The sequence below is a fragment of the Lactuca serriola genome, chromosome 6 (genome assembly GCF_051521515.1).
Source record: "Lactuca serriola cultivar US96UC23 chromosome 6, Lser_US96UC23_V15, whole genome shotgun sequence".
In the NCBI taxonomy this organism is placed as follows: domain Eukaryota; kingdom Viridiplantae; phylum Streptophyta; class Magnoliopsida; order Asterales; family Asteraceae; genus Lactuca; species Lactuca serriola.
Genome location: NC_136413.1, coordinates 27,369,558 through 27,441,646, shown reverse-complemented (window position 1 = coordinate 27,441,646; position 72,089 = coordinate 27,369,558). Strand labels below are relative to the sequence as shown.

General features: G+C 34.8%; 3 protein-coding genes across 3 annotated transcripts; 1 reads left to right on the top strand and 2 right to left on the bottom strand.

Moving 5' to 3' along the window:
- Positions 1-6,776: 6,776 nt before the first annotated feature.
- Positions 6,777-7,672, bottom strand: LOC145059440 (uncharacterized). The gene has a single exon (XM_079007295.1). It carries the CDS (start codon positions 7,483-7,485, stop codon positions 6,991-6,993), a length of 495 nt encoding a protein of 164 aa, XP_078863421.1. The 5' UTR covers positions 7,486-7,672; the 3' UTR covers positions 6,777-6,990.
- Positions 7,673-27,922: 20,250 nt separating this feature from the next.
- LOC145058459 (putative receptor-like protein kinase At1g80640) lies at positions 27,923-30,942 on the top strand. The gene is made up of 10 exons (XM_079006362.1): positions 27,923-28,340; positions 28,488-28,655; positions 28,730-28,977; positions 29,062-29,194; positions 29,306-29,369; positions 29,456-29,552; positions 29,667-29,766; positions 30,168-30,286; positions 30,392-30,481; positions 30,582-30,942. The coding sequence occupies exons 1-10, from the start codon at positions 28,181-28,183 to the stop codon at positions 30,723-30,725; spliced, it is 1,323 nt and encodes a 440-aa protein (XP_078862488.1). The 5' UTR covers positions 27,923-28,180; the 3' UTR covers positions 30,726-30,942.
- A 1,190-nt stretch (positions 30,943-32,132) lies between these two features.
- ASP5 (aspartate aminotransferase 5) lies at positions 32,133-36,147 on the bottom strand. Its single transcript, XM_079005295.1, has 12 exons — positions 35,990-36,147; positions 34,927-34,998; positions 34,720-34,797; positions 34,448-34,642; positions 34,176-34,214; positions 33,990-34,079; positions 33,795-33,903; positions 33,599-33,708; positions 33,361-33,504; positions 33,049-33,215; positions 32,565-32,829; positions 32,133-32,481 (listed from the first exon to the last, which is right to left on the bottom strand). The coding sequence occupies exons 2-12, from the start codon at positions 34,996-34,998 to the stop codon at positions 32,350-32,352; spliced, it is 1,401 nt and encodes a 466-aa protein (XP_078861421.1). The 5' UTR covers positions 35,990-36,147; the 3' UTR covers positions 32,133-32,349.
- Positions 36,148-72,089: the final 35,942 nt, after the last annotated feature.

Genomic DNA, 72,089 nt, shown 5'->3' with positions numbered 1-72,089 from the left:
AAAGGAAGATACCATGGGAGTCGGGAAGGAATTCAACACCGAGAAAGAAAGAGATAGGCCCGAGGTCCTTTAAAGAAAACTTGTGTGCGAGAAGATGAGTGAAACGATCAATATGATTTATGGATGGACCAGTAACGATGATATCATCAACGTAAACAATGACATAAATGGGAGAGGGTCTGGTAGTGAGAAGGAATAAAGAGGGGTCAAAAATTGTAGATTTGAAACCAAGAGAAATGAGGTATGATTTTAGCTCATCGTACCATGCACGAGATGCTTGACGAAGACCATAGATGGCTTTGTTTAGTTTACAAACATGATTTGGAAAGGAGGGATCAACAAAACCTGGAGGCTATGTTGTCAATTGTGCGCTATAGCGGTGCTATAGTGCCACTATAGCGGTTCGCGGTAATCTACAATCGCTATTTTCAAGTTAGCATTTTCAAATAGCGGTAACCGCTATTTTCCGGACCCAGATAGCACCGCTATTGCCGCTTTTTCATTTTCTTTCATATTTTATGATTTGAATCAAATTTGGGCCATTTGATTAATTTGTAAATGAAAATGCAAGTTTTAGTGAGTCTGATACCAACATTTTAAATAGCCCAATAAATAACCTAATTAAAATCATTCACATACAAAGTACCTGATCACAAAAGAAAGGCGAACGTAGCTTGACGAGGGCTTGAGGCTTGAGCTGCTATGATGAAGACGAACAAACCTAAGACTGCGAGGCTGCTTCTTCGGAGCTAATTCCTTAATTAATCGACCACGAAGAGGCTGCTTCTTCGGAGCTAATTCCTTAATTAATCGACCACGAAACTTGAATTCGTCCTTCACTCTTCAGTCTTCAGTCTTCACCCTTCACTTCCCTTCAATCGACCTCCACAACATCGACTCCATTCTCCCTTAATCGGCTTCCAAAAGCCTAACAGGTAAAGGCCTAATGCTTTCTTTTCTAGACAGTAGAGACATACAAATGGCAGTTTCAAGTTTCAACATAGTATGCGAATTAGCCACATGTATATTATTAAGTTATATGTAATATTAAAAAAACCGCTATACCACCGCGAAAACCGCAATTTCAAATAGTAGCCTGTGACCGTTATTGAAATTTTGACCGCGATAACTGCATAGCCTGGAGGTTGGGCCATGAAGACCTCCTCGTTTAACGTGCCTTAGAGAAATGCATTGTTAATGTCAAGTTGGAGAAGGGACCAACATTGAGAGGCAGTTATGGAAAGCACACGACGAAGGGTAGGTGGTTTAAGAACAGGGCTAAAGGTTTCACTATAGTCATGTTGGGTGAAACCTTTGGCAACTAAGCGAGCTTTGAGTCGATCAACCGACCCGTCAGGTTCATATTTAGTTCAGAAGACCCATTTGGAACCAACAAGGTTGGGAGCAAGATTGGAAGGAACTAGTGACCATGTTTGATTACGTGTTAATGCATCAAATTCCTCTTGCATGGCATGGCGCCATAATGGTTGCTTAAGTGCATGAGTAATGGTGGGCGGGTCAGGTGGAACGGAAACAGTGTTGGTGTATAAAATAAAATCTAAATTGTGCTAGCGGGTGTTTGGTTTTGGTTGGTGTAAAAACCCAAATTCCAGATGTGCTATTGAAGGACTTAAAGTATAAATTAAGGAAAGGGACTCGACGAGTAGGCATGCTTACTCGCCGAGTCGGAGCGGGATTATGTCACGGGTTAAGTGGCCAACTCGCCGAGTTGACGGCTTGGACTCGACGAGTTGGTGCTGAAGAGGGAAAACCCTAATCCCGGGGGTTGTGCCCTATATAAATCACATTATAACCTACCCTCAGCCTCTTTGCTACCCTTTTGAGATCCAGAAACCCTAATTTTCGTGTGAGACTGCATTGTTGAGGAGTTTGGAGCTTGGAAGAGGAATTTGGTGGAAAGAGCTTGAGAAATTAGAGGCTAGCATCAAGGGGTATTTTGGTAATTTTGACCAAAAGTTTTGGTGGAAAGAGACTGAGGACTTTGACTTTGACCAAAAGTTGACCAGTTTGACTTCCAAGGGTATTTTGGTAATTTTGGTATTTATGGAATTGGTTCTTTGGTAGTGTTTTGTGGTGAAGTTCGTGTCGGTGGTCGGAGCAGCTTGGTCTTATCTCTTCAGTCGGCAATTACATGTGAGTTATCCTCACTATATCGACAGGGTCTACGACACCAAGCCCGACCCTTTATCGGATGGAAATCTGGGTATTGTTTGTTATGTTATTGCTTTGCTAGATCTGCATCCTAGTATTTAGGATGGTGTTATGTTAGTGACCTGGTTAAGGTCGGTACCCGGTATTTAGGGTAATGCTATGTTAGTGACCTGGTTAAGGTCGGTACCCGGTATAGGGTAATGTTATGCTAGTGACCGGTTAGGTCGGAATCCTGATTAGGATGTTGATACGCTATGTGATCTGTTAGACTGTTTGCCTGGTTAAGGATTTGTTATGTGATTAATTGTTTTATGTGTACTTGGTTGTTTGACGGGGGTTGGGTTGAGGCGGGTCCTGCTTTGTGTTGTAGGCCAACATACCCAGGGCGGACCGGATATTCCGAAGGCCCAGCGAGCGGTCCGGATAGGCTGAAAGCCCCAAGAGGGCGGACCAGACATGCCGAGGCTCGGAGAGTGGACCAGGCCGACTGAAGGCCCGGTGTGGGCGGACCAGTCATACTGTAGACTCAGAGAGTGGACCAGGTGGATTGAAGGCCCGGTGCGGGGGGGGGGGGGGCAATCACACTATAGACGCGATGTTCATGGCTAGACTCGGAGGTGGACTGAAGGCCCGGTGCGGGCGGACCACTCACATAGTAGACCCGATGTGAATGGTTATTCTATTTGTGATATGTATGAGTATGTCTATGTGTGGTTGGTATTTTAGGGGTAACTCACTAAGCTTTCAGGCTTACAGTTCACTGTATTGTTTCAGGTACTTCAGGAGATCGTGGCAAGGCGAAGGCGTGATCGTACCGCTTCTCATGTTTTATGATTTATGTGATATGGTTCTGTGGGATACTCTGATGTTTAAACTATTTTGAAAACAAGATGTATGAACTTAATGGTTTTTGAATGAATTAAAATGTTTTAATTTGGCTCAAATTTTATGGGTGTTACAGTTGGTTTGGTTTTGGTTGAACTCTGGTGGTGGGTTTTGATGGTGGGGTGGATGTGGAGGAGAAGGAGAAGTGGGTGGGGTGACAGTGGGTTTGGAGAGTTGGAATAAGGTGAGTCTTGAGAGTTGGAAGGTGACAACGTATCTGTGGGCTCTGTTAGGGTGTTTTGAGAGAGTTGGGAGGTGGGTATGGTTGATGAATTTGGAATTTGGGGTGAAAGAAGAATGAGAGGATGCCATACATAAGGTTCAGGTGGAGAATGTGTGGATTTGGTGAGTTTAGTGAAAGGAAACTCATGTTCTACAAAGGTTACGTGGCGTGAAGTATAGAGTTTAGAAGTGATGGGATCAAGAGCATGGTAAGCGCTTTGAGTGGAAGAGTATCCAACAAAAATGCAAGGAATTTATTTTGGATCTAATTTTTTTGAAGAATAGGGTCGGAGCCATGGGTAGCATAAACACCTAAAGCTTCGAAGTTTTGAATAGTTTGGGTGACGTTAGAACAAACAAAAATAAGGAGAAGAATTATTTAAGGTGGGAGTAGGCATGCGGTTGATTAGATAAGCAACGGTGGTGAAAGAAAAAGGCCAAAAGGTGTCCGGTAGTTGTGCATGTGATAATAGGGCTAGATCGGTTTCGACAGTATGACGATGACGACGTTCAGCATAACCGTTATGTTTCGGGGTGTATGGCGGAGAGGTTAGGTGAGAGATACCAGAGGAAGACAGGTGAGAAGAAAGTTTTATGTATTCACCACCATTTTTGGAAAAGAAATGTTTGATTTTCCGATTAAAATAATTTTCAACAATGTTTTGAAAATGAATAAAAACTATTAAGGAGTCTGATTTTCTTTGTAAGGGGTAAAGCCAAATGTATTTTGTGAAATGATCAAACAAATATGGTGTAGTACTTGTAGTGATCATAGGATGTAATATGGGAACTCCAAACATCAGAAAATATTAAATCTAAGGGAGCATTAGAAGACATAGAAGATGTAAAGAAAGGTAAACGATGACTTTTATTTATATGGCACGATTTACAGGTTTCAATAGAACTAGATTTGAAGGATACAAAGGATGATAAAAACTTAAAGACTTTATTATGCGGGTAGCCGAGTCGATGGTGTCAGGTCATGGAATCGGTCCAATGCATGGAACAAACCAGAGGTGAAAACGATTTGGAGGATTGTAGTTCATATATTCCTTGTGCTGTTGTGCCCCTGAGTAGTGGAATGTTGGAGTTCCAATCCTTGATAACAAATATAGAAAAATAGAATTGAATGAGAAAATTGTTATCAAGACATAGGCAAGACATAGGCGAGATATTGAAATTATATTGCAAGATAAAGAAGGAATGCACAAGATATTTTTAAGAATTAGAGGTGTGTTGGGAGTTTTACTAACAAGAAAACTGATATGAGTGATGTTGAGACATGTACCATCACCGGTGACGAGTTCCTCAGTGTCGTCGTATGGGGTGTGGAGAGATAAGTTGTTCAAGTCATTAGTGACGTGGTGAGAGGCACCATTATCAAAAAGCCAATTGGTTGTGAAACCATTGTTTGTAGTCATCATGTGAACCTGTTCTTTGTTTCCCTGTGAACCACGATTAAATGAGGGTATAATAACACGTGGATGTGGTGTTCGGAAGACAGAACAATTTGTAAGAGAATGCCCTTTTTAAATACCATTGACACTTTCCAAGAAATGGTTTAGCGCCTACAGATGGAGTGGGAAGAATTAGGAATGGCAACGGGGCGGGTTCGAGACGGGGCATGGTTTTCCAAACCCGCCCCGATATTTTTCGGGTATCTTATCGGGGCACCCCATCGGGATTCGAGTTTTCCCGTTGGGTTTCGGGTATCTTATCGGGTTTACAACAATTAATAACGAAATCTTTATTCTGTTTTAGGGTACCCCGATGTCTTATAAAAAACACATGTTCTAGCTTCCCTTTTAAATTAAAACTAGGACGAATCACTTTAATAAAATAAATTGGACGTTATATTAAAAAATTATTTGATTTAAGTTTGTGTAATACGTTAAAACATAAAAAAATGATCATTCACACCACATTGTTAATAACTAAAATGATTGTCCAGAGTAAGTATTTTTTATTTTTAAATGTGTGCAATTAATATCAAAAGGATTCGAACATTATATATATATATATATATATATATATATATATATATATATATATATATATATATATATATATATATATCGGGGCGGGGCGAGGATAACCCACTCCCTTTGCTCCGAACCCGATAACAACCCGTTACCCGAACCGAAATGATCGGGTTTCGGGTTTCCCCGTCGGGTAGATTGAGGAGACGATAATGTCTTTGATGGATTGTTTAAGTCGATGTTCCAACTGTTTGATGTGACCGAGACTTGGAGAGGCATAGGTCTTGGCTAGAATTTCCCGCATCATGAGATGAAGATGCGTTGGTGATCAATGGAACAATTAAAGGGGATAAGCTTCCAACTATAGCTCCATAGAGCAATCGGTCCGGACGAAACCATCAAAACCATTGAGCAAAATCTTTGTGTGGTACAGGAACACCATCGGTGCCAACGGTGGGTTGAGGAGACGGTAATGTCTTGTCTATGTATTTGTATAAATCGAGACTGTAGAGATAGGCATCTGCTTGAGGTTTCCAAGAAAGGTAATTAGAGGAGGTGAGTTTTAGGGTTGGTGGAAGCTTAACGATGATCAAATCCTTCATGGAAGAATTGATGGTAAGAAAGTTTGAGTCAGACATGCTTCCTGGCGATGATAAAGTCGTTCTGGAGATTAATAGTGTATTTGATGAAGAGGTTTCTGTAGGAGGATTTTATTCAAGCTCTGATACCATGTGAAGAACCAGAGAGCTCTGTGTTTGATTTTGAATTCAATTGATACATTGTGAATATCGATACAAGCAATATATAATTATATACTAAATGTACAACTTGAAATTAGGAACTATAAAAGGAAAATACATCTCTAAATATCTCTAAATATTAATGAGAAGATTGTGATGCCCATTATTGTGATTGAAATAATTGGAGTTATTTCAATTTAGTCCCTAAATGGTTTTGATCGTGGGTTTTGGGTGTGCTTCAAGGGTTGAGACTTAACATGTAGATTGTAATATCGTCGTCCTCATTAACATCTAAAAACTCCTTAAACCCAATTTATTTAACCCTCAATTTAATTTGAATCTTCTCCCTCAACCACCATGAGTCTATGTTCCTTAGCCTTTCGTTAAGGTAATGTTAGTGTCACTGGACATTTTAGGTAATTGGATAATAAGGTCATGTTTGTGCATCATGCACAATTGGATAGTCATCTATCTCTCTTCCTATCTCACAATTAAAGTCATTCCCCTACTATCAACAACTAGTCCTCGGGAAATGCTTCTTACTAAATCGTCTTACGCATCCTAAAACTCCTCTACTTTCCCTCCACCCTAGGGAACCAATTTCACTATCATCACATGTCCTCAATCTATCATCCTCATGAGCCCTACATTTGTCTATAAAAACAGGAACCCAACACCCCATTGAAAAGCAAACTATAAGGTACTTGGTACAGAGAAACTGCCACATGGATGCACTAGATATATAAACAAAAAAATACAATGCCAATTTAAATAGTACTTTTAAAAAAAATTGACTATTGTATTTCAATCAAAGTTTGCTCAAAACTAAAAGTAAATTAGGGTTTTAGTAAATATACATTTCCAAAAGACTGTAATTCTATAAACTCCACAAAAATTAACCAACTATCCATTAATATAAACTAATCCTAACTATAATATATGACTAATCAGCAAACAATGTGTTAACAAATACTTAAACCAGATACCTACAGTTATGGATTTAACAAATTTCTTTTCAAAAAACCAGGCAATGGAACTGAACTCGGAGGAGGTGAATCGGAGAATATAAAACCTGCAAAACATTCACTCATCTTCTTCATCTGCTTCGACACATCGGGTCCCATAATTGATGGAGCAATCCTATTATTCTCCTGTTTTCTCCGACCACTCATCACAACTTTCGAAGCTTCTCGATCGGCAACCAAATCCTTTCCTCCGGCGACGGAAGCTACGCCGGTGAAGTCCTCACGACTATTCACATCTTTCAAAATTCTCGACGAGTCATTCAAAACTTCACCGCGTTTCAGTATCGTAACCTGTCCCATGACAAGGTTTTTAGACGGCGCCTCCGTTTTCCTGTCATTCTTCTTACGTATTTGTGTTCGTCTCCGGCTGTCTGGAACTGTGAAATTTGGGGTTTGAGAACGGGGATTCATGAAATTAGTCTTGAATTCAATCGTTCGATGAGATCTCATTGATGTAGGCATCGAATAATTCTTGTGTAGGGAACAAATTATCAGGATGATTTCTTGAACAAGCGTGAGGATGACGAATAAAATCCACACCCATGTATCTAGCTCACAAGAGCCTGTAAATATTGAAACGAAAAGGGATGAAAACAAACAGAAAAAAGTGGAGAGAATAAAGTCGGCTGTAAAAAGATGAGGTTACAGTGGGACAAACGATGATTTTATAGTTAAATAGAGGCGGTGGCCGCCTAGGACGGTAGTCGGTGGGATAGAGTTATATGTCGGCAATTCCCGGAGAATTCTTGGTCAACAAGTAATGTGGAATACACGTATATATTTTCAAGAATAAATTGTAAAACTGATCCTTATAGTTTTGATAAAAGTTGTAGTTTTACTTTAATTTTCAAAATATTAATAAAATACATCCTTCCTTATGATTTTTAAATATTTTTATTATTATGAAGTTTATTTTATTTTTTTAGTTTATTATATTTAAATATATATATATATATATATATATATATATATATATATATATATATATATATCTTTACTATCTTATAAAACAAATCTCACTATTTCTAAAAATAGATTGAATAAAATAATAATATTTTTTTAAGACGTCCAAATCATTAAGCTAATTGTACAACTAATCGCTAATAAAATAATATTAAAATTTAAACAAACTCCTATAAATCTTCTCTTCCAAAGTTTTGACCATATCTTTTTTTCATCCAAATAAATACTCAACACCCTATAATTTATGTTTTCTAAAACAAACTAATGATTGAATTGGAAATAATCATTCTCCATCGAATAGAAATTAATTGTCGAAACAAACTATTTGTTGCACGCTGCTTTGCGCGGGTAAATGACTAGTATATATATATAGAAACGGTTAGTTTAATAATTTGGACCCATCTCATCGGCCCATACCACTCCCAAGTCCAAGTGTCCCACCGCTTCTTTTTATTTTGTCCTTCTTCATTCTTCTGGACCCATTCACTGTCTTAAGCCCGTTGTCACCAAATATTATGTTTACATGCTTAATCCTTTTTTTTTTCTTGTCCACTTTGAGAGGAGAAGTTATCAAATAAATATTTTAACTACGGTTTATTTATAATGCTAATCTATATATGAACATTTATGATCATACATAAAAGATTATTAGACATTTAATAAATAATATTTATATAAGATAAGAGTATTACAGAGAAGGATCTATGTTGTTGCACGAGTAATCCGTGTGACCCTTTAAATTTTGTCTAGAAGTACATATTTTTCGTAAACTTTTTTTGTATTGTTGTGCTACCCCGATTAAAAATATGGGCTACGCTATATTATAAATCTAAAATATTTAAAGTTCAAATGTAATAGTCAATTCTTCTAAAATAGCCCAAAATATATATGTCCGGTCATTTAATGATAAGAATAACCCAATTCAAATCGTGTACCAATTTATCAAGAAAAATGACGTGGGAAACAAAATAGAAGGCTCGATCGAACCCCCTAATGCCTTCGCCCTTCTGCTCAACCCTTATCATCGTTCACAGTCGTTGCATTAGTAGGGTCTGTCGGCGAACAATGAACCTAGTTAATTTACTTTATCAATTGTCCAAAGAGAACATGATTGACAAGTGAGCGTTTTATTTGCATTACTTTACTACCTGATGATTGTGTTGTTGAAATCTCATGAGGATAGGGGAGTCATCTTTTACATATATCTCACGTAAAAGACACCACCACTCACAAAAGATTGGAGTTCATTGTTATTATCGGGTCTCTGAAACTCAAGCCATTATGAAGTAGTTACTGGTCTAGTGAAAATTTGATCAGCTCCTATGTTGCTTGACCTCGTGGTGTTATTGCTTTCTTTGTTTGTTGTTTGTTGCTTCTTTTTTTAGTTGTTTTAACTATCCATGGCTCCATGTCTGGTCCTTGTTGATTTGTATTATGCCCAAACTTCACACTACCTTGTTTTGTTCATTTCATTAATATATTGCCGTTTAAAAAAAAACTTTATTATCATCTAAGTCTCTTGTTTACCTTTAATTAATTGGCTCAATTTAGCTTTACTTTATCAATTATGGTATTTTCTTGTTTATCTTTAACCATGATGGGAATAATAGGGTCATAGGAATTAAGAAACTACACAAATAATACATATACATGACATAACACACATACGCGCGCGCATACACACACACACACACACACACACATATATATATATATATATATATATATATATATATATATATATATAGTTTTTATATTATATCTCACAAACCTTTTTGGAGGAAAATCAAACTAAAAACAATAACTAAAATATACCAAATTTTTTATATTTTTTTCTTTATTATCTATCATATTTATAAGAGATTTTGGCATTATGTTGATTGTTGAAACTTGAAAAAATAAAAATTAACGAATAGTGATTATGTTTGTTTAATTAGGGATTTAGGGTTAACTCTTGATAGTTAGCGATTATTTGTATTTGAAACTTGAAATCAAGTTTATAGTTGAAATATTTCGATTGTAGGGTTCTATTAAAAAAATTTATAAAAGACAAATAGATGTGTAACATCCCGACTCCTAGGTATAAATTTTAAAGCTTTTAAACTCACATGACAGAACCTATTCAACGAGTTGGTTGCCCCAAACTCGTCATGTAGAGATTGATCAAGCCGCGTGGATTTTAGAATCTACTCGACGAGTTGGAGGACCCAACTCGACGAGTAAAGGTTGTGCATGGAAGCCCTCATTTTTAGGGTTTGCACTCTATTTAAAGGACCTTAAGTCCTTCCCCCCAGCCACCCTTGCCACCTGTTAGGTGCATTTCATGCATTCATTTTGTAGTTTTAATCCATAAAAGTGCATTGCATTTAGGTTTAAACTCATGCATTTTGCATATTTTTCGGGATTTTTCATGATGCAATTCCATTCACACGCTTTTGTGATATTTCAGGGACTTTTGAAGGTAGAATCTTAGTTGGGGTGATGAATAAGAGATATGGACGAAGTTTCGGGACTATTAGAGCATCGTGGAGGAAGTTATGAAGAAAATGAAGATTTTGGCTTTACAGGAGTTTACACGGCCGTGTAAATGTAAACCTTGAGTTTACACGGGCCGTGTAAACGCATACTCTTTGGCAATGTACTTCGAAGACTTGGCCGATTTGAGCATTCTACTATTTTGTATTTACACGGTCGTGTAAATGATCAGTTATAGTTTACACGGGCCGTGTAAACATGTCGTCAGTTTTAAAACAGTTTCATCCTTTGCAAAAGAGAGACGTCCAATTCTAGAGGATGTCAAGTCGTATTTTGGGAGAAGAGAAAGGATTTTGGGAGATTTTGGAAGTGGATTAACATTTGGAAACACTTTAATTTGCATTTTGTAAGTCAAATTGAGGATACAAACTTGTTTAATTTGTAGTTTAATTTAGACATGTGTGGCTAATTTGTTGTTTGATTTGATCTTAATTATGTGTTTGATTGGTTCTCTTTTTCACTTAATCAATGAATTAGGGTTCCTATCAATCTAGTTAATCAAATTATAAAATTTGTATATGTTTTATGATTTGATGTTAGTAACATGCACTTGATTGGTTGTATTTAGATCAAAATAAGTGTAATCAAAGATTAAATGTTCATAATCCCAAGCTTAAGAGGAATGTTAAACATTGTTGGTAATTGTTGCAAGAACTCAATGTCATTTAATGATTTGATGCAAGAACTTATTTGAATTGAATCAATTAAATGAAGTTTTATTTGAAGAACATGTTTTGAATAAAACACTTTTGTCAACTTAGATATTAGAGTTTATTAATATCTAAATTACCAACCTAGATTAAACATGAGTTATAAACTATATTACATCTTTCGACATAATACATATATAGGAATCAGAATCAAAAATGTATTTCTTTTACTGAATTTTGTTTTCAATCTTATTTCTTTATGAATTTCAATTTTAGTTTAAACATAATCCTCCATTTTAATATTGTTTGTATAATGTGTGAGAATATGGCTAAATAAGGAGTCCCGTATTCCTGTGGACCGACCCTGCTTACTCTATACTATCTTTAGTGTATGAAGCAGCAGTGATTTGAGTTTTATTGTTATTATTTTGTCCCATTATTTGTTGGTTTGACAACCAAACACCATTTTCACATCCAGAGAGCAAACCCTAAGCGAACTAAACCCTATTTGAGTGTGTGAGGCTAAAGTGTGTGTTTGGTGCATTTCTTGAAAAAGGATTGAAGATTTAGAGGCTTGGAACGAGAGGAAGTTTGAAGATCCAACATCTACATCGTGTTGGCATCCATTTAGAGGTAAAAAGTCTTTACCTTGGATTTCCATTCCTTAGATCTTTTCTTATACAAGTTTATGGGCATTTTGGTGCAAAATGGAGTCACTTTCGGGTTTGGCTTGTCACAAGAACATGGCTTCAAATCTGGACTCCTCTAGGCCCTCTTTGACATAAAGACTCAAGCTTTATGAAGTTTTGGCCCTTCTCCATGCCCTAAACTTCTCCTTAGACTTAGTTTCGGTGTTTTAAGCCTTTTGAGACCTTACATGCACGTAAAGTTAGCAACTTTACTTGGTAACTTCACCCTAGAAAGCCAAATCTGGAGTTTGGATGAACTCGACTGGAATAAGCTGAATGCGAAATGGCTGAAGGAACTCGACGATTTGGATAAGGGTTTCCCGCTTTCTGGATTCTATATGAACTTAGGGAGTTAGAAAGGTGACTCGACGAGTTGGTTAGGGTTTTCCCGATACTCTAGATGTTGCATGGACTCAACGAGTTACTTGGTAACTCGGCGAGTTAACTGGGGTTTTCGCGACTTTATGAGTTTTGAAGGAACTCGACGAGTCTGTAAGTTGCACTCGATGAGTTGGGTCAACATGGAGTGTTGACCTTGACCGATTGACTTTGACTTTGACAAAGGGTTGACCAGTTTTACTTCTGAGGGTATTTTGGTAATTTGGGAATTTATGGAATTGGATCAATGGTGGTTGTAGGTGTCAGTGTTTGGAGCCATGTTTTCAAGAGTTGATATTTCAGTTCCGATCGACATTGTGAGGTGAGTTGTCCTCACTATACTAACAAGGTCGAAGGCACCAATGTCGGCCCTTATTGGATTGTTATCCTGGTTATTGCATGATGATATGCTCAGCGACCTATTAGGTCAATATTGTGGTAGATAGGATGATTATATGTTAGTGACCTGCTAGGTCGGTATCCTAGTATATAGTATGATGTTATGACTCGTGATCTATTAGATCGGTCTGACTGTTTGTACATGCTAGCTAGCTTATGATATCTATGTGTTGATTGTGTATGTGGGGTTGGGTTGAGGCAGACTTGCTTTGTGCTGAAGGCCAACAAACCCAGGGCAAACCGGAAAGACTGCAGACCCATTGGGGCATATCAGTTAAGCCGAAGGCCCGGAGAACGGTCCAGACATGCTGAAGGCTCGGGTGGGCAGACCAGACATGTTGAAGGTTCTGAGAGTGGGCTAGATAGACTGCAGGCCTGGTGAGGGCAAACCACTCTACTGTAGACTCTATATGCATGTTGTTTATTTGATATGATATGGTTATGATTTGTATGGCGTTGGTATTTTGGGGGAACTCACTAACCTTCGAGTTTACAGTTTGGATTTTGTTTCAGGTACTTCGGATGATCGCGGAGAGGCGAAGGCTTGATCGTGCACCTCCTCACATTTTATGTTTTGATTTCTGGGATACTCTGATATGATACTATTTTGAAAACATTTTGTAAATAATAATGGTTTTGAATTCTTGAAAAAGTTTTTAATTTTCATGAATTTTTATGGATGTTACAAGATGACAATGGTGAAGGAACTTCCAAAAGAAATATGCATAATGAAAGTCTATAAGTTCCACAACCTAATGAATCTAATATAAAACAAGAAGTTCCACAAGATCCACAACCTAATGAACCTACTCAAAGATCACAAGTTCTACAAGGACCACAACCTAGTGAACCTAGTCTAATACCACAAGTGCAAAAAAAACTTTTGATTTGAATGATCTTCCTTCAGACCCGAGAGATAGGACAGAAATTACATCTTATCATCATAATCAAAGAGATGAAATAGGGAGGGCATATTTGACTAAAGGACCTTGTCAACCAAAGGGGCATACTTTTGAATCAAAATTAGTTGGTAAGAAGCTAAGACGTTTTGTTGTGGAATGTTTTGTTGAATTTCCATGGTTAGAGTATAGCATTAAAAAGAAGAAGGAATATTGTTTGTGTTGCTACTTGTTTGGAGACATGGCAGGGGAACAAGGTGGAAGAGATACCTTTACAACCGAAGGCTTTAATACTTGGAGTAAAAAATCATTCCAAAAACATATGGGTAATTTTCAAACTTATCATCAAGGTTGCAGAAATCGGGATTAATCGTATATTAGTCGTTTGGCTTTCTCCAACTGACTAGGATTAGAGGTGCTTGACGAAAAATTGGGATTCATCAGTCAACAAAAAAAAGTCAGTAAAAAGAAACAAAACAAAAAAAACAACTTTTTTTTTACTCCAAAATTTCCAATATTATACCAAATTGTTCATATTTTTGTATTTTCAAATAACAAATTTTCTTATTTTCTAATTTTAAAGTACTTGTTTTTCTTAGGATATATTAATCTTTGATTAATTTTAATATTTTATTAATAATCTATGGTCTCCGATTAATCTCCGCCAAGACCGACTAATCTCTTAACCCAAGTCGACCTTCGAGGTACCATCAAATGATTTTTACAATCTCGGTTATCACTAAAAGACACAATAAAAGTGTGATTTGTTGTTGAGAAAAAACCAATCTATTAGTGAAGCCCTTCATAAGCAAACGAAACTTGAGAAAAGTAATAATAAAATTCGATTACGTGCTACAATTCATACTTGTAGAACCAATATGACTAATCAACATCATTTTAAAGTGGTTATTTTTAACACAGTTTTGGATATACAAATTCAAGAATTTAGGGATCGATTTAGTGAAGTTGGCATGAAACTGATAGAGAACATGGCGGCTTTGAGTCCTTGTGACTCATTTTCTAGTTTTGATAAAGCAATGTTGTTGATGCTAAGCGAGATATACAAAAATGGTTTTGACGATTCAGAAAGGTTGCATCTTAATAGGTAGCTTGATATCTATTATCACTCTTTGCTCCATGATGAGAAATTTGTCAACTTGAACGAAATTGCGGATCTCTCTCATTTTTGGTGGAAACAGGGAAACATCTCTCTTTTTCTTTGGTTTATAGATTATTAAAACTAATTTTGGTTTTGCCCATCACAACCGCAACCGTTGAACGGTGTTTTTCTTGAATGAAATTGTTGAAAATTGATTAGCGTAACAAAATAGGTGACGATTTTGTGAATAATGTTTTGATTAGTAGTATAGAGAAGGAAGGACTTGAGAATGTAAAAACTGAAAAATATTATTACTCGCTTTCGGAAAATGAAAGAGAGAAGATGTGAACCTTAAAATGTAACTTTTACACCTTTTTATGTCTAATGAAATGACGGTTGTGAGTGATGATAAGTCTTTCCAAATCATGTCTCTTATTAGTGACCATAATTGTGCAAAGAATTTCAAATTTGGATCACTTGTCACGTATAAATGGATAGGTACCCACTTTACCCAAAAATATTTTAACAATCAAAAGATGAGTGTCAGATTACTTAGAGATGAGGTGAAACCCACTTTTGGCATTGTTGTGAGTATGATTCAGTGTAGGAGAGCCAAGAAGTATGCATTGAGTTTAGCTGAAGGCACGGTTGTAGAAAATTATGCTAGAATATGGTCTTACGGTGAGGAGATCAAAAGATCAAATCCTGGATCTACTATTAATTTTTTTGTGGATGCAATGCTTGATGGTACTTCAACAAGATTTACATATGCTTTGGTGCAATCAAAGAGGGGTGGAGGGGAGGGTGTAGAAGGATCATTAACTTGGATGGTTGTTTCATGAAATTTTTTTGTCAAGGTGGGTTGCTTTGTGTTGTTGGTAGGGATGCTAACAATGGAATATTCCTAATTGTTTGGGCAGTTGTATCTATGGAAAACAAGGAGAATTGAAAATGGTTCATTGAAAATCTTTTAGAAGATTTGCAGTGTTAGAATGAAGGAAGTGGTTTGGTTTTAATTTATGATCAACACAAGGTATGTTTCTAAAATATTAAACATAATATTATAAATATTTACATTTCTTACTTCACCTATTCCTGGTACATATACAGGGTTTGGTTGAGGCAATCAAATAAGTATTCCCAGCCGCAAAACATAGGTAGTGTGCTAGGCATATATATATATATATATATATATATATATATATATATATATATATATATATATATATGCCAATTTTAGAAAGAAGTTTTGTGGAGCCAAGTTTGAAAATTTGTTTTGGAGAGAAAGCAAGGCAACAACTGAAGCGCATTTCAACATAGTCATGAAAGAGATTGAAAAGTTGAATCCTAAAGCCGTTAAGCATCTTATGGATAGTTATCCAAAAACTTGGTCTCTAGCTTTTTTTAGAGTTCACAATTCATTTTGTGAATCTATAGAGAATGGCTTTTCAGAGAGCTTTAATAGTGTGATTTTGGATGCTAGGAAGAAACCTATTATCATCATGTCAGAGGACATTCGTATATTCGTATATATGTGATGCAAAGGATGGTGAGTATGAAACTAACAGGTCAATGATGGAATCGTTATTCTGTTTATCCAAACATCATAACAAGATTGAATATTCTCCAAAATGACCAAAGGTTTACACACTTATTTATTCATACATACCTTACCTCTCTCAACTCTAAATATTTGCATTACATTATGTAGGCATTGGCAGGTTGTGTCTTGTGGGGGTATGAAGTTTGAAACAAGGAAAATGCATGAGTCGTACATTGTTGATGTCACAAAAAAGGAATGCAATGGCAGGTTATGGCAACTAAATGGGTATGGTTTTGTTCATTTAGTAGCTACATCAACGTATTTAAACATCACACCTGATGGACCATATGTAGACCCATTGTACCCGGGAACCTTCTTCCATAATAACTACAAACAGTTCATTAGTGGCATAAATAGGATGAACATGTGGCCTTCTACAGACTTTATACCTCCGTTGCCTCCATTAAAAAGAAGAATGACAAGCAGGCCAACCATGAAAAGAATAAGGGATGCTTTTGAAAGGCCTAGAAAACACAAGGTTTCAAAGGTAAGGAAAAAGGTTTCTTGTGGCATATACAAACAGAAAGGGCACAACAAGACCACTTACACTCAAGTGGCAAGTCCTCCTAAAACGAATGTCACAAAGAAACAAAAGATCATGCAAACACAAGATTCAGTGAATATGCAACAGGCAGGAGAAGATGTTGTTATGGGTGATGTAGTTGAGTCACAAGCTTGAGTGTGACAACTCGTAATTTCCAATCTTGTAAAAGTCAATCTTGGTCAACGAAAGTCAAAAATATCAAATAAAGGTCAAACTTATTTCTTTGATTATCTTAATTTGGTAAGATTAATGAGTATTAGGTGTATAGACCTTGTATTCAGAGGTGTTGTGTGTTAGGGAGGAAAACATTTGGAACCGAGAACCAAGAACCTTGTCCGAACCGCAAACCCTCACACCCGCAAACCCTCGCATAACTTGAGACTTCAGACCGCAAACCTCGGTCTTATCCACTCGGTGTGGTAACCAACGAAGGTGTCCCATTAATTTTTTACCCTATATGAGGGACGAGCCGTGAACTCTTCCTCACTTCTTCTTGTTCCAGCTGAAAACACCCACCTCTCTCTCTCTCTCTCTCTCTCTCTCAAGAACACCCAACCATAAACACCCTTTCTCTCTCAACTATCATCCTTCAATCCTTTAAATCTCCTTAGGATCTTGCTTGGATCTTCAAGTGTTCTTCATTTCACCAAGATCCTTGGGCCGTAAACCCTTGAATCTTCTTAGTTTCACCAAGAACACCAAGAACACACACTTAAGTTTACGGTCGTAACCACCAAAGCCCAGTCGTGAACTCCAATAAGTCAATCGATTTATCTTCTAACACTTCTTTTGTAAGTAATTCTTACATCCTAGGTTGTTTCCTTAACACCTTTGAGGTTATATTCACTAATTTCATGCCAATATATCGCGTAAATTGCTATTTAGGACTTGGTTTTGTCCCGGGAGCTAACTCGTGGAAATAAATACCTATATCGAACCTTCAATCGAATCACTCACATAAGGTGAGTTCATACCCCTACAATTTACCCTTTTTAAACGCTTTTTAGGGGGGATACAAGTTGAACACAATTTAATTGTGTTAACATTTACATGTGAAAACAAACAAAGGATTTCTTATGCTTTTAAAGGTTGTTAAAATCATTTCAAAAACTCTTTTAAACTATTTTAGATTGTTGTTTAATTATCAAAATCATATTCACTTATATATTTATGTATAAGTATGCTTTAACGGACTTAGTACCATTGCTAAATACCTTGACTCATGTTCTTTGTTTGGTTGTGGGCTTAAGGTAGGATCACTAGTCTGACTGTCGGTTAAATCATAGTTATACTTGCTAAATATATGAATGAATATTAAACCTCATTTCAAGAACATACTTAACTCATTTGTATATGTTGAGCAGATGGGCCTTTTTCTTTAAAACAATTACAATATAGACTAACATACTAGTAAACTATAATAGGTATAGTTTTGAGGTCAAATCATACAAATTTCTATTTTCAAAGTAACAATTACATGTAAATGCATACGCATTATTACAACGGCAATCAATTTACAAACATGTTAGAACACAACATTTTTCATAACAAAATGGAATCAAACTTAGAATTTATAACGAATATAGTTAAGGGACACACGGAAACTATTTTCACAAGGTTAAGTTATAAACAAAAAGGATTCTCAGTTATTACTCGTAATGCGAACAAACAATTTGTGAGTCATTCTTGTGTACTTATCTAAGTATAGGCAAAAGTCTTGAGCTTATAACCATAGTCTCTTGTAGGGAGAGAGATGACAATCGTGTATAGATATATGTTGGGACTAACAATCCCACATCCCGACTGTTAGCTACAGTCAGGTCAGCAGGCCTGGGATGACAAATGTTGTTACCAGTTTTAACGCCTGAAAAACATCATTATCAGACAGACAGGGTTAGGATGGTTATAAGAACTCATTGGGAGAAAATCCCGACCTATTTACAAGTAATATATATATATATATATATATATATATATATATATATAAATTCAATTAATTGATTAGTAATCTTACAGTCGGTTTACAAAACAAACTTACTTCAGTGGTGTTATTTTAACAATACTACTACAAGTTATTATTTTCCATTAGTTGCACACAGAAAGGTTCATACATGAACAAGCATACTATTTTTCTAGTAAAGATAGTATACTTTTATGGAAAACATACATTATAGAATTTAAGAGTACAAACATACATTTACACTGTTACAGAGAACAAACATACATTTACACTGTTACAGAGAACAAAACATACATTTACACTATTACAGAGAACATAACATACAAATATTTGGGTCTTAGGGTTGAAGACTACTTTTCATTTATTATAGAAAATATAGGATTTTCTGGAGAACATAAATTAACACGTTCATAAATCAAATACAAACATTTTCATGAAATAAATACAAACATTAAATACTAAATACTTATGAACTCACCAACTTAAATGTTGATACTCTCTTTCAAAATAACTTGTATTCTCAGGGAATCAGTAGACAGGTACGCTAGCACAGGTTTTGGGGAAGACGGAGCATGTTTAGACTTGTCTTTTATTTTGTTATATTTTTTTGGTGTCTTACAACTATACAAAGAACACACATGTATTAACTATATTATTAATAGAATGGATGTTGTTGCTTGTTTTACTATTGTACATTTGTTGTGATACTGATCATGATGTCCTCCGCCCCCGATTCCGCCGTTCCGGTTTAGGGGTGTGACATTGCGGAAGTTATGAGGGTAAACGAATCTGAGCAAGTGGTGAGGGTTAATGAAGCTGAGGAACTGGGCAGGGTTAATCAAGTTGTTGAGCATGTATATACTACAGGTCAACCAAGCAAGAAGAAAATGTACGAGAGAATTCTTAAACTAAAGCTTGCTAAAAGAGTTGAATGTGAAGGTAGTAGTGTTGGGTCGCCAATGGAATTAGATTAATTACAATTTTATTGTGTGTCTGTTATGTGGATTGAACAAGGGAAATTATGTTTGTTATGTTCATGTATGTTATACTAATCTTAGCATTTGATATTTGGATCCGTGTATGTATTTACATTATGTATGATCTTATTTATATTAGTGTGTACCAAGTACTTTAGTCATTACAAATATTTAAATAGGTAGGGGTAGTTTAGTCATTTGAGATACTTAGGGCATGTTAATGTTAATTTATGGGTACTTTAGTCATTCGATTCAGTTTATTCATTGGGTATATGTTATTTCAAGTAATTAATAAAGTAAGGGTATTTTAGTTAATCAAAGAAGTTACCATTAGGGGTTGTATTGTCATTTTAATTAATTAAACAGATAGGGGTATTTTAGTCATTATTATTTATGTGACTTAACCCATTAGGGGTATTTCAGTCAATATTTTTTATATGACTTATCCCATTAAGGGTATTTCAATTTTTTTTATGTGACCTAACCCATTAGGGGTATTTCAGTCATCACTTTTTTATTTGACTTAACCCATTAGGGGTATTCATTTCTTCCAGGGAATTATCCAAATGGGCAACCACAAAAACAACAAAAAAGAACTTTTCCATTGTCTTACATTTCTGGTTTATAGAAAACGACAATTTTGGGTATTACATGCCTCGTGTATTAGATTCTTCTTTTTGTCCTATGTCCCCAACAGAAACATTGGGGTTCATGTTTTGTTTGTTTTGAAAGTTTGACTTTGTCATGTGGTCCTAGGAAGAACATCAACAAAAATTTTGGGTATTACTTAATGACACATGCACATTCAGAGCTATAATAAGAACATTTTAACTTAACCAACATTTCATTCATGGGTTTGTGTTACATCTTTATATCTATCACACAAGTTAAAACATGATTTGTACGTGTATCTTATTACATACGACTACCATCACCTGTGATTACCATAAAAAACGGTTCATCACAACAACATGATAAAAAAAACATCAACCACGACCAATAAATACTACCACCATAAACAAAAACACAAGGAACAAAACGCCTTACTAAAAAGGACATTAAACCAGATGCACATAAAAAAAAAATACAAACCAGGATAGAAATGTTGTAACTTAAAGTTCTTCAGTCATTTTAAGAAATTGTAGTTTAACACCCCCACAACAACAATAGCAAAAACCCCAACAACCCATTTGACTTTGTTGCACTTGTTTTTACCCAAGACGATGTTGACATATGACGGTTGTAGTGAACACAAATGCTTCTTCAGATCAACAACCATGTTAGACAGATCGAGCTGACCTGCCCTAACATCATCGACTTCATGGTTTAGGGCGTCCAAGTCTCTAGTGATGTTGCGGTTTAGTTCACGAAGGTCGTTTGCAATCTCTTCCCTCACAAGTGACCCCTCCAACAGTGTCTACATCAGATTGATCGCCATATCTTCATTGGTGACTCCGTTGGAGACATTTCCAGCCATGTGTCTACTGTAGTTGGGTGACCAACTATGATTTGGAGATGATCGTAATGGCATGCTTTTGGCGATTGATATTGAAGTTAAGGTAACCAGGTTTCGAATTATGCCATTTTAGGGCACAATCTTCAACTTTTATACGGAGGCAGGGGGGACAATGCAAACGTGGCCTCTACGTTTCACATTCCAAAACGACGTCGTTTGGGTCATTGGACGTAAATACAATTTGGCCATGTCATCAATGATGTGTCAAATTGGGATGATGTGGTATGGTTACCAGGTATAATAAGTAATAAGGACTAAATTGCTAGGTTGCAACGCACTTTGTTCCCTCATAAAGCCACTTAAAAAGTTAAGTGACTAAAAGGGTAAACTCTAAAAGTTCATAGAGCGTATGTGTCATTTTCCCATTGAAACATCAAGCGAGCATTCTCCCACGTAATAAATCAAAGACAAAACTTCAAAAATGGTCCCTGTGGTTTCCAGAAATATCAAGTTTAGTCCCTAAGTTCAAAAAACCTCACAGATGGTCCCTGTGGTTTCAAAACTTTTAACAAATGGTCCTTCCGGCTCACTCCGTTAGCATTTCACCGTTAACTCATTTTTTAATAAAATATTGTAGGGGTAATTTCGTCATTTCAGTTGTAACCTCCTCTCTTTAATATGAAATGATTACTTGCTTGCACATCACTACCCGTCCCTCTCCCAAGAAGATAACCAGTTACAGGTTTAGTCATCGGGTTCATTCCCATCGTAGAAGCAAGAACAGAAATTGGGATTTAGGGTTTTAAGCTGTAGAAATTGCAATGGTGCTATCAATATGGTGTTTTCGAGAAAAATTTGTAACCGTGGAGGACTTAGGAAAAACATACGGTACAATACTACAACAAAACTTGTTTTTTCTTGGTCTATTGTGTTGACGTAAGGAAATCATTGATTTTACTCTTTTTTTTTTGTGTTTACAGAAGGTTATGAGAACTATTTCACGTTGAAGATACACTACAGTGGTGTCTTCACCAAAGCACCTGGAAGGAAATACATTGATGGTGTTGTAGCATATGTAGATTATGTTGACACTGATTTATTTTCAGTTCATGAGCTTGACGACATGGTTCGAGAACTAGGGTACAAAACTGAGCAAACCCTTTACTACCATTTCTGTATCCCTGAATACCCTTTGGACTATGGCTTAATGCCTTTAGGTAATGATCAAGATGTACTTAAAATGGTATCATATGTCCCTAAACACAGACTTATTAGGGTGTATATTGAAACTGGTCAGACAAGGGTAGGTAGTTATTACAAGTCTCCTTCTAAAGTTGTTATTGAAGAGTTGGAGCCTGATAGTGTGTCACCTGAAATGAATAGAAAGAAACCTTGTAGGAGAGAAGCAGGCTCATGTAGTAGAAAGCTTGATCTAAACAAGTCTATGAACCCTGATTATGAGCAGTCACAAGTGTTAGATGTTGATGAAGGCCATGATTACTCAAAGAGTATTCTACCATTTATAAGGTCACAAGGTAAACAAAGTCATGTCATTCAAAAGGAAGTGGTGAATCATGAAATTGAAACTCAAGAAGAAGTGATCACTAGTGCAGTTGAAACTGAAGAACAATTGGGAACTTACCATGTACAGGAACCAAGCTGCCAAGCTGATAATGGAGCTAATACTACAACAGTTGATGACTATGAACCATTTGTAGAGGATTACTCACTTTATGCTGATTATGATGCTGAGTTTAATGTTCAAACTTCATTTGAAAAACAACCAGAAGTGGATTATCTAGAGGGTATGGTGAGTGATGATAGTGGAGATGCTTTCTACTCTGAGAGTGGCCATGGTTCTGAGGATAGTGGAGATGATTCTGGTGACAATGAATACAATGTGGATGAGTGTAACATACAATTTGATGTAGATGTAGACATGAGTGAATTCCATAATGCTGTTGATGTAGATGAACATGGAATCTTGAACAATCATTCAAAAGATGATGGGATTGGAGTGGTTGACTTTGATAATGAGTTGGAAGTTATTGCCACTGATGATTATCAATTTGCAGGATTTCATGAAGATGATAGGAAGAGACTGCTAAAAGAGTTGAGTAAGTCAAGTACATGCTCACATGGAGAGGTTCATGTTAAACCATTTCAGATTGGTCAGGTCTTCAAAACCAAGGTTGATGTTAAAAACTACATGAACTCACATGCTGTAGCAACAAGGAGGTCTTTATACCTAGCCAAAAATGACAAAATCCGGATTAGGGTGAAATGTAAAGGTGTTGTAAGTAAGCCTTCTACAAGAGTTGATAGTGGTGGGCCCTCAACCAGAAGTAGGGCAAAGTGCAAGGGTAAAGATGTAATTGCCAATAAAGGTACATGTCCATGGGCAGTCCAAATATCGAGGGCTAATGAAAATAAGGATTGGTTGGTGAAAACAGTACAGGATGAGCATAAATGTTTGCAAACAAGGGCGGTTAAAGCTTGCACTTCCAGATACGTAGCAAACTTAATTGTTCAACAAATACAGAGTAACCCTAAAATTCCAGTGAAAGCTTTACACGAAGAGTTGTGCAAGAAACTGGAGGTAGGAATGTCATTGCAAAAGGTCGCTAGGGCAAAGTCAATGGCTGAGCGTATCATTAGTGGGGACTACCAAGTACAGTATGGATTTTTGAGGGATTATGTGTTGGAGCTACTCAACACTAATCCTGGTACAACAGTTAGGATTGATGTGTATCCAGAAACCTCCCTGTCTGTTACCACAAGAACTTTTAGAAGAATATATGTCTGTTTAGGTGCATTGAAGTTAGGATTCAAATCTGGATTAAGAGATTTTCTAGGTCTAGATGGTACTTTCATGAAGGGCCCTTACCCTGGGCAAGTGTTAACTGCTGTAGGGTTGGACTCAAACAATGGCATATACCCTGTAGCATATGCAGTGGTAGAGACAGAATTAACAAGTAGCTGGACCTGGTTCTTGGAACTGTTAGGAGAAGATCTGGATCTGGGACCAAATTCAAACTTTACCTTCATTTCAGATAGACAAAAGGTGTGTACCACCTAACTTTTTTATTACCTTTACTAAATACATTTGGTTAACTAATGTTGATTACATTGACTTTTGTTTAGGGAATAATACCAGCAATGGAGAAAGTATTCCCTAGTGCAGAACACAGGTTCTGTTTGAGGCATATCCAGGAAAACATGAAGAAGCAATGGAAAGGAAAAGACTTAAGTGACCAGCTTTGGGAGTGTGGTAGAGCAACAACAGTCAATCATTTTAACAGAGCAATGGATGAGTTGAAGAAGATCAATGCAGAGGCTCATGCTTGGGTGTCTAAGATCCCAGCAAACACTTGGGCTAAATCTCACTTTAGTGGTAAGTTTCTAGAAATTTATTGAGAATTGTTAATCTTCCCTTTTGTGTGTTTACTATATGTGTAATTGTCTTCTGTTAATATATATTATTCAGGAAGGGCACATACTGATTGTTTGTTGAATAACCTTTGTGAGGTATTCAATTCAAAGCTAGATGAAGGTAGGGATAAACCTATTATCACTTGCTTAGAGTATATTAGAGAGTATCTCATGAAGAGGTTATGTGTGGTGCAAAAGGAAATAGATAAGTGTGAAGGACTTCTAACCCCTACTGCAACTACACTGTTTGAAAAGATTAAGGCTGATGCATCAAAGTATGTGGCTAAATACAATGGGGCAGGGAAGTACCAAGTGGCAAGCACATGGCAAGACCAATATGTGGTAAATTTGAATGATCACAGTTGCAGTTGTAGGTTTTGGGAGATTACAGGTTTCCCATGTAGACATGCTGTTTGTGCTATATGGGACAAAATTGAAAATGGTGAAAATGCCCCACATGTTGATGAATGGGTCCATCCTTGCTATAGGTTATCAACATGGAAAGCCATGTATTTCAACAAAATTGATCCATTGAATGGACGTACAATGTGGCCTAAAAGTGACTGCCCATTCACTTTACTTCCACCAAAACATAAGACACAGGTTTGTATTTAAAGTACACAAAATATATAGTATACATGTGAACATGGAATGAATTCAATTTTAACTATAGTATATCAACATGTGTAGGTTGGGAGGCCTAAGAAGAAGAGAAGAAGGGGTGTTGATGAGCCAAACAGCCAAGCTGTTAGATTGAGCAGGAAATATTTGGCAGTCACTTGTTCAAAGTGTCATAATAAAGGGCACAATTCCAGAACATGTAAAGGGCAGGGAGGCAGTGGTGAAGTTGGAGGAGGCTGAAAATTGACTTTTTAGTGGTTATTAGGATGTTGTTGTAGGTATTTAGAAACTTATGTAATGTGTACTTGTTTGAAGATGTGTTAAGAACTTGAAAACTTTGCATGTAATGGTGTGTATGCACTTTTTGGATCATGGTTGTGTTAAGAACTTTATAACTTTGAATGTAATGGTGTGTATGCACTTTTTGGTGATGAATTAATATGTTTTGTGTACTACCCTTCACTTCACAGATCAATTAATAACAATGTACATTTCAATTGCAAATGAAAACCATCTTGAAGATGCAATTACAATACACTTAACAATTACATTTCAAAAACATTCAAGAAATTGAACAATGAACTATAACAAACTACATTCCATTACCATTACCATTACCACTGCATTACACATTAATCTGATACATAAACCAAATACAACACCACCAATTCCAAAACCACCTACATAAACTGAAAGCAAAAAAACCCTATCCGATTAAAATAAAAAAAAACCCTGCAATGGTTACAAACCAAAAACCAAAACTCCATTACCATCCAAACCTTCAGAAGATATTTAGAGATTAAAATAATACCAAAAAAAAACACCCATGAACAAAACAACATCAGCTGGTAGTTCCACAATTCTGCAGTTACAATGGCGACCCTCTCCTCCAATCGATTCATTGATCTTATCAAACCTGGAATCACCACCAATGCCCTAGCACACATAGGGGGATCAGACCATCGAATGAAACCACATCTTTTACAGTTCCAAAATTGCCTTCCAGGGTTACGATCCGTCCATGAAGTGATCTTCGTTGCTTCATTCCCACATCTGCAAGTCACCATCTTTGAATCAGAAGCGATTGGATGTCGTGAAGGGTGCAACGGTCGAGCAACAGTGGAAAGGAGGAGAGATGATCGACTGATGAAGCTAAAGGATTTGCCCAAAAATCGGACATGCAATTTCTTTTAAAGAGAGGAGGTTACAACTGAAATGACGAAATTACCCCTGCAATATTTTATTAAAAAATGAGTTAACGGTGAAATGCTAACGGAGTGAGCCGGAAGGACCATTTGTTAAAAGTTTTGAAACCACAGGGACCATCTGTGAGGTTTTTTGAACTTAGGGACTAAACTTGATATTTCTGGAAACCACAGGGACCATTTTTGAAGTTTTGTCTAAATCAAAACACAATTGCTTGCCTTGTTCAACTTAGAAATCGTATGTGTGTGACTTCTTCCAACTTTTTAATCATATTTCGTAATATGTTTCTCTATTTTTAGTAAATGATAAATACACTTACTTACTTCATGTGTACATATGGATTCCATGGAGTCGCTTTCTTTCTTGTAACATGGATCGTGTGTCTTTCTTTTGCTTCCTTACAAATACATGATGCATATATTGCAAATAATAATAATAATAAATACATAAATAAATAAATAAAAATCTGGTTTTTATGTTTTAAAATTTGATTTTTGCATAGAAATCAAATAATTATTTTCGTAGCTTTAGATTGTGAATCCTATATCTGAAATTCCTTTTGTTCATCTTATATATTTTCTTCATTTCGAATTTTGGATCAACCTAATATCTTAAGGATTGTTTCCTTTTCTAGTTTCTCTAAAAAGTTAATTTTTTCTTTTCATACTTTTTGTCCCCAAATGGTACTTTTGGAAGTTTGATGTCGGACTTTTAAAGGTTTTGAAATGCAAACTTTTGTTACATTTTCGTGAAATAATGACTTTTGAGTCAAAAAAAACTTGATTTTTTTTCTCATTTTCCGTGAAACATAACCAATTGTCTTAAAAAAAATAAATCCATTTTCATATTTTTATTCTTTTCCTCTTTTTCAAAATGTAACCATTCTTTTATTGTCAATCACTTCCCAATGTACACAAAATAAGCACTAGACATATTTTCTATTTTGCTTAATAAGTTATTAACTTCTTTTGGTTTTGATCATTATTCTATTATAATGGCAATCTTATTGAATTTGTGGTTTATTTTACAATATTTTATTGGTTACAAATATGTCATTAAATATTGTATATAATTAATGCATAAAAACTTCACGATTTTATCTATCAGTTTCACAATACATTTATATAAATTTTAGGTTTTTTTATTTTATAAACCTTGCTAATATATGTTTTCATTGAACTATTGCATTTTGATTATCCTGAATGAAATCATTTATTACTATGAAAGTAAATAAATAGATTTATTTTTATTATCTATATATTATATTTAATCAGACAACGTGGATTATTTTGAATATTTTCTAAACCAAATGGCATAATAAACAAATGAATTGGCCAACCATAAGTGACAACCACATTTAAAATATATGTATTTACAAAATTTATTTAATTGAAAAGATATTAATCATATACTATTATTAATAATATTTTGTCATTATATTAAAATTTGTAAATATCATCAAGAATTTGGGGAAAGGAGTAATCCCATTATTACCCTTTTTCTTTCTTTCTTTCTTCTTTTTTTCTTTTTCAAGTATCTCCTGTCCTTTCTCTAAGTATCTTATTCTATCGAACAAAGTTACACAGCAGACTGTCTCCTCGTCACTAACAACTTTTCTGCAACAAAATTCTTCACATCCATGGCTGTTTCTCTGTAAATCCTCACATTACCCACTAACAAATCTTCGTTTTTTCAACACGTACACCTTACAAGATCCGTAAACGATTCAAATTACGACGAAAGAGTATGAAAATTTTGGTGGGTTTTCTGTTTAATTTGATTTTGAATCTTCAAATTACCACCATTGATGCCAGACCCACCAGGTTAATATTACTTTCTGATATCTCTGTTCATGAATCTTCACCTGCTGCTGCTCCCATCTCTTCAATGGCGGATCTCCCTCCCGGTACTCTCTCTCTCTCTTATCCATTTTTATTTGTATGTGATTCCACTGAGCTTTGTTTTATAGGGTTACGAACAATTTACTTCGAAATTTGAAAATTTTTAAATCTTTAGCAAAGATTATGTTGCTAAGTTCGACAAATTTTATCAGGAACTCATACGGATATCCAAATCCACCAAAATTCAAACAAAAAGCTTGTTATAGGACTCGTTTCTGCATCTTCTCTGATAGGAATCGTCTTATTGCCCTTAACCTGTTTGTGGATATGCCGCAGAAAGAAACTATACAAATCAGCCAAAATCAACTCCAGAAGATTAGGTAACATGATTATTTCCAATCGATTTCTAGCTTTCCTGCTACATTTCTCCAAATTCTCACCTTTTTTTGTGTAGATTCTTTAAAAGGGCTTCCATTGACTTCATTCATCGGTAGAACAAATACCACTTTCAACACCCAAAAGACATCCGTAACTACAATGGATTACAACATATTACAATCAGCAACAAAGAATTTTCAAGAAAGTGAAATTATAGGTGAAGGAGGATTCGGATGCGTCTATAAAGCTCAACTCAATGATAACTTATTAGTTGCTATCAAGAAACTCGACAACAAAACTCAAAACTCAATCAAAGAATTCCAGGTTTTTTTCAATACCCATTAAAGATCTTCATCTTCATGACGTTAAAGATTCTTTTTTTCAGAATTTGTGATCTGGGTTTTGCAGACAGAAATCGATATATTGAGTAAAATTCAACATCCAAACATAATTACTTTATTGGGATATTGTGTTCATGATGAAACAAAGCTACTTGTTTATGAATTAATGCAAAATGGTTCTTTAGAATCCCAATTACATGGTGAGTGACTTTTTGATCTTTTTTCAATCATATATCTTACCTAATACACATTAAAGTTTGTATCTTTTTTGTACCAAAAATTTAATGCAAAAAAATGGTTATAACTTATAGGGCCTTCTTGTGGATCCAATTTAACATGGCATTGCCGGATGAAAATTGCCCTAGATATAGCAAGGTGAGCTTTTAATGTCTTAATATTAATGACATCATCTTTTTTTTAAAAAAACTTATTTTCGGGTTTTTATTTTTATTTTTTGTTAGAGGTTTGGAATATTTACATGAACGTTGCAAACCATCGGTGATTCATAGAGATCTTAAATCATCTAATATACTTTTGGATTCAAGCTTCAATGCCAAGGTACTAGTAATTGAATTTAATGTGTGTGTATATGTATATATATAAAGTTTAAAAATATATATATATATATATATTTTTAATTTTATAATAATTGTTGGTTATTTTGTTGTAAAGCTTTCGGATTTTGGTCTTGCGGTTATGGAAGGGGCTACTAGCAAAAACATTAAGCTTTCGGGGACATTGGGTTATGTGGCTCCCGAATATCTTTTAGATGGTATGATTGATTAAATATGATTATAAAATTTATATTATCATTGAAATAATAATACATTTCTTGAATAAATTGATGGGAAAATTATAATATTTTGAGCGGCTAATACTTTATTTTTTCCAATCAAAGGATAACAGTTTCATACATTTTCCAATTTAACCATTTTGACCTGACATTATGTGACATGACAAGTTAAAATGGTTAATTTGGAAAAATATTTTATGGTTTGATATAATTGATTGGAAAAAATGTTGTATAAGTGGTTAAACTACAAAACTATCTAAAATATAAAGGTTTATTTGTAATTTAGCGTAATTTGATTTATAAGATTATAAGTAGTTGAGTATACTTTTTGACCATTTTAACATGCTTCATTTTAATCAATTTTTTTAAAATTTTACAAGGGAAATTGACGGATAAAAGTGACGTTTATGCATATGGAGTTGTACTTTTGGAGCTTCTACTCGGAAGAAGGCATCTTGAAAAATTAACATCATCAAAGTGCGAATCTATTGTCACTTGGGTTAGTTTCTTTTTTTTTTTTAATTAATTTTTGTGAATTTGACTTTATTTTTATTGTTATGAAATCATTGAAATGGATTTTTTTTTTGGTTTGATGAATTTGTAGGCTATGCCACAACTAATGGACAGATCAAAGCTTCCAAGTGTGATAGATCCTGTGATTAGAGATAAAATGGATCTTAAACACCTTTATCAAGTAAGTAATTACCATATATGGTACAACTCTTTTTTCCTAGAGTACAAGTCATTAATGCATGATGGTTAACTAAAAAAAATGAAAATATGGTGGTGTTTAGGTGGCTGCGGTGGCGGTGTTATGTGTTCAATCGGAACCGAGTTACCGTCCATTGATAACCGATGTTTTACATTCTTTGGTTCCTCTTGTCCCTGTTGAACTTGGAGGGACACTGAGAGTTGCTGAAACTGCGGATGTAACATGATACTGATAAAATACAACCTTGTTTTCTTTTCTTACCTAGTGAAGAAGAAATAGATTTAAAAAATGTTTTTTTTTTCTTAGCTCATACTTGTGTTCTTGTAATTATATCCGTTGTGTTATTTTTTTTGGGAAATTTTGAGCACTAATTGTAGACGTGGGACAAGAATATGAAGACAAAACAATTTGATTAATTAATTGACAAACAATAAATTTATTAATTTTTTGCTAGCAATCGACGTGTGATGATATAATATAATGGTATGACATTTGATGGGGTCCATATTATTATAAAAAGTAGTTGGGAAAAATGGTTGATCAAATAGTATCATGTTGTATGTCACAAAAGATCTCAATCCAACCTACTTTGATATAAATATCATAAATTAGTAACAAGATAATGAAAAAAAAGCTAAAAAGGTTAAGAAAAGATAAGTGTCAATTGAGCTAATGAGCTAATGACAAATACAGCTAAATGGTGTATACATATTACTATGGACTTCAAAAAATGGTAATCACATTTCAATATTTTGAAATTGGTATTTATTGGATTAATATCAATATACAACTTTAATTCTACATTTAAGCCAATATTAAAAACTAATATGCATGTATTTGAATTAATCAACTTCATCATAAACTAGGGACTATGTTTGTCGTGTATAAATTAGTTTACCAATTATAAAACCCATATACTATATAAGTTTATTAAAAAAATGAAAGATCTAAAATTTAGAAAGTTTGAATTTGTAAGAAAAAAAATATATTTAACTATTAAAATTGAAATGCTTATTTTTCTTTTAAATTTAAATAAATAAACAATTAAAATAATTGGAATCAATTTAAAATTTTAAAAATTACGAGGAAACTTACATTAATAAATTTGATATATATTTATTATTATATTTATAATATTTATATATTATATGAAATTTAACAAAATAGAAAATAAATCTACAATTTGAAATTAATATAATTTAATCTAAAATTACCATAAAATAACATGTCATTAATACATGAGAGAATGACAAATAACAGAAATTGTTTTTATTTATTATAATATATTTTTAAGTTTATTACAAATAATATTTAATGAGATCTGTAAAGTTATTTACAACCTAGCTTTTAAAAAAAATATATTTGATATAGCTTATTGCTAAGCTTACGAGGTATTTCCACAAGTTTTACACATATACCCTTATAATCTTATATATCAAAATATCATTATATATAATTTTACATTTATCATCTTGCTTATCAGCTAATTTTACCAAACACCATTACTATATCGACTACTAGCTAGCTTGTTAAGCAAAAGCTAGTTTGCAAAACACACTTTATCATCAAGTTTATCAATTACCAACTAGTTCATCATACAAAAGTTAGTTCTTCAGCTAGTCGGACAAACAAATTCAAATTCAAATTGTTGCCATTGAAAATGTTCGATAAGGTCCAACCCATGCCTCTTCCCCAGGGGAAGAAACATGACTTCAATATATAACTTCGAAAGGGTCTTCTCACAATACAAAGTTAAACCATTATTACAACATTTCTGCAAAATTACAAAAACAACCCTCACCTCCCTCTGATTATTAATAAATGCTCCCCAACTTTATACTCACCATTTTCTAACTCACATTATGATACGAATCAATAATAGCATCCGCAAGATACTCACACTTTGCAGCAGATAAACCAGCCAATGATATTCTTCCATCTTTCGTCATATAAATATGCCATTTATCCGTCATATTATCACTCTACAAAAAAAATCAAATAATAACTCAAAAAAAAAAGTGTAGTAGTAGTACTTAACGCATTGGTAGTTGTACTAGTACATTACCTGTGCTTTATTAAGACCAGTAAAAGAAAACATCCCAATTTGCTTAAGAACAAAAGACCAATCTTTTCCAGTTTTATCCTTTGAAGAGAGATTATTATATAGCTTTTGTCTCACACTCTTAATCCTTCCAGCCATCATTTCCATTTCATCTTTCCATTCGTTGAAAAAATCAGGATTTCCAACAACATTCGCCACAATGCGGGCCCCATGTACAGGTGGATTTGAGTACATTGGCCTCGCGATTCTCTTCATCTGGCTCTTCACCCTACAAACAATTATTTATCAAAAGTATATACAAAAAAATAATATCATATAGTAATCTCATTTTCAAAGATGGATTTTATTGGTAAAAAAATATAAGCATTACTATACAACTGCAAATATATTATGGGTAGAAAATAAAGTATATTGTCTATATTGATAAAAGGTGTATATTACGTTGATACTTTGTGCATTTTGGCCTTTTATTTAATGAGTTAAATACCTTATAGCTGCATCGGGTGATGAGCAAAGGACATTTATAGCTCCAACTCTTTCGGCATAAAGACCGAGATTTTTACTGTATGATTGTGCAACTAAAAGCTCCATTCCACGGGCTGCAAATAATCGCACAGAAGAGGCGTCTTCATCAAGGCTTCCACTGGCGAATCCCTGTAAAAAAATTAAAATTAAGGGTCTGTCTGATATGATGGAATGGAATCTTAAAGGAATGGAATTGATCATGTTTGGTTGGCTTGAAGAAATGAAATTTAGTCGTTCAAACATATTGTTTGTTATGACTTTTAAAGATTCAAACCTGATAAGCAACATCGAAAAATGGAAAATGGTTTTTTTCTTGAATGACATCAGCAATTTTCTCCCATTGTTGAGGTGTTGGATCGATGCCTGTTGGGTTGTGAGCACAGCCATGAAGAAGCACAAAAGATCCTTCCGGAGCTGCCTGAATTTATAAATTTAATTTTTTTTTATTTCCAAAATCCAAAGTAAACATTTATTATTCGTTTGAAGATAGAGTAGTTGAAACTTGAAATTACCTTTATGTCCTCAATCATTCCATCAAAATCTAGACCGACTGTTTTTGGATCGTAGTATCGGTACTCTGACCATGGGACCCGAGCATCGTTGAAAATATTCTTGTGATTACCTGAAAGTTAATTTTTTTTTTACACAAATTAATAAATAATAATGTAGTTAGAAAAGATTTAAATTTATAAAATTTAGAATTTTCACCCCAAGTTGGAGATGATATTAGAATTTTTGCTCCGGGAAAGTATCGCTCAATTAATGCTGCAGCAATTCTAAGAGAGCCAGTGCCTGAGAGACCTTGTATAGTAGCAACCTGCATTTTACATATATATAAAAAAAAGTTATATTTTAACATGAACCTTAAATAATTTTATTTTAAAAAGAAATAATAAATCATACTCTTTGTTCATGAAGAACTGGATTATCTGCTCCAAACAACAACTCAGCTGTTGCTTTGTTGAATGCAGCCAATCCTTCAATAGGAAGATACTGCATGTAATAAATCAAATGAAATAAAAATGTTAAAAAGAAAACACAAATTCCAATTGTTAAATTTGTTTTAGACATAAAAAAGTAGTAAAATACCTCCTTGTTTTCTCCCCTTTCCAGCATAAGATTCTCAGCCTACAACACAGTTACACATTTAAAACATTCCAAAAAGGAAAAAAATGAACATCACATGTGAATACATGAGAGACTATGTGATTGTCGTAATTTATCATATATTGCCTTTTCTTCTCTTGTTTTAGAGTGTAAAAAAGTGTTCGTCAAAAACTTTGGATAATGTAGGTGTAATTTGGGGGTGGCTTAACTCCTAAAAGACTGTGATTGTCATAATTTATTATATAATATATTACCTTTCTGACAACTTTAAGAACATAGGGCTGAAGTTCTTCTGTACGATATGCTCCAACACCAAGATTAAGTTTCAACTCATTTGTGTCAGCTTTGAATGCTTCAGAAACTCCAAGAATTGGATCTGGGGGAGCCATTGTTATGTTATCAAAGCGTGAAGCTTTAACAGCAACAGCCATTGTAATACGCCCATGAGACTGCAAACAAGATATACAGATAAATATAAATATCAGACAAATATATAACCATGAGAGATACAAATACAACTATATACCTTTGTTTTCATGGAGAGGGGTTGTTTGTCTTTCCCAAAGATAGCACTTTTGAAAGCATTTCCGGACTTCATTTTGTCCTAATCAAACAATAAGATGGTTATTCTTTGATTCGTTGTGTTCTTTAAAATCTTTGAAACTGTTAATTTTACTGTTTTTTAACGAGTTTTTGATACACTGAGAGAAAAAAAGGAACCTATCAATAATACCTTGCACTTGTCTTGCACAGACTGGGCAGCTGATGGAGAAACTGAGGGGAGGGAAAGGAATGTCGAAGCCATCTGAAATAAATAGATTGTTTTAGAGTGTAAAAAAGTGTTGGTCAAAACTTTGGATAGTATGGGTATAATTTGGGGGTGGCTTGAGAGACTATGTGATTGTCACAATTTATCATATAGTAGATTTTTCTCTCTAGAGGCCTGTGGTTTTTTGCTGCTTTTGGAGTAGTTTTTCATGTATAAAAGTGTTAGTCAAAACTTAGGAGAATATTGGTGTAATTTGGGGGTGGCTTGAGAGATTATGTGATTGTCACAATTTATCATACAGTAGATTTTTCTCTCTAGAGACCTGTGGTTTTTTGCCGTTTTTGGAGTTTTCCACGTATATTCTTCTGTTCAATTTTTTCTAATTATTTTCATTATCTTCCAAACCAATTTCAGTTTAAAAAGTAGAAGCAAAATTTGCATCATGTTTAACCATCAAACTGACATTATTTAAGATCAAGTAATACAAGCACAAACATATGTATAGATATGGAAGAAGAATGTTAAACACAATTAGTTCTTATAATCACAACCATCACTAAGATGCTACACTGTAGTGTTGTAGAAACTAACAACGCATCGGATGCTTGTACCTTACAACTACCGATGCATGTTCCAGATACAATCTCACTATTAACAACAATGAAAGACACAAAATTGAATACTATAACCAAAGTTATCAACTCAAAATACGGGAATCTATAATCTAAATCGAATAAACCAAAGCATGAAGATAGCGATCTCTTGAAGACTATTTAGTACGAATCGTTTTATAGAGAGAGAAGTTTTCCATGATTTCAACCAGACAAATTATTGTGTTGAGGATGACATTAAATCAGAAAGAAAAATGAAGAAATAATCATGATCGGGAATTAGTTAAATGGAACAAAAATGTGAAAACCCTTGGCAATCGGATAAACCACAGAAGAATCAGAATCACTGACACATTTACAAGTAAGCGATGCATACAGAAGACATATATGATCTATGCATAAGAGGGAGAGCTTGCCTGATTGCTTCTTATGTTCGGATGCAGAGAGAATGAGTGATTCGACTATGGCGATGATGAAGAAGAGTGGGTGAGCGATGCAATCGAGAGTCACGACTCTGAACTAGTTTGTAATGGTATCTCCTTCATTTGCCTATTTATGTGATATATAGCTTCAAGATATCGGCTCATTAGTGATTTTCTTTTTAAAGAATTACAAAAATATTAAATACTTAATGTTTTCTTTTATCATTTTAATAAAATACTGTATAGTATTTGGCAAATAAAAAAGTAATATAGATATTTTACAGCATCTTCAACTCATTTTTATTTTCTATTTTTCATTTTTCATTTTTCTCCCATTCATCTTCAATCTTATCTTATTTATTCATTCACTTTTAGAGAAATAAATAATATAGCATCAAATCTGATGTTATATTATTCATTTCTTTCAAAATGGGAATAAACTTTGAGTTATCGGTTTTAATTTATCTTTTTATATGTTAAGATATTTCCAGTTTATTTTTATTTACTAATAATAATTAAATATAATATTTAATACTTAGAATATTATGTTATATATTAAATTATATTAATTAATTATAAATATAAAGTTTGTTCTTTGTTTATCAAATTCATATAAAAATTTAAATACATATTGAAATTTTAAAACACAATGACGTATTTTACAAAAACTTATAATTAAGTATTATAAATATAATATTATCTATTTAATATTATTGTAATAAAAAAAATATAGATTATATATTTGTTAAAACCAAATTAGTAGAAGGGATGTATGATAATTTATATAAGTTGGAAGATTGGAATATATTAGGAATATATTTTTAGGGATAAAAATTTGATAAAAAATAAAATAGCTTGAAGATGAAACATTATTTACCTTATTTTTTACTCCATTTTTGAAGAAAAAATAGAAATAGGTCGGAAATGGTCTTTGTGTTAACAACTATTTAGAACAAATCAAAATTAAAGATGTATACATTTTAATAAAATATAGTATTTGTCAAATAAAAAAATCATATAGACAGGGGCGGAGGCAGAGTTTCATAGTAGGTGTGGCACATAAATTAATTCACTATGATGGTCAGAGGGATATGTTCTATCATAATCTAGTTCTTTTGTCAACAACGTATAAATACATTTAAATAAAAAAAAAGACTTTAAAAACGTTTTTAATATATAAATATGTTTTTCATATGTATTTATTAAATTTACATGTATATTTTTACATATAAATACATTTTTATATGTATAAATATGTATTTAAAATATATTTATATATGCATTTATTTAATAATAACAAATTTAAAGAATAGTATATTTATTTGATTTTTCAATAAAAAATAAAAATAAAAATAACAATTTGCCATAAAAGTTTCAATCTTTTGGGTCTATTTAGAAAATAGTCACAAATTAATTTGTTACTGGTTGAACGATGAGAAAATGTCATAATGCAACCTTTAACCGGTTTTTACAACCTTTTTGTAAAAAAAAATAATTTTAGATTATTTGGTAAACTAACCTAAAATATTAGGATTTTTCTAAAATGAAATGATTATGTTTAATTATATTTTCTTTTGAAACTATGAAAAACAATAATAAAACTAATTAGGAGACTTAGGTAGCAACTATTAATTGTATAGTATAATGAAATGTTGACTTTTTAAAATCAAGTTATTAATTTTTTAAATAATAATTTTATGTATTTTACCTATGAGGTAACTTTACACCAACTATTTATTGGTAACTTGACACCAACTATTTATTGGTCTTAATATTTGAATTTATATATTGTGGATATTAAATAAGTAAATATGTCATCCAAGGGTTTAAAAAAAAAGTCTCAAACGAACAAGACTGAGAGAATGAGTTGAACTCGAGACCTATTTAAAGAGATAAACTCTACCTTGCAACTTAGACCAACTTAGGCTTAATAACTTTTGATTGAATTTATGAACTGTAATAATAATACACTCATTTTCTATAGGTGCACACTAAAAAAAATCAACTTTTTTACATTAATAGGAAAAAATTTAGTAGTTGTCGGTGCAATTCTATGCACCACTGCAGATCCGCCCTTGCATATAGATACTTTAGTGTTAACAAACTATTTAAAACAAATCAAAATTAAGGATGTATACATTTTAATAAAATATAGATCACAATTTAAGTAGTGTGGATTTAACGAGGCGATATTTTTTTTTATTTCGTGGGCTTGAAGCCTAGCGGTACATTGTCCTTTTGTATTATATAAAAATGTTTATAATATCAAATTCAATACAAAAAGTTTAACTAATTTTACGTACGTATTTGAAATGTAAAATTGATTTTTGACAAAATACATATTTAATTTGTAATATAAAACCAAATAAAATAATTGGAAAGCCAACGAGTGCTGAGTGTTGGCTACACGTAAGGATGAACGGACATCTTAGGGTTATTTTTTTTTTTTAATTGATTTTGTCTGTAACTAATTTGCAAAGGAGATCATATATATATATATATATATATATATATATATATATATATATATATATATATATATATATATATATATATATATATATATATATATACTAGCCGTTTACCCGCGCAAAGCGGCGGACGACAAATAGTTTGTTTCGACAATTAATTTCTTTTCGATGGAGAATGATTATTTTCAATTCAATCATTAGTTTTTTTTGGAAACATGTCATATTAAAAATAAAGAAAATTCATGAAATGACCAAATTATAGGGTGTTGAGTATTTATTTGGATGAAAAAAGATCTGGTCAAAACCTTGGAAAAGAAGATTTATAGGAGTTTGTTTAAATTTTAATATTATTTTATTAGTGATTAATTGTACAATTAGCTTAATGATTTTGACGTTTTAAAAAAATATTATTATTTTATTCAATCTATTTTTAAAAATAGTGGGATTTCTTTTATAAGATTGTAAATATATATATATATATATATATATATATATATATATATATATATATATATTATTGATTTTGTCTGTAACTAATATGCAAAGGAGATCATGTTATAATAAAATATTAGTTATGAAATTCTTGTATTATATATTTTAATTTTAAAAAAATTAAATATAAAGGTTAAAATATTTAAGAATTTTGAATTTATTAGAAAATAAAAATAATAATGATTTATTATAATGAAGATATTTTTTATCTTTTAAATTTAAACAAATAATTTAAATAAAAAAATAAACTAATGAGTTTTAATTCTGAAATTAAAAGATAAGTTTATTAGTGAAATTAATATCCGTTTATTAGTACATTTATTGCAATTATTACATTAATATTATGTAGAATTTAATAAAATAGAAAAAACTCATAAAATGACGTGTGGAAAAAAAAGTTAATTCAAAAAAACCACAAAATGACATTTGACAAATTGAATGAGAATTTAAAAAGTGGTAAAAAACATTCATTTATTATAAAGGTCAAGCAATATTAAAATAATAATAATAATAATAATAATAATAATTTTTTTCTAAATTTAGTTAAACTATAAAAGATTGTTCAATCAATAATCATATATTTCGTAAGGGAATCCTATGAGATTTTTATGTGTAATGTCAAAACAATGTGTTTTTGGTATTTTGCGGTGCCCATAGGCATTTAACAGGGTGTTTGTGAAAGCTACCGTAACTGATGGGACGTGCTCCCCTAATTTGAACCATTTTTTTATGGGAATTCATTTTTTATTTTATAACACTGAAGATCGGTCTCAACCAATGTTGCAAAACTCGATCTACTCGGCTGAGTACTCGGAATCGACCGTCCATTGAGGCGAGTTATGTGAACTCAGTAGAAAAAATTGGATTAAGTCAAAATCGGTCAACATCTCTCTAACTCAGGCCTACTCAGTATTACTCGGTCTTACTCGGGCCTACTCGGTCAACAAAGTCAAACTCGATCAAATGGTCAAAATTGTCATAAAAAGAGAAAAAATCAAGAATTTCAAGATTGATATGTATAATACACTTAATGATTTATTATTTAACACACACATATGATTATTATTACATATATATCTTAAATTTTCAATAATTATTCACGAAATAAGACAATTGTGTTTATTTCGGTTTTTATGTATTCACATATATCTAATTTTATTATATATTTCAACCAAATTGTGATTTTAACTAATGATTTTGACATATATAATTTTCCTAAAAACATTTCTACATGAATTACCGAATCCGCGTACTCCCCGAATACTTCCGAATACTCACTATTCGGCAGTCGGCCGAGCAAGTACCGATCAACTCGTGATAATAGGATAGAAAAATAGACATATTTGAATAAGTTTTTCTCTATGAATAATTTAAATCTACATACATATGATTTGTTTTATAAATTTGTTTGTGATTTTTGAGATTTAAATATTACACATGAGATGAAATCTTTGCAGGCTCCGAATGTACTTGGCCGTGCGACATGTGTTCTTGCCAATTTTTAGTTAATTTTTGCGCAAATTCTTATACATATAAACTAGCATAAAATATAATATTTTGGCTCTAATCTTTAGTCTTTCTTTTTTTAGTTACAAATATCCATTTTACAAGGGTGAACGTTTCGCACTTTCCCCCTACCAAATGATCTTGCCCCCTTACGAATTGTATATTTGTTAGATAGGTCCACTACAAATGGTTACGAGGAGATTTGAAAATAAAGGAGTCAAACGTATTGTCCCATTGCTTGCTCGAAAGATTATCATAGACATGCCGATCACTGTTTTAAAAAGACGAGCTTTAAATATTAACTTGGCTACAATTGACGTACGACTATACATGCAATATGAGATTGGGTAAAGATCAATGTAGCAAAGTTGCTATACGGTCTTGAGCCGGTTGACTAGAGAGCAGCGGGTACTTATTCGGATTGGGTAATTATAAACAAATTAATTTTAAGGTATTTTATGTATAACAAATACTATAAGTTCATTAAAGTTTAGAATAGACAAAACTTCAAAAATGGTCCCTGTGGTTTTCAAAAATATCAAGTTTAGTCCCTAAGTTCAAAAAACCTCACAGATGGTCCATGTGGTTTCTAAACTTTTAACAAATGGTCTTTTTCGCTAACTTCATTAGCTTTTGGCCATTAACTGAAGGGCATTTCTGTCATTTTACTACCACAGAGACCATTTATGAAGTTTTTGCCTTATTTAATATATATATATATATATATATATATATATATATATAATTATTTAATATTAAAGGGTCCCACCCTCTCTCTTTCTCTCTCTCTCTCTCTCTCTCTCTCTCTCTCTCTCTCTCCTGATTGGTCTTCCTTCCTTGAAATCACAACCCTCATTCCCGATTCTCAACCCTAAGAGAACACAAATCAATAATCAACAAACCAAAACCCAAATCTATCACCAATAAATTGCTTATCCCCCTGAAATCTACTCAGAAATCTGCAAAAATACGAAGGAAGACATTTCGATTGTTCGTGGTGGTTATTAGCGAATTGAATTTGGTGTTTAGACAGGAGAGTGACACGTAATCGAATCTGGATACCCTAGCCAGAGAAATTAGAGCGACATCGTCATATATGCCGAGAAGAAGAGGATCGTTTTCTTCCTCAAAGAAATACTCTGAGGAAGAGTTGTTTGTCTTATAACAAGAGCTCATTAGCTTCTTGATATCAGAATCTAACCTCCTTTTTGTATACCCAAATAATAATATACCCCAAAAACTTAAGAAAAAAAAAACCCAATTTCAATTTGCTATACCTCTTTTCCTCTGTAAACAAAATCCGCATTTGATATTTCAATGCAATTATTCATCACCATGTTCGTCGATTTATGCAAATCAGAATAACATGAAAGCCCTGGCCTCAAAAGAGAACCCAAACATGCATCATATATCAACGTTCCATCCTTTGTGTCGATCAAAATGTTGGAATAGTGTCTAAGGCTGCAACTATATTAGGAAAGTATTTGACCCGATTGAGCATGGTCCTTTTGGGTTACCTTCACCATAGCAACTTGACATGATGATTTATAATGAGAGAAGAAATATTATTAATATATTATGAGAATAATATAAGGAATAATAATATTGTTATTTGATTAATATAAGTCATAAATTAATTAGGAATTAATTTGGTGACTTAAAGAGATTAATTAAATAGAAGGGCATAAACTGTCAATTGTATGATAGTTGTACTTTGGGCTATAATCTCTTAAGGATAAGGGTTAGACGAATTTAGGGTTTGGAAGAGCCTAGAATTCGTCCAAGGGCTTATCACAAAAGGGATTGGATTGCTTAGGGCTTAAGTTATCCAATTAGGGTTTAAGGGTGAAACCCTAGGAGCCTCACTAGTATAAATAGACCCTAAGGGCTAAGGAAAATCGGCACTCTTGTCTCTAAAGGAACCCTGGCCGATTTCTTCCTCCTTTCTCCTCTCTCTATAATCATCCTCTTGCTAGTTGGTGTTTGTAAGCCATTAGAGGAGTGACACTTGTGACTCTAAAGCTCCAAGGACAAGAAGATTCAAGGTAATCATCTAAATCTGATTTTTTATGTTATTATACTAGAATTACCATTAGAAGTCTTGGATTCAATGCATGTTCAATTAGAGAAACCTAGATCCAAGCATTAGGGTTTGTATGTGCACATAGGAATGTTCATATGGCTAAAACCCATCAGTGGTATCAGGGCCTTGATTGGTTTCTATTGAATTGATGCATTGGTTGCTTGTTTGTTGCTTGCAAAATTCGAATTTTGTCATTCTGTCTGATGAACTCGGCGAGTTCCATAGTGGACTCGGCGAGTCCATTGTGATACTCGGCGAGTTCGAGCGTCAGAAAGAGCTAATTTCGGGATTTCTTGCTGTTTATCTTTTGGGAACTTACCTTAATCTTAATAGGTCAATATAAATCCGATTTTAAGATATATTTGGGTATATTCTTGACCTAATTGAAGATATTTATCAATTAATTGAATATTAATTTCCTTATATGATAATTGATTAATTATTTTAATTAAATTGGTAAATTGTTTTGCAAGAAATAATTAAATATATCAAATATGGATAATTATGTGATTAAATGTTAATTTGGATTATTTGTTATTTGATTCCCCATGTTTTGAAAAGTTTAAAACTTGCCCTCAAGTTTTGAAATTTATGTTTTGTGATTAAAAGTTTAATTTAGACAATTTAAATTTCAAACCCTAGAATTTTACAAGTTTAAAATTTAATCCTATACTAATATAGTATTACAAGATTAATATGTATATATATGTATAACTAAAAATGCTAGTCTTACCGTTAGTATGCCTCATTCACGAAGCCGGTCTATAAGGTGGGTATAAGGTTGCGGCCTATAAAATGGCGCTTAATGGGTGTACACTCACACCCACCGCTTGCTTGATCGGTGGAGGGTCGTTAGCCGAACGGGTAGGATAGGGCAACCTCATCTCCTCATTAAAAGTATAATATGAAATACAAAGTAACTACATGTTTTTCAAAAATTCCCAATCCTAGTTACTTTAGGAAAAGTGAATTGATGCAATCCCATGAAATTACACTTTGCACCCTTGCTAAGAAGTTAGTGGAGTGTGTGTGGTTTACCGGCACACTAATTGGTTCTAAGCATAGGTGGAAAAGGGTGATTCATTGGTTATCATAGTTCGATGGAGCGTGTGTGGTTTACCGGCACATCGAATAGGTGATTGTTACAATGAAGGCACCATGTGAATTTGCATGGTAATTCACACCCACTTTGTGATCCTCGGTATCCCAGTCACAAATGAGAGGGGCATATCGAGATTTAAACATGCCATTGAAAAGTTCAATGAATCTCATCGAAACCTAGGAATTCTCAATACATTTAGAACTTAAAGTTATGTTTTCATGGTGGAGAATTAGTGAATCGTCATTCACTTACCTTCAAATTGTTTACATATTAGATTATGGCATCCCTTTTCTAATATGTAAATATTGTTGTTGGATCCTAGCCCTAATTTTTCTTATTGGGTAATAATTAGGGATTCAAATTCTAATCTATCTTTGTCTTTTCTATTTGTAGATGTCGAACGCGAACAACGTTGCTGCTAGCTCGTTCACATTGATGAGCCTTTGCCAAAAGGTGACTTTCGATGGGACGAACTTTAGCGAATGGATAAGATACATTCGCACGATTGCTCGCTACGAGGACAAGGAGTATGTCCTCGATGAGAAGCTCGAGAAGATCAACCCAGAAATCGCTACTCCGGTTGAAATGACTGCTTTTGAGAGTCATGAACGTGATGCAACGAAGGTTCATTGCATCATGATAGCCATAATGAACGCCGAATTCCAAAAGTCCTACGAGGACATGTATCCGTATGAAATGCACCAAGACTTGTTGGAGAGATACCATCAAAACGCGAGGCAGGAACGTTATGAGATCTTCACTAACATGATCTCCGCTAAAATGGGTCATGGAGAATCTCTAACCGTGCACCTGCAAAAGATGCAAAGGTATGTCGATCGTCTTCGCAATTTGAATGTTGACTTTGGGGAAGACTTGGCTATCGACATGGTGCTTCACTCCTTGCCTCCGTGTTACAACCAATTTAGGATGACCTACCACGTGAACAAAGAAGAGGTCACCCTAAGTAAGCTCCAAAGTCTCCTTAGGGTTGCTGAGAGCAACCTCAAGGATAAGTTTGTTGCACCAACTCCCAATCCACCAGCTGCTCCTGTTTTGGCAATTGGGCAAGGTAGGGGTAAGAAGAGGAAGGCTCAGTCTAAGAGCTACCGTAAGAGAAAGTCCCGAGATGGTTCCTCTTCTAGTGGGACCAAAGTTGATCCCGCTAAGCCTAACCCTAACCCAAAGGAGGCAGAGTGCCACCATTGCCACAAAATAGGGCATTGGAAGAGAAGCTGCCCAGACTACCTGCAAGCCATCAGGGAAGGAAAGATCAAGCCGTCTTTCGCAGGTCTATACACAATTAAATCTAATGATTCATGTCATGCTATTTCTTGGGTACTAGATACCGGGTGTGGTTACCACATTTGTTCTAAATTGCAGGGACTAAGAAGAAATAGGGATGTGGAGCATGGAAGAATAAATCTAATCATGGGGAATAGAAGATCGTCGCCTGTGACTAAGATTGGAGTGTATTCTTTAGTGCTTAGGAATGGTTTATGTTTAGATTTGAATAATTGTTGCTATTCGCCAGAAATGTCAAGAAACATCATTTCATTTCATGGTTTGTTTAGACAAGGATTTAGATTTTCTTTTAATAATGAGAATGGTTCTATTTATGCTTATCTAAATGGTGTCTTATATTTTGAACCAATACCATGTAATGGAATTTATGAAACTGTTATGATTGTAGATAACCTATGAAATGATGTTTTATGCATGGATTCTTCCAATAGTATGGATAGAGCATCCTTGTAGCATTCTCGTCTTGGACATGTCAACAAGAAGCGCATAGCCCAACTCCAAAAGGATGGAGTGTTGGAGTCATTCGACCTTAGGGAAGATGACACATGCGAGTCTTGTTTGCTTGGAAAGATGACCAAGTCACCCTTCACTACCACATGTGAACGGGGTGAGGGTCTATTGGACCTCATACATACCGATGTATGTGGACCGTTTAGATCAACCACAAAGGATGGGAACCGCTTCTATGTGACTTTTACCGATGACTATAGTAGATATGAGTATATCTATTTAATCAAGCAAAAGTCAGAAACGTTTGAAAAGTTCAAAGAGTTCAAGAATGAAGTGGATAATCAATTGGGCAGGAAAATCAAGATGCTTCGATCCGATCGAGGAGGAGAGTACCTAAGTCTTGAATTCCACGACTATCTCAAGGAGTGTGGAATAGTTTCACAATTGACGCCACCTAGGACACCGCAGTTGAATGGTGTGGCAGAAAGGTGTAATCGAACCTTGTTAGACATGGTCCTCTCTATGATGAGTCGTGCTTCATTATCTATCTCATTCTGGGGGTATGCCTTAGAGACTGCCGCCCATATCCTTAACCGAGTCCCTACTAAGAAGGTTGCCAAAACACCTCACGAAATATGGACAGGGAAAGCTCCCTCGTTAGCACATATCAAGGTGTGGGGTTGCGAGGCTTTCGTAAGACGAGATACTCACGACAAGCTCAAACCTTGTAGTGAGCGATGTATTTTCATCGGCTACCCGCAGAAATCCTTTGGATATCTCTTCTATAGACCGAAAGACAATGTTATCTTTGTTGCGAGGAGAGGAGTTTTCCGAGAGCGAGAACTCATAATCCAAGGAGACAGTGGGAGACAAATCGAGCTTGAAGAGATTCAAGAGTCGATTGATGAAGGAACCTCTACCGCTGACACTCAACCCTAGGAGGAAACTCCGGTTGAACCGATTGACGAATCCTTACCTCTTAGACGTTCCGAAAGAGTTAGAGTTCAACCCCAATTATATGGTTTTCATATTACTACCGAAGGGGACACGTATATTAGTGATAGTACACTAATAAATCTAGATGAACCTAATAGCTATAAGGAAGCCATGGCAGGCCCGGAGTCTGCGAAATGGAAAGAGGCAATGGACAGCGAGATCCAATCCATGTATGATAACCAAGTTTGGAATTTGGTTGATAATGCGCCCGGACGTAAGACCGTTGGGTGCAAATGGATCTTCAAGAAGAAGACCGACGTGGATGGAAACGTACACACGTATAAGGCGCGATTGGTTGCGAAGGGCTTTACTCAAACTCCCGGAGTTGACTATGATGAGACCTTCTCACCAGTTGCAAAGATAAAATCTATTAGAGTGATGCTAGCGATTGCCGCATTTCATGATTATGAGATTTGGCAAATGGATGTCAAGACTGCTTTCCTTAATGGGAAGTTGGCTGAGGATGTTTACATGGCTCAACTAGAGGGTTTTGTCGATCCGAAGCATCCGAATAGAGTATGCAAGCTTGAGAAGTCCATTTATGGACTTAAGCAGGCGTCTCGCAGATGGAATCTTTTATTTGATAAGAAGGTCAAAGAGTTTGGATTTGTACGAAGCGAAGATGAATCATGTGTATATGTCAAAGCCAGTGGGAGCATAGTTAGCTTTCTCGTTTTGTATGTCGATGACATACTGCTCATAGGAAACGTCGTCCCGACACTGCAGGAGGTCAAGTCCTGGCTCGGGAAGTGATTTGCTATGAAGGACCTCGGAGAGGCTTCCTATATTCTGGGAATAAGGATAGTGAGAGAACGAAGTAAGAGACTAATAGGACTTAGTCAGAACACTTACTTAGATAAAGTACTAAAACGTTTTAGTATGGAAAACTCGAAGAAGGGAGAATTACCGATACAAAGTAATGCCAAGTTGAGTAAGACTCAAAGTCCGAGTACCGAAGTTGAAATAGCAGAAATGAGCCGAGTTCCATACGCTTCCGCAGTTGGCTCAATCATGTATGCTATGACTTGTACTCGCCCTGATGTAGCCTTTGCTTTGAGCATGGTTAGTAGATATCAAGGGAACCTTGGCATAGCCCATTGGATTGCGGTCAAGAATATCCTTAAGTACCTTCGGAGGACGAAGGAATGGTTTTTAGTCCTCGGAGGGAGTGATGACTTGAAGGTGCGAGGGTATTGTGACGCCAGCTTTCAGACCGACAGGGACAACTACCGTTCGCAGTCGGGATGGGTCTTTACCCTGAATGGAGGAGTAGTGACTTGGAAAAGTTCCAAGCAGGAAACCGTAGCTGATTCAACGTGCGAATTAGAGTACATTGCAGCGAGCAAAGCGTCGAAGGAGGCAATATGGTTGAAGAACTTCATCGGTGATCTTGAAGTTGTACCTGCCATAAAGGAGCCCATGGAAATTTTTTGTGATAATGAAGGAGCGGTTGCCTTGACCAAGGAACCAAGGGATCATGGTAGATCTAGACATATCGACAGAAAATATCACTTTATTAGACATCGAGTAGAAGAAGGACAACTCATGGTTAAGAGGATATCATCAGAAGATAACCCAGCAGATCCGCTTACGAAGGGACTGAGCTGGGTTAAGCACTTGCAGCATGCTAGGAGTATTGGGATGAAGGATGATATTAGTATAAATTAGATAGTATTAGAAACGTGTAATAGATAAATGTAATTAACATTTGATGATTAAATAAAGGAGTATTATTTATGAGTAATGTTACTGTCTTATGTTAATTGTTTAACTATTGTTTCACTTTGCATGTTTTGACTTCCAGAATAATTGAGTTTATTAAGAATAATCGAATTATTCAAATTGTCCACAATCGTTCATATGTTGGAAGTAGGTATAAATGAAGATTGTCATGAATTGGTGTGTAGATTGTCTAAATGGTATTAGACATAGCAAAAATTTGCTGCAACGTTCATGAGTGCTTATGAACTAGTTTTGAGTATTGGAACAAACCCGTGCTTGCTGTAATCACCTTATGGAATGTGATAAAAAGGGTGATCGCAAGACAATAATATCATATGGTCTTAAAACCTAGATATACGGTTTGTTATTTGTTAATTGGTTGTACATTGATAATGCGAAACCGCATCGGTAACTTGGTGTTATAAAACACATTGTTGTGTATAGTTGATTGATGAATAAGTAAATGCATTTAAGTCGAAGTTTATTTGTTACTTTTATCCTAAGAGGGTAAAAACGATATCTCGGCCGCTCGATGATTTGATTTGACTTATGTGTCGGGCCCGGTCAGAACTAAATTGATGTGTTCGATTAAGTTCTATGTCGAATAAATCTGAGATCGAGAAACCAATTGTTGGACAAATTGGTTCCATAGAATTGTCAGCATGATATCTAAACAGAGGACTGTACGATCCCTTATCTAAAGGACATGATTGATAAGATCAGAGTTTGACAGCGTCTTTGAAAGCTATGATTGCTAATCGGATTATACTTGTATATAGTTACTAGACTTATCCAAGTGGGAGACTGTTGGAATAGTGTCTAAGGCTGCAACTATATTAGGAAAGTATTTGACCCGATTGAGCATGGTCCTTTTGGGTTGCCTTCACCATAGCAACTTGACATGATGATTTATAATGAGAGAAGAAATATTATTAATATATTATGAGAATAATATAAGGAATAATAATATTGTTATTTGATTAATATAAGTCATAAATTAATTAGGAATTAATTTGGTGACTTAAAGAGATTAATTAAATAGAAGGGCATAAACTGTCAATTGTATGATAGTTGTACTTTGGGCTATAATCTCTTAAGGATAAGGGTTAGACGAATTTAGGGTTTGGAAGAGCCTAGAATTCGTCCAAGGGCTTATCACAAAGGGATTGGATTGCTTAGGGCTTAAGTTATCCAATTAGGGTTTAAGGGTGAAACCCTAGGAGCCTCACTAGTATAAATAGACCCTAAGGGCTAAGGAAAATCGGCACTCTTGTCTCTAAAGAAACCCTGGCCGATTTCTTCCTCCTCTCTCCTCTCTCTATAATCATCCTCTTGCTAGTTGGTGTTTGTAAGCCATTAGAGGAGTGACACTTGTGACTCTAAAGCTCCAAGGATAAGAAGATTCAAGCAAGTGATTCAAGGTAATCATCTAAATCTGATTTTTTATGTTATTATACTAGAATTACCATTAGAAGTCTTGGATTCAATGCATGTTCAATTAGAGAAACCTAGATCCAAGCATTAGGGTTTGTATGTGCACATAGGAATGTTCATATGGCTAAAACCCATCACAAAATTCATCAAAATGGTGAAAACCTTTCAACCGATTTTTACATCATGAAGGAAAACATTGAATCAAATTGAACTAGTATAATCAACATTAAAGATAATTGAGATCCAAACATAATAGCGACACGAGAAAATCTGGATCTCACCGTGAAACCATCACGAATCCCGTCGATGAGACAGTCACCGGAGATTACTAAAAGTCGGATCTCAAAAGTTAGAAAGACGGCGCCGGCGCCAGAAACAACCGTGCACATGCAGATATCTCGCCGCGAAGCCAATGCACTCCAGTTATATGTTTTACTTTATGTGTGTAGAGAGAGAGAGAGAGAGAGAGGGGGAGGTGAGACCCTTTAATATTAAATAATTATATATATATATATATATATATATATATATATATATATATATATATATTAAATAAGACAAAAACTTCATAAATGGTCCTTGTGGTAGTGAAATGACAGAAATATCCTTTACTTAACGACCAAAAGCTTACGGAGTTAGCGAAAAGGACCATTTGTTAAAAGTTTTGAAACCACGGGGACAATCTGTGAGATTTTTTGAACTTAAGGATTAAACTTGATATTTTTAGAAACCACATGGACCATTTTTGAAGTTTTGTCTTTAGAATAAAATAGATGAATATCAATTAGAAAAATACATATTCAAAGTGCTAAACTTTAAAATTTTGTATTCATTCTTTAATATTACAATAATCTTCTAAGTTTTAGTTTTCCTTTGTTTTTGTCATTTTCCGTTAAATTGAACAAATTAAAAATAAACAACAAAAAGTTTAATAAATAACTAAATATATGATATATGTTAAATTAATTCCTTAACAATTATAGTTGTTTGTTTAAAAAAGTTAAAATTTCCGATTTTGATTGATTTGACCGAGTTGGCCGATTTTTGAGTTTGAATGAATCCTATTTCATAACTGATTTTCTAAAAAGCACCCCAGTGTAGGGACGGGACACGGACATTTGAACTAGGAGAGCCGAAACAAACACGATTGAAAACGGGTTATACAATGTGGTTAAAATGGGTAATATAACCCGATTTTGGAACAATGTATTATAGATATTCAGATTGAATATATGATTAGCTACTTAGATTAAAGAATCAATAAGGGATGTAGGCATGTAGCCAAATTAAAGGTGATTAAGTGGTCTACCATATTTGCGGATTTAAATATTTCCTTCAAATGAACTTATACCAACACCTGATACAAGTAAAATAATTAAAATTGTAGCATACAATAATCTTATAAATAATACAAAATTAACAAATAATTGATAAATATAAAAAAGTTAACATGTAACATATACATCTATAACAAACAAAACTCTTTTAATTTCTACTTAAGGTTATGTATGTTACTAACATTCTTATTCTTTGTATAAAAAATAGTCATCTAGGAATTGGCAAAACAATAAATATTAAATAATATAAAAAGATATTGCAAGGTTAATCATTGTGCACTACCTATGCCATATCCCTTTATATTTCTTCCAACTTTTAAATATAATAATACTAGTTTATAACCCGTGAGAACCACGGTTATAAAATTAATTAAAATTTCATATTAAAAAATTAAAATTATTAAACAATTATTTTAAATAAATTATTACTTAAGAGATATTTTTTTAGTTATATAAAATTATAATCGTTGATTTAAATAAATACGTGAAGTTATATCGCCTTATAAGCTGTATTAAATTTATTTTATTTTTCAATGTAATGTTATTAATTAAATATAATTAGAGTGGGAAAATTTAAAGTGAAGAATCAATTATTAATTTAATGTAATTAGAATGAGAAATTTAAAATTTAAAATGAATAATCAATTATTAATTTAATGTAATTAGAGTGAAATTTAAAATTTAAAATTTAAAATGGATAATTAATAGGTTGACAAGTGGCATGATAGATGATATATAACATTAATGATGAATTCTAATTGTATGACACTTGTCAATATGAGATTAAATCTATTCTTTTATTAGAATATGGATTGTAATAGGAGTAATAATTAAGAGTGAGAAAGAAAGAAAAACTTACAAGATTCAACTCTGGCGACTGACACTTTGGAGAGACAAATAGCAAAAAGGTTGGCCAAGTCTTGTGTAGCCGTGTAGAGCAAGCATCGGCGAACTCCTGTTGGAGCAGGAAACGACGTAGAGGAAGCACCGTCCAACGACGATCGGCACAGGAGACCGGAGAAACATAGATCGTCGTATTCTTTAGTTTTCGTCGATAAGTTTTTTCTTACGGTGTGCAACAATATTTTTTTACGTTATTAGTTTAGGGTTTGTTGTTTCTGAAAGATTTGGTTAGGATGGTTCTTTTGGTTTTATATGGAGTTTTACTTTCCAAATCTTACGATATTCTAATTTTATAGGAATAGTTTTGATTTTTTTTCCCAATAATTTTCCTTGTGCCAGTTATTTATGGACACACACTTAAGGGCATATGGTTGGATCTTTCTTGAATCAAACTTCTTTGCACCACAAGGTTCTCTCTTATCTTATAAGATACACAAACAAGAACACAAAGCTTAAGAATACAATAGAGGGAGGTTAGGTTTTGTAATAAATGCTCTCTAGAGGTGGAGGTTAAGGGAATAACGAAACCCTAGAGGTTTGAGTCATTAAATATGTCCAAATCTCAAGGCTTCTAGGGTTTGGCCCATCAAGTCGAGCGCGTTGCAAACCTCAATAAGAGTCGTGCTCGCGCGTTGCCCCCAAACCAGCATGTCTTTCCCGGAGTAAAACTGTAGATTCTTAAATAAACCAAACTTAATCAATTAAAATACGTACCGAGAATCATATGTTACAGTGGGATCCGAGTAAAGTAGCCATGTGCCATTGCTTACATTTCCCTTGGTATCAATTAGGAGTGGGGGTTGATTTACATGATGTCATCCTTACACGATCAAGGAGTTCCAAGACATACAGGAGTGGGGGTTGATTTACATGATGTCATCCCTACACGATCAAGGAGTTCCAAGACATACTTTTTTTGGTATAGAAAAAGTCCACGAGTGTGACGACTGACAACAATACCAAGGAAGTAGATAAGGATCCCAAGTATTTCATGGAAAATTCATGGGCTAGGTTAAACATAATTTGTTTGTGCAACTGATTAGAGGATGTGGTGAGGATAATGTCATCGACATAGAGTAAGATGCATGTTGTATTTGTGATATGTCGATAAATAAATAAAGAATGACCAAACTTGCTATGATAAAACATAATTGTGGAGAAGTAATCTACGAATGTTTGGTACCCTACCCATGAAGTTTGCTTAAGCCCATAGATAGATATTTTAATAAGCAAACATGGTCCTGATAAGATGGGTGGCAGAATCCCATGGGTTGATTCATATATATTGTTTCATTTAGATTGTTGTGAAGAAAAGTTTTTTTTGACATCTACTTGATAAACGGGCCAATAAAATGAGGTAGCAATGCTAAGAACGAAGTGTATGGTAATTGGTTTAAATACGAGGCTAACACCTCGTTCCCGAGTTTAACAAAAGAAAAGAAAAGAAGAGAAAAAAAAGTCATGAGAGAAAAAAAGAGAAAGGAAAGGAAAACAAAATTTTCTTTCGTGTTCCCGAGTTGGAGAGAAGTGGAAGGAAAGTGAATCATTTTGTTCTTTCTTTCCAAATCCTCCCAAATCAGAAGGAAAGTTAAAAGGGAAAGTGATCCTCCCATTTCCCTCCACTTCCTTCCACTTCTCTCCTTTAATGAAACTCAGGAACACCAATTTCTTTTATTTTCTTCTAATTTCCACTCATTTCCTTTCCTTTCTCTTGTTAAGTTGAACTCGGGAACGGGGTGTAAAGGTTTATTCATAATAAATTTAAATTTGTTGGCTATGATTGTCAACAACAAGGCGAGCTTTGTATCTTTCAAAAGATCCATTGGAGTTGAATTTGTGGCAAAAAAAATCCACATGGATTGTATGATATTAACACATGTTGGTTTTGGAACAAGGTCCGTAGTATGATTGTCAGTGAGAAAACACGAAGGGAAGTAGGCAAAAGGGGGCATCAATCCTTAGAGGGTGTTTGGTTATTGTTGTTCGACATAAACAACGAGGGTTGAAGGAGTAGGTTTCTCCGGTTCTTGTCTAATCGGAGAAGAAGGAACTTGAACGAAAGCATAAAAGAAACACGAAGGCAGCAAAGAAACTTGGTCAAGTGGTGGTTCATCTGTGGTGGTTACGCAGTCACATGGAGAGGAAAGGAAACAATGGTGGTGACAGACCCAACGAGGGTTGAATCGTCGTAGGTGGTGGCAATAATGGGTTGGAGATGGTGGCATAGAAAGGTGGTTGTAGGCGATTCCTGACTTGCCCTTCTTGTCGACCAAGCCTTCAACGAGCTGATGATATTGGGGGAAATAGCAGAAAACGAAGGAGGTGTTTGTATTTGTTATTTAACGGGAACAAATGGAGAGGGAAGAAGAGATGTTATCCTCCTTGGTGGCCGGAAAACACCATTTCCGGTGAGTGGTTTCCCTTAGCAGCTTATTAAAGAAGATGAAGAAGGAAAGCGGGAAGAGGTTCGAGGCGTAGAGAAAGGATCACATTCACTGAATGTTAGAAGAAAAGAAATGGGTAGGTTCATTTTGAAGCTTTGGCTGAACATTATACAAGTCAAATGTTGACTTTTCTTTTGAAGATATTTTTGATAGAAACATGTACTATTATATTTTATGATAGATATCCCGTTTCTTGATTCTTGTGCCATCTAATCGTTTTCGTGAAATTTTCCTGAAACTACATGCTTGTTGTCTCAGTCGTTGTGATTCCAGAAACACAGACGGAATTCAATTCCGATATAGTTCCATGAAATAGCTTTTAAAGTTTCGCGATTAATTGGATCCGATTTGACAAATTTTACAAATTTGATTTTGGTCGAAATTAAAAATATTATAAAAATATAATAAAATAATATACCGTATTCCGAATTCAAAAACGTACTCATCAGTGATTTTTGAGGTTCGCAGTTATTCCAAACAAAACACTGCATGATTTGTTTCAGGAGAATCAGATAAATAATATTTTTTTTTTAAACTTTAAAAAGGGTTAACTTTCTCATACGGCCTCCGTTTTGGACGTTCTTTATATTCACGAAATCAGAAGAACATAATCTATTCAAATATCTTATCCATAACTCTCAGATATATCTGATGCAAAAATTTATTTTTAACGCCACCAATAAATTAATTTTTTGTTTATTTTCGATTCGATCTTCAATGATAGATAGTTTGAGCAGTTTGAGATGTTCTAAAAGGTAATTATAAAAATAATATTTTTAATATACATTATAAACATATAATTACACACAATTGATCATTAATATCCAACGGTTCCTGATGGTTTGACGGCCGAACTATGACCGATATTTACCAATTGTTACATGATATTGGGAAGCTGAGATGCAAGCCGTGGAAGCGTATCAGATTAGGGCAATACAAGTATTGTGGGTCTTTTTTGCATCGTTGTCCCGGTCCTTGATTTTTGAAGAGGGGACCGAATCTCAGGTGTTTATCATTCACAGAGAGTCTAATGATTTTGAAGCAATATCAAACATGTCAAATTGGTTTTTTGGACTTAGTCCCCATTTGGATCCAATTAGAAGCTAAATAAAACACCCCTAAGAAAATAACCGGAAAAGAAGAGATACTTGCAGGAAATAGAAGACATAAACTAAAGCAATTATTTTTTGACACTAAAATAAGGATACGTGAGCCAATCTTCAAATGCATGCACAATAAAAAAAAGAATTAATCTACTAAATAAATGTGTTTGTATCACTTGTACTCTTTGAGCGGAAGAAGAAATTTTAGGAGCGTTAAAAGTAGAAAATAGGGTCTTTTTGGTGATGAAAATTATGTAGTAAAGGTGCACCGTATGGTGTTTCTAGAATAAGGAAAAAAATAGGTGCCTGATATTTAAGGAAGAAAGAGAACACCGATAAAAGGGAGGCTACACAGGATGGATGGTTCCCTTTGATGTCATGAAAGAAGTTAAATGTGATGCCTATCTTCTTTCATTAATTTGCCACATATTTATACTACTCATACATTTAATTATTATAAAGGGAATATATTAAACTAAATAGAATCCTATACCGAATATAACTTTCACTAGTACAGAAAATGTTTAATAAAACAATTTATTTTATTTTTTGATGCGGTTATTCAACCGCTTCAAAAAATATAGTATTATAAAATAGTGTTATTTTTTGAGGCGGTTCTTAGACCGTCTTAGAAAATGTCCAAAACCGCCTCATAAAAATAGTTTCATAAATGATACTTATTTTTTGATGCTGTCCAGAACCGCCTTATAAATTATATTTATTTTTTGATGCTGTCCAGAATCGCCTTATAAAATATAGTTTCATAAAATAGAGTTATTGAGTTATTTTTTGATGCTGTTATTAAACAGCCTTAGAAACACAATTATTTTTTGATGCTGTTATTAAACAGCCTTAGAAAATAGAGTTATTTTTTGATGCTGTTATTGAACAGCCTTAGAAAATAAACAACCTTTTAAAATACAATACGAATTGCAACATAAAATATCATAAACTGCTTGATTTACAATACAGAAACAAAACAACAAAAAATCATAATAGATGTAAAGGCACAAACCATACAAGAGATTCAAATTATCTTAATAAAAAATCACATTCTTTTCTAACCTTTTCATCCTTGTATCTATTTACAAATTGATATAATAACTTCAGGTATGTAAGTTGTTTAGGAAGTTAACTACAGAAGCATATTCAAGTTTTTTTTTGATATAGACGTGTCCAGTTTCGTTATCACCATCTTCATATGGCCCCTCTTCGGTATCTTGCAAACTTTTGGAGATGATGCCCACCTTTGACTCTGTTACCTCCCTTGGGTAAGAATTCAGAAGCTAATTAAATTACAAAGTAATTTTATCAAAAGGCATACAATCCATTTAATTAAAAGGTAAATTACACAGGTTAGAAATATTATCAATACAAAGGAAAAAACTTGCCTTGATTCAATTTTTGTAGATAAAAGACATGAGGTTGTTTCTTTTTTAGGTTTTTTCTACCTTTATATCTTCCCCTGCATAGATATGTGCTCTCCTTTGAACGTCACAAACTTCTTTGCCTAACCCCTTCTTTCTTCCACAACCTAACTTAAGAAATCAGAGTATCAGACATATAGATTAAGTAATTTTATGAAGCAAAATTATAAATCAGAAACATACATGTCAGTCTTGACGCTGGGTTGATCGTGATGGACAAAGATGATTATAGTTGAGGTCGACTTCTCAAAGATTATTCAGATTCATCACGTTGCTGACCTGAAGTCGTGAATCAGCAACGATAGGAGTGGGGTCGACTGAAATCAGAGATGATGGAGGCTGTGGCAGCCCGAATCGACGATGATGCAGACACGGGTGAGAGGACCCAAGGATGTTGGTGAGGGCGGCAGTAGTCGATGATATTAGGGTTTGTGTGGCCAAATGAAATTAGATTAAGGAAATATAAAGGGGAAGAGAAAGGCATCGCGCGGGGAATGAAATTTTGGAAGGAGCTTCAGCCTGGGAACAAAAATAAAGAGGGAACTCAATCCAAAACCGTATCAAAAAATGCATTTGTTATTACTGTAGTTTTGGAAAACGGCATCAAAAAATACATTTATTAGTGCGATTTTTAAAAGTAGTATCAAAAAATGCATTTATTAGTGCTTTTAAAAAAACAACATCAAAAAATACATTTATTATTAGTGCGGTTTTAGAAAACAGCATCAAAAAATATATTTATTAGTGCGATTTTGAAAAACAGCATCAAAAAATGCATTTATTAGTGCTTTTAAAGAAAATAGCATCAAAAAATGCATTTGTTAGTGCAGTTTCTTGACTTTTTTAATGCTAAAGTGTTTTAATGGTGCGGTCGTAGGCTAAAACCGCACCAAAAAAAAAACCTCATCGCACTAAAAAATACGTTTTGTACTAGTGTTTTAATATCGTTGTCTCTAATAATATATAATTCTATACCGAATATAACTCTTATTATCGTTATCTCTAATAATATATACGTATATACAGAATAGAAAACAATATTAGGTCATAATCAAGAAACAAAAAAATCAAAAAAATCGAGATTTCGTCAAATATGGTTCTTTCGCAAAAAAAAAAGTATTACAGGCGGCAGCGAATGCAGAAACAGTGCAGGTGGCGAATGGAGAAAAGGCTGAGATCGATGGGAACTAAACTGAAGATTTTCATCGTATGCACGTCGATTATGGCAGTTTTTATTATAGCATTTTGCATCCGCGTACGCATAGAAACTCTGGGTTCTTATCAAGATGGCGAGAAATCCGTCGCTCGTTTCAACATAATTACAGATAGTAATCACAGAGGCGTAGAAATCCAGCTTCCAGGTTACAAGGAAGAAGTTGTAATCTCAACCGCTGCTACTCCCGACGATTGCCTGAAAATCCAGTTGGGTGGCTCTTGTTGGGGAATTTCGAAATTGGGTTATAGGAAATCTGGATCACAAACAGGAATCGTGTGATACACTTTCCTTGTTTGATATTTCGACCCTAATTGTCTTGGGTATCATGAAATCCAAACTAGGATAATTCCTGAAGAAACGATTCTGGTTTCAGGCACAAAAACAGAATCAATTTTGAGAGAGAATGAAGAAGAAAGCGTCCTATTTGTTTTCTGTGTTTCAACGAAGTTCTAAGTTTCCCGGACTTATCCACACAACGGATAAAACGAGAACAGTTTTCAACTTTGAAAAAATACGAATTAATCCTTGAATTTGCATCTTTAAAGAATGACAAATTAGTCCTCGTACTGTTCTAAATTTTTTTTAGAACACAGTAGATCAGTAAATACAAGTGTGCACTCCCACACCTCCTAACTTGTATTATAACTAAAACACTATTCTTGAAACACTTATTAAATTCATTACACTAAAATATATTTGATAATTAAATCACCAACAGCTCTCGCTCCTATCCTCGTCTTCATTACAAACCCTTAACATCAATAACATCAAACATGTACAACATGCATACATATTGATGTGTCTCGACAAAGATATAATTATAATTCCTCTTCAGTCGTTGGAGAAGGTACAAAAACTAATAACGATGTTGATTTGGCACTCGTATCTTCGATTTCAATCTTATTTTTGAACTTTCTGGTTTGGATAATACCTATGGCGCTTCAAAATTTTGCGACAATTCTCATATGCATCTATGCGATTGTTTCTTTCCACTGTGTTTTTAATCTGGTAGGAGGACCAGATACACAACAATGACAATCATCAAGTGAGTAGAATTGTAGTTAGTAATTAATAGCCTAGAGTTTGATTTTTCAGAATGTAATTGACGTTTTGTTAAGGAGCTTTTGGATTAGTGAATTCTTTTTATGTCATTTTGAATGTGTCAGAACTCAGAAGGGATTGAATTTATATGTATTTAAAATCTATTTTGTGTTTGGTTGTTATAAATAACTATATGTTTATCCTTAATTATGAGATTCGTAACATCACTATGGGTGATTCCTTTGTCATCGCGTATTCCACTCGCGTTAAAACCATTGTTGAACTTCTTGAGAACCTCAACTCCTCGATACTGGAGAAAAATATCGTAATGTATACCATAAATTGGTTATCGTCTAAATTTGACTCCATTGCTACCCTCATTCGAACACACTCCATTTCACATAAATTGGTTTAAAAAACATTTTTTTAACCCAAGGTGCGATATGGATTAGGAAGCGGAAGAGTAGGCTGAAGCATTCATCATGGGTGAGGAGTTCCAAGAAGGTTGTTGGGCCTGAGAAGGAGGAAGTAATGCATGCTGAATTGGGCTGGAAGTAGCTGGTGGGCCAAAAAAAATGATGTTGTTGTGGACTCGAAATGAGATACTACCCGAATAGTTTATACAATTTGAAGGGGAGTTTATAACTTTATACTTTATACAAAACTTGAGTACCAATTCTCGACAACATCTCAATTCAATTCCTCATCTTAGAATAGTTTCTATATTTTTCCTTGTTTTTGTCCAAGTAAAATAAGTTTGTTATTTAAACTCTTCATGTATTCAATTTATTCTCAAGTAATAAAACCAATGGCATTACTAAAAAAACTCACTCGGAAATTTCCGTCACTAAAAGGGTTACACCGACTTAGTTACATTAATATACACTTATTATGACTTAATTTGACGAATTTCCAATGAATTCGTGACGGATTTATGATGGATTTGTGACGGATTTTGACATTTACATTAAATTTTGCATGTGACGATAAAAATTTCAGAGGTTCGCGTGCCACCCCAGAATACCATGTAGCTCTGTCCGTGAATAAAACAGAAAACTAGATTTTGATTTACCGAAATTCTATAATACTTTCCAAAAAGTTTGAGTAATATGAGCTATATTCCATTTACACAAAATCACCAGCCAAATCAGATATGTGTATAAGCGTAAAACATTAAGGGAAACACCAAAATCAACATCATCATGATTATTGTGGATAAACACAAAAGTTAAATTAATAATTTATCAAAGAATCTTAAGATTAATATGAAAATATTAGTAAATCATCAGTAACAGTTATTTGAAGGTGTATTCTTACACTTTCATCATTAATAACAATTATGTGAAATTAATAACCTTTATTTTTGCGACATATTTCCTTTATTTTATTCTTGTTACTTATCTTAAGCATTCAGTTAATAACTTAAAATTCTATAGATTATATATAAATAAAACATGTATTTATTAGATGTATGTAATATGCATGTGAGTGATAAGGACGTAGCATGTGGTTTTCCAACATGGACTTAGGAAATTAGTGGGTGATGTTGGTTAGAGCATAACCAGCGCCGTGATATGGACTAGTACCGGATCCCGCCCGTTTTTTAGATTCTGGGCCCACTTCACGCGTTAAACTATTCTTTTTCTTGTTTTGTTATTTTTAGGCTGTGTTTGGCGCGGCACAGCTAGCTGATAAGCTACCTTATTTTTCAAGCTTTTTTATGTTGTCGTGTTTGGTAAGCCAAAAAGTAGCTGATAAGCTAGCTTTTTGAAAAACTACTTAGACTAGCTTTTTAGTAGTTTTTTAAAATTTTTCCAAATACACCCCTTAATTAATTATAGAAACACATATTCTTACATGTCATTTTATGTAATTTTATATATTTCAGCTAGTTTTACCAAACGTTATTTTTTATCAGCTAGCTTTTCAGCTATCAGCTAGCTTTTTATTTAACAGCTAGCTTTTCAGCCATCACCTAGCTTTTCAACTAGTCCGCCAAACATAGCCTTAGATGTTTTCTTTTGTCAATTTTTATTATTCCCAAAATTATCATGATGTGAAATTTAAGTAAGAAAAAGAATTACATACGACTTTTGAGTAAAACAATTTTAGATATTATACCGTTCTATTTCGTTCTCGTAGGTGCTATTTGTTTTTTCGAAACGCAAACGTCCGAAATCTACAAACCACATCTGCAACATTCTGCAGTAGAAGAAATGGACCAAATAACTGCATGTTTGTTTTTAATACATGCAGACTACTGAAACAAACTGAAATTAACTATATAATAGTTAAAAATAATTCTAAATCAAAATTTTATTTAGTTCAATCATATGCAAATCAAATATAAACATCATTGTGATGATATGATTTTTAAAGACGTTTATATAAATAATTAAACATAATAGTTGCTAAATAATAAAAAAAAAAATTGTTAATTTAAAGAACAACATGTTCATTTTGTTAAATTTTTGAAGACGATAGATATTTTTAACACAAAAAAATATTTATATGGAATTTACTAAATGGTTTTGAAATTATGTAAAATATATTTGAATTGCTTATAATATCCTTCATAATATTATTAAAATCATAAACATGTTATTCAAAAAAATTAAAACAAATCTATGTTGAATAATATAACTTAAAGTAAGGTAGGAAGCGGTTTGAAGAGCAGAGTCCAGTGTTGCGCCACACAACATACACACAATACAGTTTTTTAGTCAGAAGTCTTCTAAAAAACAAATAGCTGTGAAATGTCAAATGATGCGTATGTGTTACGCGGCGCAACCTTGCGTGATTTTATTTAAAAAAACAAACAGTCTCTTATATAATTACTTTATACAATGATATATTTGAAAATTATATAACATATAAGACAAACAATCATAAAGAACAGAATCAGAGTGTTGAAAAAACGAGGGATGAAGGATGTGAACATGTAATGTTTTTTCGGCCTATTTGGGAGACTATTTGCTTATATGGTGCTCGACTAGAGTAAACTATTAAAGACTATTTGCTTATATGGTGCTCGACTGGAGTAAACTATTAGTTAAGAAGAACTTTTGTATTTTCAAATTTGATGCATGTTTTGCGTATCTCTACTAATGGGATGCTGCTAAATTTCTTCTATTGGCGTGTTTGGCACAGAGCTTTTGGAAGCGTTTGTGAGCTTCTTGCTTTTGACTTTTGATAAAACGCTATAGTTTAAACAAAAAACTTTGTTTGACAGTACGAACGTTTAGCTTTTAGTTTTAACAAAACGCTCCGATTCTAAAAGCTATTTCATGTAGCGTTTAACAAAACGCTCATGAGCTTTTGAAATCAATTTCCATAATTACCCTTAAAAATATATTTATATATTTATTTATTTTTAATCAATTGTCTTTTTATGTAATTTTATATATTTCAAAAGCTTCCAACTATTTTTGTTAAACATTCATATAACAAATAAAAGCTACAGCTTCCCACTACTAGCTACCAGCTACACGCTACCAGCTAACCGCCACCCGCTTCCAGCTAACAACTACTTTTGCCAAACACGTCTTATGATAAAGAAGATTAAAATAGTTACAAAGCTTAATATGTTCTTTCAGTTATATATATAATATAGAATATGATCGGTCTAAACTTGTATAAAGTAATCACAATGATAAGTTCTTATCACGATATTCATGAACGACCTACTAAGCTTGCTAGACTTATCACCACCATACATGCTAGATAAACAAACAAACAAATACCACACGAAAAACATAACATATAAGTTTAAATATGACATCCCCAGTTTTACGGCCTGAAAAAATCATTTTCTTTATGCTTATTTAAAACAGAGTATTCTTTTATTTGTGCGGAATTTGTCCCAAAACATTATTTTAATGTGAGATAATATCAATATCAAAACATTTTCGAAGAAATGGTTTTCATTAATATATAAAATTTTGGGATGTCATAACTGATACAAAACATAAGCATAAATTTGTTCATCACAGACCTTACATCAATTTATCATACTAATGACCTATAAGCTCCTTAAATCTCTCAGCAGATTTAAACTCATCATCAATGTGCTTTCATACCGCTACCTGTGATACAAAGAAACTGAGTGGGCCAGACTTGAGAGTTTGGTGAGCACCTAGGATTTTCAACCCACAATATTACAATTATTTTGTTTTAATTATATATTTTACATCAAAAAATCATCCCGATTATCCATTCCTATTATTCTTATTCTCTGATCCTAAAATACTGATCTCTAGGGACCCGTCCTAAGGATCACCGTAAGCAACGAGTAAACAATACTGCTTCAAGGATTCCTTTGCAATATATGTCAATAAGGAACCCTGGGGGAATGGGAAGAGTACATCGTATTACACCTACAGGTTACGAGCATTCTAGCGTTCCACTGGACTATCTAGAATAATATGTGGTCATCATCTATACTTTGTTACATGACCACACCGTTAGTACAATAGTACTATAAAAGTCCTGGCCTCTTATCATCATTTTCATCTCTCATCACCCTTCACTACCCAATGTATTATAAATATGAAAATACATATACGGTTAAATCAAATAGAAACCATGTTTTATTGTTTCATATAACACAAAATATCTTAATCACAGATAATAGGCACACATAGCATTTAATTATCTAAATACTTCATATTTATGTGTAAGATGAAAGTAACTATGTACTTACTTGTTTGAAGTAGATGACTGGTGATTTGGGCAGCACTTCGTCTATCACCTCGGTTTTCCTTTTAAAAGACCTAGATATGAATGTCACTAAGTTTTAGTCTTTATATTCCTTGTGACTATAATAACATTAGTCTAGATTTCTCACTAATCCTGATGAATATTGATTTATAGTTGATAAGGAACAACCAGGTAAGATCATATCGGAGGTAGGGTACATTTGGTATACAAAGTATACAATTTGGAAATCTCACTTTATACACCTCATTAAATCTAGCCTAGACATCATTCCCGTAAGCAGCTTAATCAGTTTTATGATTGGAATCACTGATAAACCTTATGTATAGATTCATAATAACGACTATGAATATAAATATAAGTTACACATAAAGCATCGTAAGTTTAACTTAACTTATAAAAATTTTCTAGCGAAAAGTCAGGAATCGCACGCCCATATCTCGACCCGAAAGCTTCTTTTTGTTGGACTCCTAGATATATTAAGGCCTCACTAAAAAGCTCAGAAGCTCAAAAAAGTCAGACTCAAAGGATGGGAAAATATCAGAGAGGTTTGAAGTTGAATTCTGAGAAAAATGGGCTAAATTCGAGCTCATTATATAGGTTAGACATGAGGCGTGTCGTGCCCTCGGGTGATGCTGATCCTTTGCCTTGTCGCCACATGTCGCTATTTCCTTGGTCCGCGTTGCCCTTCTAGAACCTAGGCGCACAGCGTGCTCGAACTTTATTTTTTTTTCTTCTAAAAATCGTATCTTTCTCATATGAGCTTTGTTTTCGACTTTCTTTATATCCTCACGTAGCTATCAACGAGTACTACAACTTTCACTTAGACTCCATCGACTAATTATCACATTATTATTAATTTTATATTTTTAAAGGGCTGTAAAAACACGTGTAAAAAGTCATAACTCCTTTATACGAATTTCGTTCTCGACTGTCTTTATATCGACGTAATAATATTCACGAGATCTTTAACTCTCGTTTATATTGTTTTGGCTAACACTCAACGAATTTTGATTTCGATTTCTGTGTTACACATTGCTACATTGAAAGTTCGAAAAATCATAACTTGCTCATATGAAGTCAGATTTAGACTTTTTTATATGCAGGCTCTCGCTTTTACCATTACTATGATTTTTGTTTAGATCACTTAGACTAATAAGAAACCTATCTCGGATTCATATTTTATGATGTTGTAACATCCTGATTTTGAGATGTGAAAGTGTAAATCAATTTTGGGGTTTTTGGGTGGGTCACGACGTGAGGGAAACACTATCATGTCGTGACATGGCCGTGTTCGTCGGGGGAATTTTTTGAGGGTCACAACATGACAATTTATGGGTCACAACGTGACACATCACTAGATGCAAAATCCTAATTTCGGACTTGGACCCTATTTAAATAAATTGAGGGGCTAGGGTTTCCTTCACCCTTAGCCTCCATCGCCCCAAAATGACCCTTTGGCCAAACCTTAACTCTCTTGAAGCTTTTAAGCTCCTTCTTGCAAGTTTCAACGTTTTTGAAGGAAGGAGAAGAAGTTATGGTGCCTTGTTTCCTAAAGCAATCTTACCCCTCACCGGTGTGCATTTTCTGGACTCTTTGTAAGTCGTCAAGTTTCCATCTTTTAATGTGTTTCTCATTAGATCTAGGTTTTATGTCATTATTTGGTCCCCTTGATGAGGTTAGTATGGTTTGAAAAGATAACGTTTGCAAATTTATGGTTTCTATAAGTCCCTTGAGCATCATATCTTATATATCTAGGATTTGGTGGTGGTTTGAATACTTTGCTCGGATCTTAGGTCATTTTGCATCTTTTGCCCTAGATTTGGGAAAGGACATGCATGTGGCATGCATGTCCATTAAGTTTGCATTTTTACGGATCATTAGGGTCCCTAAAGTATTTTTAGAAGTTTTGGATTGAAGACTTCATGAATTAAGTGCCTAATGGATAATTTCATACTTTAAAGTTGTCATTAAGGACCTTGGACTTGAGATCTTGACTTAGAGTGATGTATCAATGGATAAAGTGGGAAAATTTATCCATTAAGACCTTGGGACAATTTATATCTAAGAATTCATGCTTATGGAATCGATGGAAAATATCTTAATCCATTAAGCTACAATGTCCAGTTTTCACAACATGACACCCTTACTATCACAATGTGAGAACTGGGGCCTTCCCTGATTATTTTGGGTTGATCTCCATTACGATGTGATGACCAGTACATCACGACGTGACGACTAGTTGGATTGAGACTGAGTTGAGATAAGTTGGGTTGAATCGGGGCTGAGTTGGGACCGGGTTGAGTCTGTTCCCTACGACGTGACCATGAGCTAAGCCCGATGTGAGAGTCAACTAATGGAAGAATTGACAGATGACCTTTGTAACATCCCAAAAATATTGACATAAAATTTTATTTTAATTATAGGAGATGTGTCATCAATTACTTGTTTCAAAATTGATACATTACAGTTAGAGTATATATCCCAGAACTAAGTCAAATGCAGAACATAAAATGTGTGCGATGCAGTCAAACCAAACCCTTCCTTTTTGAAAACCAAAGTACCTGAAACATAACTTGAAAACCGTAAGCACAAAGCTTAGTGAGTTCCCCAAGATACCACATACCACACATACATAAATAACATACTGGGCCCCCGCCCTCCCTCGGGCCTCGCCCGGTATCGAGTCCCACTCGGCCTTGGGCCCCTCTCGACATCGAGCCCCGCTCAGCATCAGCCCCGATCGGATTACATATATGTTATTCTCAGGCCTCGCCGACTATACACGTACAATATATCACAAAATATTGCTAACACATAAAATGATCATAAACACTAACATATGTTCCAGTCATTGGGGCTCGCCCGACATCGAGCCACACATAACCATATACCCATATAAACATATAACCATACTAGCACATGCAACAATCACAAAGACTATATACCATACTATACAGTTATTGGGCTTCGCCCGACATCAGGCCTCGCCCGACATCAGGCCTCGCTCGGTAAGCATAAAATCAGATACTAATAATTAGCATACAATCTACTCATCAGGCCCCGCCTGGCATCGGGCCTTGCCCGGTAAGCATACCGTCATACAACACATGCAAGAGTCACACATACATCTAGCATCCTAACATATAAATAATGGACCAACATTGGTGCCTTTGACCCGTTAGTCACAGTGAGGAGACTCACCTTATTTGACTGATAACAGAATCCTTCACTCGTTGCTGCTACGAACCGAATCCACTCACTGAGCCAAGCCAAACTAATTTAAATTAATAACCAGTGATAAACCAAAAAATAGGCCCAATGATGGCCCAATCTAATCCGACCCACTAATGACCCAAACTAGTTGGGCCTACTAAGGCCCAAACCCAAGCTCCTTAGGCCCAAAATGGGCTATCCAACCAGATAAGTCCAAACACGACTCAAAATAGAAAGTCCAACCCCAAAATCAAGTCCAAAGCAAAAAGCCCAAAGAGTCCACTGATGACCCGAACGCGTAGCATTCCTAAGAAGAACGCACGACGTTCCCGACCAATGTCTAAAAAATGCACCAATGACTTAATACCTGAAGTTCAACGTCCAAATGTTCAAAATAGCTTCATATTATTGACTTAACCCATGAAGTTGTCAAGTTGGCACCTTTGCATGGTCCAAAAGGACCCAATCATGATCTCAAGCATTCTAACTCCATAAAGAGGCCAAGATGTAAGCTTTTAGTCCAAACTTCAAGATCTGATTCAAAGTGACTTCTTAAGTCATAAAGTTCCTGACTTTATGACATATCAAGACTTAATAGGACCCGAAACCAAGACCCTAAGTACCAAACTTTATCAAAAGACAACCAAAGCATGCATGGAAGGTTTATACTCATTAAGATCCAAACTTTATGACTTCATAACCCCAATAACGATCAAATATGAAGCTCAAAGGTTTTGGAGTAACTTCTACTCACAAGAACCACCAGAAAGGGACCAAAACCATAACTAGAACCAACTAGCTAGATCTACATGAAAGAGTTATCAAGGTTGAGACTTTATACCTCCAGAAGTTAGATCTAGGTGAGCAAAAGCCTGGATCCAAAAGCTCTAAGTCAAGCATTGACTCTTCAAGAAGCTCCTTCTTTCTCTTCAAGCACCAAAACACACAAAAATCACCATAAATCTCAATAAGTACACAAATGGGGGCTAGGGTTTCGTTCTTAGGGTTAGAGAGGATGGAGGCTGAATGAAATGAGGGTTAGAGGTGAGTTAAGGTCTTTAAATAGGGTCCATGACCCTAAATTAGGGCTTTAATCTGGCCTGACGAATGCAGCGCATTCCCTTGGGTAACACAAGGCGTTTCCAAATGTTCCCGCGTCCAAATTCCTATGTACGCCATGCGTACCACCCTTGTATGTCATGTGTACCCAGTTTGGTTTAAAACCCTTCTAACTTCAAATGATCATAACTTTTGCATACCTTATCCGTTTTCGACGTTCTTTATATCCACAAAAAGGTAACGAGAAGCCATACACTTCTATAAACTTTATCTAGCTTGAAAACCAACCAAACTAAAATCCAAAATTCATAAAAGGCCCGAACCAATGCCTTCACCGATACCCTTGGGCTCTAAAGTACAAACTAAACCCTTTCAACACATAACCAACATCACCCACATAAAAATGGGTCTAAATTTTTTCTCCAAGGCCCTAAGCCTTATGATAACTGATGATCGGGCCACGATCCCGAATAATGAAGTGATTTGAAACCGAGCGTTACAACCTTGGCTTAGACGGTTGACTTATTGATCTGGTTTGAATTTTGGTCAAAGTGGCTAATTTTAGAGGTTAGAAAAAGGTGGGACCTTGTTTGATTCAATAGGTGGTTCATAGCATAGTTCGCATGGCAGCAATTTGTGTTCTTAGTTGATTTTGTGAGACATGTGATTTTTCTCACTATACTGTGTATGTTGCTAGTAGTCTATATGATCATAGAAGACCTCAAGGGTAGCCGTAACATTTTGTATGAAAGACTATAGAGGTAGCCCATGACACATGTATGTAATACCTTGGGGTAGCCAAGGCACTACAAGGGAAGGCCATGGGGAAACCCATAAGAATGATATTAAAGACCATGGGGGTAGCCCGTGGCACTTGTATGGAAGACCATGGAGTTAGCCCACAACAGTGTATGTATAGTACATGGTATTTTAGGGAACTCACTAAACTTTGTGCTTACGGTTTATGGTTTGAATGTTTTCCGGTACTTCTAGTTCTAAGGGGAAGGGTCTGACTTGACTGCACAACATTATCCCCTTGATGATTTTCTGTATTGGTTGTACTCTGATGACTATGATACATTTGATAATATGATGGGTTTTTGGAAAAATACTATGTGAATTGATAAATTAAAAATGAAAATTTTGTATGTCTGTTTTCGGACGTTACAAGTTGGTATCAGAGCCTTGATTTGAGGGATTCGCGAACACTCTCGAATGTGTCCGAACTCAAACTAAGGAATTTATAATTTTTTTAAAAAAAGAAAATAAAATTTCTAAAAATATTTTTTCAAAGAAAATGGGTGCGATGTGTGTAATCAGCGAGCTCAAGTAAGTGATTCCCAAAATACCCATACATAAGTGTTTTGATTAGTATGCTAATATGTGGACTACATGCTAGATTAGGGCTAAGGATACCTTCAGGAATTGCATGACAAAATTTTCTGATTTGTGTGATGCCTTGTAGCCTAGGGGGATTGGATGTTATGTATTACTTGGAATCTATATCGGCAAATTTAATTGCTAAGTGTATGCTTTGAAATTGTATACGATTAGGATCACATAGCCCTATAATGACTAATTTAGACTTATTTCCTGTTACTTGTCTGGTTGTGGGCTTAGGGTAGAATCATTTATTTGACAGTCTATGTGATCCCATTTTGTGTATAATTTGCATGCATAAGGAAACCATTGGTGTTGCTAGAAGCTCCTTGTAGTGTAGGAGCAAAGGAGATGAGGATTCTTAGGAGAGCATAGAAAGAACAGTAGCAAGTTTGTATGTTGTGTAGCATAGGGAGTTTGTGAGAACTAATATGGTTAAGGAACTTAAGAGATTCATGATGATTCTTGAGGAAAGTACAAATAGGTGTGGGAGGTAGTATTGGGCTCGTACTACTGAAAGTATAAGATCTGTACTCGATTCAAGGATGGTTCTGGTTCAGGTTTGGGTTCAGTATGGTGGTGACTACTCGAGGAGGAGGTTCTGTTTTAGGTTTGGATTTTCGATATGGTTTAGAACCAATGGATAAGTGGATACTCGAGTTCATCACGTCGGAGCTCACTCGCGGTATTATGGAGGCCACCCTTGTGATGTTCGGTACCATCAAGGAGGGGATCATGGAGATTTTGGATAAGCGTTTAGGGGATTTTTGTGCTGATATAGCAACATGTCAGTTGGGGGCTCTAACTCTCTATTTCCAAGAGTTCAAGGCTTGTGGAGCCCTAGAGTTCTTCGGGAAGAAGGACCTCATTGCTAGATGTAGATGGATCATTGACATGGAGCATACTTAGCGGACAAGTTTCTTCCGCTAGGGGTCGATGGTGGGATTCGCATCCTGCATTCTTAGGGATGGAGCCTGCGACTAATGGGAGGAGGTTGGACATTCCTTGGGATTTGTGGGTGTGGTAGCTGTGATATGGGATGATTTTGTGATGAGGTTCAAGGCTGGGTTTGCACCGACTATCAAGGTGTAGCAGATGGCAAGAGAGTTTTAGGACCTCTGTCAGACTACAGAGACTGTGGCAGAGATCACCTAACTTTGGTATCGCTTGTCAACTTCAATCCTTGTTGAATCGGTTCTATCCGATGATCTCTGGTTCCACCCTAGTATTCTTCCTTCGGCCCAAAAATCCAAGCCACTGATGCTACTGTTGCTAAATAAGTTGATGGAGTGCAACGTTACTGGGTCATTCTGTCGGTTTTAATAGCCTTCGGCAACCGACAAACCATTGGCACATCCATCCATAAAGGAGAGAGTACTCTAGGAAAATCTAGATTCCTTAGTCTCAAAGAACTCATCGGGGAGAAATATCAGCTCCTAGGGGTTAAGTTTAGCTTGAAGGAGTCTCATCAAACGCCCATGAGCTTCTGGACTGAGTGGTCGTCCCTTACCCAACCAGAATTCAAGCGGGTAAGAAAGAGAGAGGAATTTTAGCCCCATAACCACAAGATGGGAATACCGCCTCGAGCACCTATGGTCTAGCCTTGAAAGAACATGATCTCCAGCCTCTTCACCATAAATAGCTCCATCCAAGCTTACGATGTCTTATTTCCGATCTCTCCTAACCCCGAAGTCAGACAGTCTGAACCGAACCAAGACAATGAACGGCGAATATCAGCCTTTTTTGTTTCATCCTCTCGGGGCATCTAGATGGAGAAAGAAGGGATGAGTATATCCGATCCATGATCCAATCCATATTTTATCTATATATTCCAATAGAGCATATCGATATCGGGATCCCTCCAAGCCGGCTATGGGACAACATCAAAAGTCCTTCATTCCTACTTGCAATGAGCAGGGACCAGGGAAGATGTATGAGGCTGGTAAGGTAAGTACATCGATTCATCTCTAGCAGCCAGACTTAGGTCATTAAACCCTTATTCTAATGTCCTTGGATGAGAATCTTTCTATACTATACGCATTCCTTTTGGCACAACACACACCCACTCAGAAGAGCACACAACCCTAATCCCTAAAGAAGAGAGGGAAAGAGCAGAAAAGTTGGTTTGACGTCAACAATTCTTCCTTGTTTCGACAAAGACCGCCATGTTCTGGGAGAGAGCTTTTTTGGTTCCATAGTATGTGGCAGACGAGGAGATAAAGAAGACGATATACCATGATATGCTGAGGGATGACATTTGGGAGTTTTTGAGCATCTCCAGTTGTAGGATAGTGGAGGACATGATTGCTAGAACCTTGGAATGGGAAATTGATTTGGAGCTTCTAAAGAAGCAGAAGACGGTTCAGATTCAGTTAGTGGAGGGATCAGGGAAGAATACCAAGACTTTTGACTCATGATCTGGAGTCGAGTAGGGCTGGAGCCATTGTGGCAAGTGTAGGAAACCGCATGATGGGGTGTATGGAGTTACTGGTTCATGCTGTTACAGGTGCAACAATATGGATCGCATGAGAAGGGATTGTACCTAAGTATCAGGTCTGATTTGCCTCCATTGCAATCAGACAGGCCACAAGAAGACCGAGTGCCCTAGATTGACAGGAAAAGTAGCGGCAGTTCCCGTGCTAGCCAATTTGAGGATTACTAATGGCCGCCAGGACAAGGCAGATGTTCCCGTGG

What these genes read in the sequence shown, in the direction of transcription:
- LOC145059440 (XM_079007295.1), bottom strand. Translation starts at nt 7,485, where the DNA reads ATGCCTACATCAATGAGATCTCATCGAACGATTGAATTCAAGACTAAT.
- LOC145058459 (XM_079006362.1), top strand. Translation starts at nt 28,181, where the DNA reads ATGAAAATTTTGGTGGGTTTTCTGTTTAATTTGATTTTGAATCTTCAA. An exon ending in AATGGCGGATCTCCCTCCCG is followed by an intron (nt 28,341 to 28,487) that starts GTACTCTCTCTC and finishes AAATTTTATCAG; the next exon opens with GAACTCATACGGATATCCAA. An exon ending in GCGAATCTATTGTCACTTGG is followed by an intron (nt 30,287 to 30,391) that starts GTTAGTTTCTTT and finishes ATGAATTTGTAG; the next exon opens with GCTATGCCACAACTAATGGA.
- ASP5 (XM_079005295.1), bottom strand. Translation starts at nt 34,998, where the DNA reads ATGGCTTCGACATTCCTTTCCCTCCCCTCAGTTTCTCCATCAGCTGCC. An exon ending in TTTTCGATGTTGCTTATCAG is followed by an intron (nt 33,216 to 33,360) that starts GTTTGAATCTTT and finishes ATTTTTTTACAG; the next exon opens with GGATTCGCCAGTGGAAGCCT. An exon ending in CTGGTCTTAATAAAGCACAG is followed by an intron (nt 32,482 to 32,564) that starts GTAATGTACTAG and finishes TTTTTTTTGTAG; the next exon opens with AGTGATAATATGACGGATAA.